General features: G+C 41.4%; 1 long non-coding RNA gene across 1 annotated transcript; it reads left to right on the forward strand.

Annotated features, from left to right (window-relative positions):
* Positions 1-14,140: 14,140 nt before the first annotated feature.
* Positions 14,141-43,780, forward strand: LOC143990209 (uncharacterized). Its single transcript, XR_013277217.1, has 3 exons — positions 14,141-14,316; positions 17,236-17,447; positions 42,106-43,780. It is a non-coding gene; the product is annotated as an uncharacterized LOC143990209 (long non-coding RNA).
* The last annotated feature ends 28,309 nt before the right edge of the window (positions 43,781-72,089 follow it).

The following is a 72,089-nucleotide window of genomic DNA, read 5'->3' on the forward strand; positions in this document are numbered from 1 at the left end:
GGGTAGAAAGGAAATGAGAGAAAGAGAAGACATGGCGGCAGCCAAGGTTTACGAGCTCCCAAAAGAGAAGGAGAAGTGCTAGTAAACGTTGTCCCTCCTCTGAGTAAATAAAGGCGTTCCAAATGTCCCAGGTCTTCTTGAATACTTCATGTTTATGTTGTGCAGTGAGGATCAAATCCTCCAGTTTCTTCACCTCCTCCACCTTCCGCAGCCAATGAGCAATGGCTGGGGGGGAGTTCTGTTTCCTTTTGGGTCTATTTTCAAGGGTGCTGATGTGTTGGTACATGGCTGCTTAAGTGGCATAAGTGCCATTTGACAGCTAATTTTTGTTTTTATTGTTTCTAGTGGTGGTAGCTATTAAAATTTGGGTAGACAGGCTTAGGGATAGGTCAGTGCTTTTTCATGTGGACAACTTAGGTATTGCGAAGGCAGTCAATGGAATGACATCCTCTTCCTGGCCACTGATAATTAAGAGACATGAGAGCAACTTAAAAATGAGCCCCTTCCCACCAGCCAAAATACCATATTTAAACATGATACTGCACTCAAACTCGCTTTGAAAAAACCATAAACATTTTTTAGGCATTGACCCTAGGTTTCTTGGTGTGTGGGCAGATGTACCCTGTGAGAGTTGACCATCATGCATTACCCAGAAGTTACTTTAGCAGGTCTGCAGGTGCCACGCTTGAGGTGTACAACCATGCTTTCCACTTTTTTTTATTTATTTGGGCAGCCTCATTGCAGATATGCCATTTTTTTTAAAACCAAGAGAGAAAGTTAATCCACTGTCTCACGGTTGGAGATAGGGGTGACAACAATTTCATAGCTATCTGTTTTCTAACAGGCAGCTTATTGCTGCAGTCAATAAGGCATTTTCATCAAACCAGTCTAGAATGCAGGTCAGAGGAGTTAAAGGAATTTAGGAGTCAAACATCAGATTAACTATGTCTGCAATATCCTGCCAATACCTAAATAATTTGGAACAGTGCCAGAACAAGTGTATCACATCCCCAGCATCTCTGAGGCCGCGTACACACGGGCGGACTGTTCGCCCAACTTAGTTTGTCAAACAATCCGACAAACAGTCCGCTCAAAATTTGCATGAGCGGACTTGACCACACACGATGAACGAACAGTCCGTTGAAAGCGTGCGCGATGACGTGAACGGCACGTACGACGGGACTAGAAAAACGACGTCCTATACACTGCAATGCAACCTTCGGCGTGTAAATCCTTTCTGAGCATGCGCGGAACTTAGTTTGACAAACAAGCCTACACACGAGCGGACTGTCCGCTCAAACCAAGTTTCAGCGGACTGTCTTACGGGAATTCCGAAAAACTTTGTTCGTCAGACTGTCCGCTGAAACTGTCCGCTGAAGCCCACACACGAGCGGACTGTCCGCTGAAACACTGTTCAGCGGACAAAGTTGGGCGAACAGTCCGCCCGTGTGTACGCGGCCTGAGATATTAGGGACAAAGTGGATAATCTGTAGGTCCATACTTATGCAAATACACAGGTGTGCAGTATTACCTGACCTATGTTTGTCATATAATTGTAAAAATAATCTAGCTTTAGACAATGAGAGTATAGAAACCGATTGTAGGATCGAGTCCCATTGTTCCCCTGAGATCACTGTCACGTCTTTTTCCTACTTAGATTTACATACCAGGGGAGCTAACTGCACCTTCCATTTAAGTAAACTTAGGTAGACATATTTATGCACTTGATGGATAAACATAATGCCCCTGGATTGCCACTGGTCAAAGACCCCTAATTTGGAGACTTCATAGAGAATGTTATTATCCCCCAAAGGGGTGTAAATAGAGTACCCTTCGTATTACAGTATGGATTTACCCATATCCCAGACCTTCTAAATCATTGTTAAAGAGGGCAGGGATTTGAGATTTAGCAGCAAATTCGATTTTGATAGCGATACCCATGATTTTGGGCTTAAAATCTGTTTCATAAGTGTGTGGATAGGGTCCACAAACGAACTGTTAAGAAGGCTTGTGAGTAGTTAAGTCTGGATGGCCGTATAGTATAAATGCATATTAGGAACACTAGGTCTCACTCATCAAGAGGCCTCTGCAATATTTTGAGTCTTCTTCTAAAATGGCCCTGTTTTCACACCAGCTCACAAATCAGGATATTAAGGACAGGAACCATCAAGCTGCATTTTGCAAAAAATAGAGTAGTTGAGGAAGTTAGATTATTTTAAACAGGATGACCTGGCCTAGAATAGGAATAGACAAAACTAGAATCTCGCAAATTGTTTCACTACTCCCTGTGAAAAAAAAATGCATATCTAACATTTGGATCAAGGAATCACAATCACATTTTTTTTTTTTATATACCTCATCCAGTTTATCACGGGGAAAGAAGAGTTAACTTCACACCACCCTACCTTATGAAATAAAGAATCATTAATCAGAAAAACCAACATTCTTTCTTACAGTGCTTCATTGTGGTAGTTGCATTAGTTGTTATATTTAAAGCTAAGAACATTTTCAGCAAGTACAGAAAGTGCCTGTTGATTTTGCCAGAAATATAGTGTTGTTGTTACTTCCTATAAACTTAACCTAGCCAACCAGGAACAGACAATATGTTATTTCAGGTTCATCAGATAAAATTTAAGGAAACAAATGAAAGGGTATTTGTTCTTTGAATTTAGCATGCTTTAAGAAGTACAGACAAATACAAATTTTAAGATGAAAAGTTGATGGATTTCCTTTCTGAAATTAATATCAGACTGCAAGTCTAGACTTGGGGAATTTGGGGGGTATATTTTTGATATTAGTATTATGTATGTGTTTGGTATTTGAAAGCAAGTATTCTTTGGTATGTTAGTTTATCCATGACATTTTCGCCAAAGAAAATTAAAATCTTTTTTGTTTCTACCAGCTAATGCATTTTCCCTAACTGATCAAGATCTAGGCCCAGCAAAAAAATATTTACAATGGAAGTAATTGCTTCTCACCTCATATACCCATCAAAGGCGGAGTAATTAAAAATAAAGGAAATTCAGTTGAACCTGACTGAGTAATTGACATTATTTGGATGAGTGAATTGATTCATGTAACTCAGATCTTGTGTTTTTTCCAGTCAATTTGCATTGAACCAGGGTTTACTTGAAAACAGCGATTTATTTCTCCAGCAGGCTGATTTCACTCAAGTGTATCACCCATGGTGGCATAAGTGACCTAATAAGCAGCACACTGAGGGCCCTGATTTGAATACTGGTCAGGATACTATTTGCATGGAACTTGCATGTTATCCAGGTTCTTGTGTAGGTTTCCTCCCACAATCCAAACACATGCTGGTAGGTTAAATGGCTCTTTTCTTAACTGGCCTTAGTATGTGTATGCATGTGAGATAGGGACCATCAATTGTAAGTGAAAATGCTTATACCAATATACATTAAATTATGTAACGTGCTATTTAAACTGCCAGCCCAATGTAAATGCTTTTGTTAATAAAAAGCAATTTATATACTCCTTTATTAGTTGGTATTCGAATAAGGGTGTATATACACCTTTTTCATTAGTACAGTGATGTTTGTTTTATATAAAAACAAAACAAAAAAAACTAGCAAATGATAATTAACTTTTTTTTAAATTCACTATTATTGCAAATATTGGTTAAGCCACAGTATGAGTGAAAGATATCACATGTTTTCTCTGTCATAGAGATTGTATTATTTGAGAGACAAAAGCCACAAATACTGTACTGTGGCTGGACCATGCAGCTCCAGATCAGCTGCATCTAAAGATCCAAAAAAAGCTACACTATAATATATATACTCCAAGTCCAGTTGTCTCAGTCCCACTTTGTCCGAACTCTCTTTGCATAGCAATCCCTCCCATATAATCTAGTAGACACTTCCTGGCCTGGGTTGCTTTAGAGCAGCAGATTTACAACCAAATGTTTTTTGTTTTTGTATTTACTTATGTTATTTTTTGAATTGTTGGTATTGATGAAGTGGTTGGGCTGAACACAGCAGAGGCCAGGCCCAACTGCAATTCCTCTGCTTTTTCAGCATGATCTTCTTCCTTCCAGGCACACAGCAGTTTTTTTTTTTATTGCATTCAGGGAATTAGGGGCATAGCTGTAGGGACAAACCACATCCATAGGCTGTCTGCTCTTTCAAAATGCAAGGGAAAAGGCAGACAGCAGAAAATGGAGAGGAGAAATGAGATGGCAGACAGCAGCAAAAAGTTTAAATATAATGCTGCAGCCATTAGGCTGCTCACTCTTCCCCAGATAAGGACCATCCAAAAACAAATATATAAAGCAAACCTAAATTGTGAGGTAGAAGCCCTGCCATATGGGGAGGGGTGTAGCCATTGGATTTTGATAACTGGTAAGGAGTGATTTTGTGAGGCTACCACATTTGGTAATTTCAATCCTCCTTTGTGCCTCATTTTTAATTCAGATTATTCTTTTTCCTGGAACAAGAGGAGAAGAGCAGGCAGCAGCAAAACTGAATCATACAATCCTACAAATGCTTCTATATGCTTCTGTACTTGCTTGTGAAAACAGTTCCCTTTCTCTAGTTCATAGCATAGGCAGTCCCACATCAACATTTTACCCAACCACCATTTTATCCCCAGTTAGAAAGATGTCACCAGCTTAAGTGTCCCCATTGAAAGATCACCCCTCTATTTCTGTTTTGCTAACAACTTAAAATGTTGGATTTTCCATCACTGACAGTAGTCACCAGGGCAAATAGAAAGGTCAAATACAACCTTGATAGGGGTTCTAATTCTTTGTCAAAAGATTTTTCCTTGTAAGGCCATCCCTGATCTGCTCAAGCCAACATGAATGACTGCAAAGCTGCAAACAAAATGCTTTTAGGCATTCATTCCAATGGACTACTTTTTTAGAGACAATTTAAGATCGCAGAGTGAAATTATGGCACATGATATAAATGTATAGAATTAGTGTATATCAGAATAAAAAAAGAAAGTGATGCATATAGTGGTACAAACATAGTAAATATATATATATATATATATATATATATATATATATATATATATATATATATATATATATATATATATATATATGTGTATATGTATATGCATTATTATATTATCTATAATATATATTTTATATTATACATACGGGTCAATCCCATCATTTTTAATTAAACCAATTTTTAGACACATTATTACACACACACATCCACACATACATTTTGGAAGTTTACATCTTCATTGACGTTTAAAACATTATCTATGTCTTTTTTTCTATGACTTGACTTGATATCACATCCACTCACTACTCTACAATGCCTTCAGTCTTGGGCTCAACAGAAGTTTAGGAATGCTCTCCAATCTGTCAAGCAAAAATAATTTTCCTCTCTTATTTCCAAAAAATCACGTAATCTAAATTGGCTTAGTCAATGCCTTCTTCTCTGGCTAGGACAACTAAGAGCAGAGTTTAAGTATTGAGTGTGTAAGTAGTGCTCCCTGGGTCATCCAGCCAGGCTGATGGTTTATGCTATAGGCAATACTAGCTTACATTCAGTGAGGAGGACTTTTACAGGAACATAAATAAAATCTGAGTAAAATATTGTCACTGTTATTTGGAAACATAAATAGATGAATAGGTGGATAGCTAGATAAATAGATAAACTGATTGTGTGACTGAAAATACTGGTTTTGGGTTGAGGTTTTGTGGTCTTCTATAAGGTATATCTTTCAGGAGACTTTATTAGACAATGTGCTGCATGTAACTGTGAATGCATTGTTTATTCTCCTACCTGAACCCTTTTTTATTTGTTTTCCATATAAAAAGGCATAATGCAGAGAGACAGAGCTGTAAAAAGATTAATTGTAGTATTATGTATGGTTTACTGGTATATCATGCATTATTAAATACAGGATTCATTCATAGCGTTTACAACAACATTGGAGCATGCGTCAGTTTTGTGAGCCTATTTCATGAGTAGGAGCCTGATGAATATTGAATTAAGAGCACGATTATTGTTTCGAACCCACAAATGACTGCATTGTTGAATAAAGCGCAAGGAAATTCTAATTACTTCCTCTCGGCAAATTAAGCCAATATATCATTATTTTCTGCCATTAAAAGGAGTGACTATGTCCTCATTTTACTCATAAATGGAATATTTGCTTCTAATTGAAGGCAACTGCAAGTGTTTTGCATGCGATTAGGCAACCTACGCTTCTGGGCTCTTCTTTGCCAGACTACTATGTGTGTCCATCATAAATCTGCACAGACGGCTTGCAAAAATTTGTATTTGCATTTGTAAGCTTTAATATTAATAGGAGAGTATCTGTAAAGTGAGTAAATTGTGAAAGTGGCTGAAACAATAGTTTATAAAAGAAGATTAGTGGGCTTAATATGCATGGGAGAGCAAAAGAGAAATCTTATTACTGTATGGAGAAATTGCCTCATAAAGAAGCTAATACAGCAGGCTAGGGAGTCATTTTTAATAAGATTTTTATGATGCACAAGTGTAGGCAAGTTAATGAACTTACTGTATGTTTCTAGCTATATACAGATTATAACAATGATTTTCCTTTCCAGGTCTTATGCATTGGAAAGTAAAATACACTTAATCACTTATAATAAAAATGATTTCATTAGTTTAATAAATCAGCTAAAATCATGCATGTTTTATGATAATAGCAGTGATTAAAAAATATCAGGTGATTTTTGCTCTTTCTGGAGAATTCAAGGTATAAAATAATTTATGAATTGTTTAGAATTGAAGAATAATGGCAATAATTGTGTGAGCGTGTGCCTTTTGAATGTTGTTTACACATTAATTCTTAGTGTGAATTTGTTTCTTTAGAAACTACGTAGATAGCTGTTGTTATTTTGCTTTTACTAAAAAAAAGCAAAAAAAACATGGATACTTATAAAGTGAACAGTATTCCATCTGAATCTGGAAAGATGCATTCTGTCTTTTCTTTGTTGCCATGTGACATAAAGAAGTTAATGTTTTTTACGTTGCGTGAACTTGTTCAGAGTGGAAATGCATATGTTATGTAGAAAAAGTTACATGTTGTTGATTACATGTTGATCCTTACTGTTTGCAATACAATACATTTAGAATGTTAGTTTTTAGTAGTAGATTTTACATTTCAATGAAAAACCTTGCCAGTCATGGGCAGTGCGGTTATGCATACCCTATCCCCCACCACAAAAATCTGCCCACCTACGCGGGACCCAGGGGTCATCAGTTGATTGTGGTATTTTGAGAGGGAGAACATGTTCAATGTTCTTGATCCTTTTTTTGAAATATTCAACCAATGCAGAAGGGTTGGCGCCTTGCTATAGGTGCTGTTATCATTTGCTGTGTTGACCTTCAATGTTTTGGGATTGGATGGGATGGGAAAGAATCTGGGATTTACAGTATTTCACAAAAGTGAGTACACTCGTCACATTTTTGTAAATATTTTATTATATATTTTCATGTGACAACACTGAAGAGATGACACTTTGATACAATATAAAGTAGTGAGTGTACAGCTTGTATAACAGTGTCAATTTGCTGCCCCCTCAAAATACCTCAACACACAGCCATTAATGTCTAAACCGCTGGCAACAAAAGTGAGTATACCCCTATGTGAAAATGTCCAAATTGGGAGGAATTAGCCATTTTCCCTCCACGGTGTCATGTGACTCATTAGTGTTACAGGGTCTCATGTGTGAATGGGGAGCAGGTGTGTTACATTTGGTGTTATCGCTCTCGCTCTCTCATACTGGTCAATGGAAGTTCAGCATGGCACCTCATGGAAAAGAACTGGCAAAGAACTCTCTGAGGATCTGAAAAAAAGAAGTGTTGCTCTTCATAAATATGGCCTAGGCTTTTAGAAGATTGCCAAGACCCTGAAAGCTGCAGCACGGTGGCCAAGACCATGGTTGACCACAGTAGTTGAGTGCACTTGCTCAGTGTCATATCCATAGGTTGTCTTTGGGAAATAGACATATGAGTGCTGCCAGCATTGCTGCAGAGGTTGAAGGGGTTGGGGGTCAGCCTGTCAGTGCTCAGACCATACGCCACACACTACATCAAATTGGTCTGAAGGGCTGTCATCCCAGAAGGAAGCCTCTTCTAAAGACGATGCACAAGAAAGCCCGCAAACAGTTTGCTGAAGACAAGCAGACTAAGGACATTGATTACTGGAACCATGTCCTGTGGTCTGATGAGACCAAGATAAACTTATTTGGTGTCATATTGGTATGATGTCAAGCACGTTTGGAGGCAACCAGGTGAGGAGTACATGTGTGTCTTGCCTACAGTCAAACACAGTGGTGGGAGTGTCATGGTCTGGGGCTGCATGAGTGGTGCCAGCATTTGGGAGCTACAGTTCATTGAGACATTGAGGGAACCATGAATGTCAACATGTACTGTGACATACTGAGCAAGCATGATCCCCTCCCTATGGAGGCTAGGCCACAGGGCAGTATTCCAAAATGATAAGGACCCCAAACTCACCTCTGAGATGATCACTGCCTTGCTAAAGAAGCTGAAGGTAAAGGTGATTGACTGGCCAAGAATGTCTCCAGACCTAAAACATATTGAGCATCTGTGGGGCATCCCCAAATGGAAGGGGGAGGAGAGCAATGTCTCTAACATCCACCAGCTCCGTGATGTTGTCTTGCAGGAGTGGAAGAGGACTCCAGTGGCAATCTGTGAAGATCTGGTGAACTCCATGCCCAAGAGGGTTAAGGCAGTGCTGAAAAATAGTGCCACATAAAATATTGACACTTTGGGCCCAATTTGGACATTTTCTCTTAAGGGTGTACTCACTTTTGTTGCCAGTGGTTTAGACATTAATGGCTGTGTGTTGAGTTATTTTAAGGGGACAGAAAATTTACACTGTTATACAAGCTGTACACTCACTTCTTTACATTGTAGCAAAGTGTAATTTCTTCAGTGTTGTCACATGAAAAGATATAATATGTACAAAAATGTGAGGGGTGTACTCAATGTTATGAGATACTGTAAATACAAAAAAAAATGCAAAAAAGACAGAACAAATATGGAATAAATACAGCAGATCAGCCTGATCAAATCTGTGCAATTTGTTTCAACAGGTATTCACTGATAACAATTTTGGTTGAACTTCAGTTGTAAAACTTCCCATGTCTTAAAATTGAATTCTGGGTTGAAATTATAAAATTGAGAATCGCTAAGAAAAATGCTCTCCTTCACTGGACATGGAGGCAGCAGTGAAAGTCATTGTCTCCTGCTGCTGTCAATCAAATCCAGTAAGGAGGGAGTGGGGGGTGGGTTTGAGCCATGCTATGTGTGTCTATAGACACACAAAGCCTGATTTTGGAGGGAACCCACTTGTCTGCTTCCATTGCATGTGCTTTCTATGGGGGTAGACACTGAAGAAGAGGAGAGAGGAAACCTGAGATGAAGAGGTTCAGGGATGCTCCGTGCAAGACCATTGCACAAAGCAGGTACATATAACATGTTTGTTATTTTAATTTAAAAAATAGCTTTTAGTAACCCTTTAAGAAATAATGTCACCACAAGGAACTTACAATCTAAGATCCCCAACTGAATGTTATACATACACATACTAGGACCAGTTTAGACAGGAGCCAATTAACCTTCCAGCATGTCTTTCTAGTGTGGGTCAGAAACTCACACAGGCACAGGGAGAAAATCCAAACTTCAGGAAGTTAGTGTCATGGTTTGTTTTTTGATCCAAGGATCCTAGTGCTACTAGGCGGAAGTGGTAAGGACTTGTCACTGTCAGGATCACACCATAGTTCCAGGGCCTCTTGTAATGGTTAACCTGAATTTACATCTTCAAACATGACAAACCAGCTTGCCTCAAAGTGGAAGTGCTACAAAAATTAATAATAATATAGCATATTGTGTCAGAATAGTGTAACTAGAGAACCTTTTATTAACTATTTTTACTTCAACTATTTCCAAAACTCTGAGAGTAATGTTTTTCTGTTTTCATTAAGCCTCAATAACAAAAGCAGTTAACAATAATTTTAACCAACATACCTTTATGTATCTTGTATACACAGAAAAACACCTACTGCCCTATATACACAAAACAAAGTGGTAGAAAACCTCTCTAAAGTCAGAACTCACTTTTTAAACAATTGTGATTTTGGTGACCATTGGAAAATGTGGATTTGTGTGGAGATGGAGTCAGTAAGAAAAACATGACAGAACTTGTCCCCACTCTATCAAAAATGAAAACAAGGGTTTTGGCTATAAATATACTTTATATCACAGTCATACAGGTAATCACATATATCTGTCTTGCTATTGATTGCATTGCAGAAATACCTTGTAACCTCAAAAACGATTAAAATTTATTTGAAAGGATAGATTTAATGAGTGCTATTTTTATTCAGTCTATATTATTAGTGAAATACACATTTTCATAGCCAAATTACTGATCATACTGGAATTAGGAAGATAATTCCCTGCCACAATATATCTGATCTGCCCCTAACCTGTCCACCTTTAGGAGATCCCTGAAAACTTACTTATTCAGGGAAGCCTATCCCACACCCACCTAACAACTGTCCCTGAGCCACCCCCATCAAATCATTCCCCGCATCTATTACCTTTTGTACCACCACTACCCTTTAGAATGTAAGCTCTATGAGCAGGGCCATCCGGTCCCTTCTGTGTTGTACTGTAATTGTGCTGTCCCCCCTCCACATTGTAAAATGCTGCGTAAACTGTTGGTGCTATATAAATCATGACTAATAATAATAATAATAAACATTTTGCGACCTGTTTCAGCCTCCGAACATGGTGGGATCCCATTTAGAGCAGGTCTTTGCTGCACTAGAACCACTCCATTTTATGATATCTACTGCCTATTTTTAACCTCGTCATCCCTTTACTTTTGCTCCTTATCCTTTTTATTTCTTTAGTGGTTGATATTATTCAAAAACTGCTTGGACCATGAGTGGGTCTATCAAGCATGCTGGGTGGAGCAATGGCAATAAGCTGTGATATGGAATTTGGCATTAGAATAGGAGCACCCCTGTTCCTACAGTGCTAACTATTATTGTGATCTTGTGAAAGCAGTATTATATCAGACCACCATGGGGCAAAAGCATAATAGGAAATGTGAACATACCAGGATGGAAATTTTAATCTTTGTCCCCGTTCATTGCTGTAAGCAGGATCCTAGACCACAAAATAATTTATATACACATCACTATCTCCTTTATATGCTCCATTAATGCAATTATGATGCACATAAAATATACTTGTATAATATATACAGTATATATTTATGTATCATAATTGCATTTATGAAGCTTATGAAGGAGATAGCGCCGTGTATATATGTTTTTATGTGGTTTGTTGGACATTTTGTCTTGGTAGCAGTAGCTGTCACATTTTGAATATTCACTTTATAAGGATTTTTTGTATCCACATAGTGTGAGTATTTTTCTTTATTTGTTTGGGATCCTAGACCAACAGCCTAGAAAATGTGACCATAGCAGGATGGAATTTTTCAGCTCTGTCCCCAATGATTCCTGTAAGCAGGATCGTAGATCAACAGCCTAGTAGGCACTCTTACTGTGGTCTAAAACATAATATGGATCAACACTTTCTGATAAATAATCAAAATTGCATTTAATAATCCTACTACTTTATAATACTTTCTCAGTAACAAGGTAAGATGATTAAATCTTGGTGTATTTGTATGAAGATATTGCTTAGAGACTGGTAATGACTAAAACATGGGTGTTGTATTTTTATTGCGTTTCCAGTGCTTTATTCTTCATGACATCCAAGTAAAGCAAACAAAAAACAATCTCAATGTCCTCCAATGTTAGAGAAATAAGAACATTTGTTTCATGGCCTGTATGTCAGCTAAATGCCTCAATAAAAAAAGAAAAAAAAACATAAGGTAAGACCTGAACTGCACCTTGGTAAGAACGTACAATAAAATGTGAATGATTCCATGATCTACTAAATGATACATTTTTACTGTAACGTCATAAACCAAAAATATGTCAATAATTATTATAGTTCAGATTCAAGTCTAATATTTTCTTCTGTCCATTCTGGTCAATTTCTCCAGTAAATTAAAGCAAGTTCTGTGTAGCTGAACTTTCATTTCAGTAATTAGCAATTTTTTCAGCATTATAATTTAAAGCAATGTGGTTGATTTGAGCAAGTCATGTAATGAATCATTATACCATACAGAGGCTTTTAAGATAGCCAAAGTGATTTTAAAGAGGTTGTTCTAGAAGGTCTAACTATTAGGGTAAAATGTCTAAATTAAAAGAACACTACTCTGCAATCATGGCTGTAAAATAAAGGTGCTCAGTAAGAAGTCCTATTACAATCAGAACGGCAGAGAAGTAGATCTCCATCTTGTGCATAGAAGCAAAGCGAAATGATGAATACCTTAGGTAACTCATTCCGTGCAAAATCAATCTTTCACTGTCAATGTTAAATGAACTCATTTGTTCTCAGATCTGCTTAGTCAGTTTCGAAGTATACTCAATTCAACCATATCAGCAAATCCTTTAATCTTGACTAGTCCACTAAGTAAGAAATTTAGAAATGTGTTAATATGACTGGACGTATCTGGTAGGATAAGAATTGATTCTTTTAATTACTGTCCAATCAACTTACAGTTGCTTCTGTTACGGAACTATTGACCTGTTGATATATTAAGGAGCCTTGGCTGTGATTAATCTGTCTTGTGTGCTCCTTGAACTTGCAATGATTATTTAAGGAATTAAAATGATGCATGGCTTTCCATTATTCATCATCAGAATATTATTACTAATGCATTAACTGTTTTTAATGAAATTAAAACACAATTAAAATCAACTTTTGTTTTAATATAACAAATATTTTTTGTCATATTTACATATGGAGATGTATTAAAAAGTTTATGCATATCCATAACAATTTTTTTATGTTTGGATAGAGTGGGGAATAATTAGAGCCCCTATTATGTATGTATATGTGTCCCCACTAAGTCAATTCTCCCTCTCTATTTTCCCTGGTGACCACTGTCATCAAGACAGAACATGATGAGACATCCAAAATGTTACATTTGCCACCAAGAGGTAAGGGGGAAATTGTATTTTTTATTTTATTTTTGTTAATCATACAAAAAATAGAAAGTATGACAGTGGATGTGATCCCCATTTAAATTTCAGGCCACCTATTCAGAGCATACCTTGATGTCCAAGAAATAACTGCCCATAGATGTGTAGCATAGTAATACTTTAATAAATCTGGGGCCCCTAGACCCCCTCTGGTTCGCAAAGCCTAAACTATCTATCCTGCAGGCTGGTGGGAAGTATTGTGCCATATAAGGACAGTTGTTTTAGTGACAACTGTAAAAGAAGGAAATTACTTTGCACTGATATAATCTTACTTATTGTCTTATTTCTTTGGTCAGAACAAATTGCACCTCAATGGCATGACATAAAAACCCTCATGTCTTTGCTAAGAAGTACATACTAATACTAATGTAGGCAAAATGTAAATGTAAACCCCCTCAGTTGCTTGAGCTTTTGCCTGACTATAAAGCTGAACCATGGGGAAATGAAAAACTACCCTTGCAGTGGGCTCCCCCTATCATAGGTTGAATGCTGCTTTTGCCAAGGGTATCAGGAAAATCACTTTTACTTATCTTATCCTTTACTGGCCATATGCCTGCAACTATTTTTTTGATGCTCTAAATTGTGGATGGGCCATCAGCATTAATTTTCAGTGCAAGACTGTCCACCAGATGGAGAGCTGAAAGGAAAAGGTATTGTTGGACTGGTCAAACAGAAGGAGGAGCCTACTGGAGTGAGGGAAAGGATATGTAAAAATGCTTTTTACTGGTGCCCTAGGCAAAAACTACCACTTAACCTTTGCAGTGTGTGGTAGCTCCAGTGTTAGGGCAGTTTTTTCAGTTCTCTGGAGTTTTGATTTAACAATACCTAAACCGACGGAGGTTGCACAGCATGAATAGTAGTAACAGAATTATTGGTGGGGTCAATAATTGTGAGACATTGTTTGTAAGTTACAACAGTAGGAGGCCGATGGTGCAGTGTGTGTCTATTCAGGTTAAGTGAAAACTCCAATACCCCCTGTGTCTCTGTTTCATTGTTGTCATTATTATTATTTTTAGTATTCCTGATGCTGTTGTACTGTCTTTAACTATGGACTTCACAGAATGAGGAATGGATCTTCTTTTAAAGAAGTAAAAGGACACACAAAAAGCCTACATTAAAAAGGGAATAATAGCAGTCAAGAAATTTTCGTCTGGCTCTCACATCAAAAAATGAGCTTGAATAGTTCTATAATAAGTCAAGAGGTACTACTGTCTGATTACTAAACTGCAAGTTAAATATGTTACTGTGCATTACTGATTGTCTGTTTTATATGAGAAACTTTCAGGATTATGTTTAACAATTGTAATATGAGAAATATTACATGGTTGTATGGTATACCTCATCATGTGTATAAAAACTCTTAGAAATGCTTATGAATAAGCAAAGATCTCCCTTTGCCACCAATGTGTTGCTGGAAGAAAACTGCAAATCAGGAGTTATGAAATTATGAAGCATTGTTTAAATATTTGTTATATGAATTCACCAAAAAAAGCAAGACTTAATTTAATTTATAACAAAGGGAAATGATGGAAGAAAGCCATAAGAAGCTTTATTCAAAGGCTGAATCCCAGGAAGATATAAAATATACCAGTTAATGTTTTATGAATGCATTCAAAACATTTAAAAGTTCCTGTCATACTCACCTGCTCTGTGCAGTGGCTTTGCATAGAGCAGCCCCAATGCTCTTCCTGGGTCCCCCGCTGGTGCTCCTTGCCCCTCCCTCCTGCCAAGTGCCCTCAGAGCAAGCAGCTTGCAATGTGGCACTCAAGCAGGCTCATTACCAAGCCACGGCTCTGCATTTCCATTCACACACAGAGCAGTGGTTCGGCCCTGCCCCCTCTCTCTTCTCATTGGCTCACTGGCTGCGATTGACAGCAGTGGGAGCCAATGCAGCACAGAGAAGGTTTTTTACCTTTATGCATAGAATGCATAAAGGTAAAAAACCTTGAGCCTTTAGAACCACTTTAGTATCTGCGGTGACTGGTGGCCTTTTTGTGATGTCATCACCCCACTGCAGTCTTATGGATCCTGAGAAGACTTTGCCACTGGATATAGCTAATAGGGACATTCAAGTCTACATTACTCAGGTACCAATATGGACACCTGAAGAAGGACCCTACTTTGAAGTGAAGTAGAACAGAGGAATGGCTTTGGAACCGAAACGTCACATAACCATGGATGTAGGTGAGTATTATGGACATTCCTTGTTGATAACTGTTTATCTGTGCATACATTTACTGCAAAAAAAAAAAATATGGATGAAAAAGAAACAGAAAAGAAAAATGTATCATCTAAGGCCAGCCTTAGCCCCTGTACACACGGTCTGAGATTTTGCCAACCAAATCCGTCGGATTTTGTCCGTCGGATTTAGTCCGACGGATTGTGTCCGAAACTGTTGCATACACACGGTTGGGCCAAGTTGGCGAAAAATCCGATCTTTCAGAACGTGATGACATAATTTCGTTACGATGGGACTACATTCAGGCTAGTAGCCAATAGCTTTGATGTAGGAATTTGATCTGAGCATGCTTCGCACTTGGTCCGATCAAAATGCTATACACATGATCGGATTAGGTCCGACCGGTCCAGTTGGTCGGGAAATATTTCCAACATGTTGGAAAATTGGGTCGGACGGAGATTCGGACGGAATCAGTCCGATGCATACCACACACAGTCGGATTATCTGACAACACGATCTGATAAGACGCATTCCGACATATTCTCCAACCGTGTGTACAGGGCTTTAGATTATCTTTTTTAAGCCAACTCACTGGTCATTTGAGGAAGGGAGGAGCTATGCCTGAAGTTCAGCTTTAAAGAGATAAGGCTTTTGTGCTTCATGTTTACACATCCTATATATGTAACTAATCTATGCTACTGATACTTGTTAAAGACCCTAATTCTGATTATGTTTTCAAGCTTCATAACTCTGGACAGGTCAATTCACTTTTTGTAGCTCAGATACTAACACTAAATTGTAAATAAACAATTAACAATAAATATCTATAATCAGTGTGTAACAATTCATAGAAACCTATTAAACATCTTCTTTCATCACTATACCCAAAATATTGCAACTGAAATCTGTAAAACTGTTTTTATTTTTCTGTGGTAAAATATAAATGTACCATTTTCTTTGGCTTGAACTAATGCATCTATTTAAAATACAGTATTTAGAAGATGTGAAGGTACTTCCACACACATTTGGGAAACTTTCAGCTGCTGCCATAATGTGAGTTGTCAGTGTTTATTGGAAGTAAGCAGTCAGGCTGAAGATTCCCCACTGACGGGAAACAAGTTGCTCACCAAGCTTGCCTTGTCAGTGAGAGTTAAACCAGTCACTGATCCTAATTCTGACACTGTTGTTGGGGCATACCAATTTTTAATCACTACATGACTTGTCAGGTTGAATATGCACTGCATGGATAAGTTAGAAAATGTCTTAATAACTAGACGCCAGAGAACACTTGTTTCCAATTAATTTATACTGTAATTTTCAAAACTACTACACTGAGGCAAGTGACTTATAGAGAAAAAAAAAGTTTTACTACAGAGCGTCAAATTAATAAACATATTGTCTTTTCTAGATTTCTCTTATAGATAAAGGCTGCTAAATGGTGCACAAGCAGCCTTTATCTTTGATATTTATATACTTAACTATAATTGAGACTCTCAGCAGGCTATTTATTGTAAGCATTATTCATTCTTCCATGCAAAGTCAGCTTCCATAGACAGTTGACAAAACTTGAGTATATTAGATCCATGACAAAGTATATGCATATTATCCGCTTATAATCACCTCACAACCGTCTAGGAAGGTAAATTATTATGGTTGGGTAGGATCCCAAACAGAACATGCTAGTGGACACGAGAAGTATTTAAGGCCACACATTACAAGTTTACCACCATATGTAAAAAGGACCTATTGAACTAATCGTGATCCTTGAGAACATAATTATCTCTACAGGGGCCCTATTTGAAGCAATACAGTAATGTTGCTCGTGTTTGGGGCATTAAAGTAGATGAAGACTTTTTGAAAGAGAAAGGAATATCAAGCCGGTCATAGAATGATTTTGTGTGGAATTGTTGCAGCACATATTTACATGCAATTTATGTTTCAGGGTTCCCACTACCTTCAGATGCAGGAAGTTGCAATAGGAATATCTTTTGTCATGTCATATGCTAACCTGTACCTGGGATTGTAAGCGAACATTTTCTCAGTTGACTTGCTCCCTATATACCCGTGCCATATTTGCCAATAGCATGAAGATGATGTGAGTTTAATGAATTCAAGTATCTGTTGGAAGTAGATGATTTTAATCTCAAATGTATGGTGAGTTCCATTTTTGGGTACAGAAACTGAGTTATAAGATGACCACACACTGACCATTACTTTATATAGACAACCTACTTTGGGAAATACTGTTTTGCATAGCACTAGTGCTCATCAATTTTGCATACCCCTAGTGCTCATACCATATAGTCATTATGCACAATTAAAGTATAAGTAATAGCAAAACTTTTTTTTCAGTATTGGATCAAGTGTAGATGGATTGCCTAAGGGGCTTCCCTTTAAATATTTCAGTACATCAGTCACAATGTTCAGCCATAGAACCATAGTCAACCATAATAAATGATGCCCCAATGACCTGTGGACACAATGATACAATGATCCTGTTCAACTGACACTCTTGCAACAAATGACAGTTTCCTTAACACACCTAAAATGTAAAAACAATGACGGGGAACTTGGCTGATGTCATTGACCAAATACGGTCATAACCATATTTGGACAATTTTGTCATCCCAGATGCCCATTGCAATTTGAAATGCACTGACCGAAGGCCTTTGGAAGCTGCATTTATTGGTGGTAATAATACCACCATTAAATGAATGGTTTCTGACTGTAGCAAATATTATAGCAAGGTTAGTATCCAGGGATCCCTGGAGTTCAATTCATGCCCAAGTCATTCACAGTTTAGTAAAACAATAAACTAATGTGACCATTTTCTGGTATAGCATCAAATTATCAAAATTACACTTTCTGGCCTTTGAACTGTGGTCAAATGGCTTAAAGGGAACCTTCCATCCAGCCTTCCAGGTCCCTCTATAAAATGTAGGGTTCCCAGGAGCCTTTTGGCCTTGTATGTGTCTGTGTGTACAGTGTGCTGACAGTGTGTATGCACGGACAGAGTTGCTGCTATATAGTGCTATACAGTGTTCTACATTACTTTATTGGGCTACATTGCAGTAAATTGCAGTGTGATGCAGTTTGATGTGATATATTAGTGGTTACCTCCTTTGTGTTCACTGTGTTTTATTGTGCTATATTATCATAATATTGTGTGCATAATATTGAGGTTTCATTTTTTGGAGAGAGACATTTATTATTGTATTTTTGCCAGTAATGTTCCTGCAGCTGGAGTTGGACTTGAGTGCTAAGAAGGATGGGGATGATGAGGTGGCAGACTGTATCTGTGTACAAGATACTGCATAGTATGAAAGTGAGAAAAAGGCAGATAAGCAGCAAAGCAAAGACTTTCATCCAGAAGTAATAAAGGAATATATAGAAGAGCGCCAAATCAGTAAAAAGTGCATTTATTTTATACAATTAATAAAAGTCTCACTTACATCCATAATTATTATTGTCCTCCGTTTGATAGTCAAATCACTGTTCCCTTTCGCTGGTGCTGTTACTGGATGAATCCTCCTCCACAGCGCACTAGGGGAAGCTCTGCTGTGTTCTGTGGTGCACAGAGAATCAGACTGGCTTGCGGACAGCGTGTGACATCAGCTGGGGGGGTACCCAAAAGCACAACGCGTTTCTGAGCTTGCGCAAGCCTCGTTCGGGCTTGCGCGCTCCTTTCTCAAGTGCAGGTATCTGCAGATACCTGCACTTGAGAAAGGAGCGCGCAAGCCCGAACGAGGCTTGCGCAAGCTCAGAAACGCGTTGTGCTTTTGGGTACCCCCCCAGCTGATGTCACACGCTGTCCGCAAGCCAGTCTGATTCTCTGTGCACCACAGAACACAGCAGAGCTTCCCCTAGTGCGCTGTGGAGGAGGATTCATCCAGTAACAGCACCAGCGAAAGGGAACAGTGATTTGACTATCAAACGGAGGACAATAATAATTATGGATGTAAGTGAGACTTTTATTAATTGTATAAAATAAATGCACTTTTTACTGATTTGGCGCTCTTCTATATATTCCTTTATTGGTATCCTATTCATGAGATGACTTCACTCTAAAGAAGCAGCTGCCGCAGGTGATTGTGCACATACATCCCTTATCCTCTAACCACTTGCTTACTGGGCACTTAAACCCCCCTCAGTCCCAGACCAATTTTCAGCTTTCAGCGCTGATGCACTTTGAGTGACAATTACGCGGTCATACAACACTGTACCCAAATGAATTTTTTATCATTTTTTTCCCACAAATAGAGCTTTCTTTTGGTGGTATTTAGTTACAGCTCGGAGTTTTATTTTTTGCTAAACAAACAAAAAAAGATGCAAAAAAAAAAAATCATGTTTTAATAGTTTGTTATAAAATTTTGCAAACGGGTCATTTTTCTCCTTCATTGAAGTGCGCTGATTAGGCGGCACTGATAGGCTGCATTGGTGGGCACTGATGGGCTGCATTGGTGGGCACTGATGGGCTGCATTGGTGGGCACTGATAGGCTGCACTGGTGGGCACTGATAGGCATAGTTAAGGCGGCACTAATAGGCACAGATAAGGCGGCACCGATGGGCACAGATAAGGCGGCACTGATGGGCAAAGATGGGCACAGATAAGATGGCACGGATGGGTGGCACGGATAAGTGGCACGGATGGGTGGCACGGATGGGCACTGATAGGTACCACAGATAGATGGGACTGATGGGCACTGATAGGTGGCACTGATAGGTGGCTCTGATAGGTGGCACTGCTGGGCACTGATGGGCGGCACTGCTGGGCACTGATGGGCGGCACTGCTGGGCACTGATGGGCGGCACTGGGGTGCAGCACCTGAGGCAGATTTTGGGTGGCACTGTGGGTGGCACTGTGGGTGGCACTGCTGGGTGGCACTGTGGGTGGCACTGTGGGCACTGCTGGGTGGCACTGTGGGCACTATGGGCACTGCTGGGTGGCACTGACAGGGGGGCACTTACTTTATTTCAGGATGGCACTGCGGGTGGCAGGTGGGCACTGGCAGGGGGCAGGTGTCCGTTTAAATTGCTGGCCGTGATCGGGACTGATGTCCCGAACACGGCCGCCGGCGATCGGCTTTTTTTTTTCTCCTCGCGCTGTCAGCGCGAGGAGGAATACTAGCCGATTACCGGCTCCGTTTTATCACATGATCAGCTGTCATTGGCTGACAGCTGATCACGTGATAAGGGGTCGGGATCGACCCCTTACACGGATCGGTGATCAGGCGAGTCTCACGGACTCGCCGATCACAGAGCGCGCCGCGCGCGCCCCTCAGGGGGCGCGCAGGCCGCTCGTAACCGGGACTACGTCAATAGACGTAGTCCCGAAAATGTGGGTCCGCGCTATTGCCGTCATTTTGCAATAGCGCGGATCCCAAGTGGCTAAGGACAGCAAGCAACCTTTCTGGATCTTCAGCAAATTCCAAGTACTGTTTTCTCAGATAACTTTTTTAAAAACATCTTGCTTTTATAAAAACTGTTTTGAATCTATTTTAATGAACAATACAGACTGAACTGAAAAGGACACACCAGTATCTTTTAAAGCGCTAGTATTTTGTGTTGTTTTTTTTCATCCAGAAGTAGGGGTGGCTTGCATAGCACTGAAACAAGGCTGGTGCTGTTCTCAAGGCCACACCACATACTATAGCTCAGAAGTCTAGGCTAATTTTTCACTTATCTGCTTCTGACAGCTGTATTGTAGTCTGTAGCCTCTGCCTGCAGCATGTCAGTACCAGTTATTTGGATACCACAGGCATAAGGAGAGTCATGAATCTGCACCAAAATACTCAGCAGTTGCAGCACTTCAAAGATACTGGTCATAAGATAAAATCCCTCACCCCTCCCTGTTCCTCCATCTGCATCCACTCCAACATCTGTGGCCACAAGTGAGAGTGAGGGAAATCTGACAAGGAGTTTGAGAGGCTTATCAAGTAGGGTAGGAAGTTACATTACCTTTAAGGCTCACTGAGTAAATTGGGTGATTGGGATGAATGTGGTATGGAGCACAGCATTGAAGCTGGTGATTAGGGGTGAGCTGAACACTCCCCGGTTCGGTTCGCACCAGAACTTTCGAACGGACCCCAAATTTGTACGAACTTTAGAACCCCATTGACGTCTATGGGCCTCGAACGTTCGAAATTAAAAGTGCTAATTTTAACGGCTAATATGCAAGATACTGTCCTAAAAAGGGTTTGGGGACCTGGCTCCTGCCCCAGTGGACATGGGTCAATGCCTAAAATGTTTTTAAAAATGGCCGTTTTGGCAGGAGCACTGATTTTAATGACGATTAAAGTGAAAAATAAAGTGAAATATTCCTTTAAATATGGTGCCTGGGGGGTGTCTGTAGTATGCCTGTGAAGTGCCACGTGTTTCCCGTGTTTAGAACAGTCCCTGCACAAAATGACATTAAACAGAAATAACATCATTGAAAACTGCTTGCGGATTTAATGTTATATCTGGTTCCTGCAATATGGTTGAAAACCATTGAGAAAAATGGCATGGGTAGCCCTCCCTGCCCATTACCAGCCCCTTTGGGTCTTGTACGCATATTAAGGGGAACCCCGTACCCATATTAAAAAAAGGAAATGCGTGTGGCCCCCAGGCCCTATATACTCAGAACAGCAGTATACAGGCGGTGCAAACAAGACAGGGACTGTGTAGGTTTGTTGTGTTAAGTTGAATCTGTTTGTAATTTTCAACTGGTATATTTTTAAAGTGTAGCTCCAGTCAAAAAAACTATTTTTAAGCTTTTTGGAAAACATAGGGAAGGGTTATCACCCCTGTATAATTTGTTTTGTCGTCCATCTTTTTTCATCTCACTTGCTGTTGTCTCCTTCCGTTTGCACGTAGGAGATGTTTGTAAGTTGGATGTTTGAAAGTAGGGGCCTGCCCTATATGCTCTGCAGAAATGGCGAAACAAGGTGTTGGTTTTGCCACAACATTGTAAGCCCTCAAAGTGACTCTTGGTGGGCGCTGGAGCGCCCTGCTGTGAACGATTATATCAAGAATTGTAATTACATGCCATTGTTGAACAGTGGTAGAAAAATTGACCTTTGGTGGTTGTGGTGCTGGTGCCACAACACTATAAGTCCTCACAGTTACTCTGGGTGGGCACAGGAACGGGCCCTCCTGTGAAATATTATATCAAGAATTGTAATTACATGTCCCTGTTAAACAGGGGCAGAAAAATTGGGCTTTAGGCACTGGTGCTGGTGCCACCACACTGCAACCTCTCCCATATACTCTAGTTTTATTGCAGGAATTAGCCCTGCTGCAAAGCATTGCATCAAAAATTGTAATTAAACGCCCCTGTTAAACAGGGGCAGAAAAATTGGGCCTTAGGCACTGGTGCTGGTGCCACGACACTGCAACCTCTCCCATATACTCTAGTTTTATTGCAGGAATTAGCCCTGCTGCAAAGCATTGCATCAAAATTTGTACTTAAACGCCCCTGTTAAACAGGAGCAGAAAAATTGGGCCTTAGGCACTGGTGCTGGTGCCACGACACTGCAACCTCTCCCATATACTCTAGTTTTATTGCAGGAATTAGCCCTGCTGCAAAGCATTGCATCAAAAATTGTAATTAAACGCCCCTGTTAAACAGGGGCAGAAAAATTGGGCTGATGGCATCACCCAGAACCAGAAATGTTCTTCCAACATATCAGCGGAGGAGGCAGAGGATAGACAATCAATATAACAGGACAGTCACCCAGCATCAGCATAGGCAGTCTTGAAGGGATGTGATATTTCAAAAAGAAATTATTCGGTTACATCAGCTTCAGGTGCTTGGTAGCTGTGGATGATCCAAGACTGATTCATCTTGATGAAGGTCAGTCGATAAACTGATTCGGTGGACAGGCGCACCCTGTGATCGGTAACAAAGCCACCAGCAGCACTGAAGGTGCGTTCCGAAAGAACGCTGGATGCAGGACAGGCCAGTAGCTCAATTGCATACTGTGCAAGCTCTGGCCAGTGATCCATCCTCAAGACCCAGTAAGCCAGAGGATTTTCGTTGGGAAAGGTGTCCAAGTCTGACCTTGCCCCTAGGTATTCCTGCACCATGTAAATCAGACGCTGGCGATGGTTGCTGGAACCGATCATACCTTGGGGCTGCGGACTAAAAATATAAGATAAGGTCGGCAACCTTACCCTTGTACCGTGGATCAAGGAGAGTGGCCAGCCAGTAATGGTCCCTCTCCTTGATCCGAAGAATACGAGGATCCTTCCGCAGGCTTTGCAGGATCAGGGAGGCCATGCAGCGTAGGTTAGCTGAGGCATTCGGTCCGGAGTCTTCTGGGTCACTAAGGACAACATGATCCGCAGCTACCTCCTCCCAGCCACGTACAAGTCCACGTGTTTCTTGGGACTGTAAATCATCCCTACAAGACTGCTGCTGCTGCTGCTGCTGCTGCTGATGCTGAGTGCCAGCCTCCACCTCCATGCTGACACAATCATCCTCCTCCTCCTCTTCCTCCTCCTCATCCTCTTCCTGTGTGATGGGTGGCGCAGCAGGAACACTGTCTGGATAAAGGGGGCCTTGAGAGGCCTCTGTTCTGCCCCAAGTGCCCTGTCCATTATTCCACGCAGCGTATGCTCCAAGAGGTGGACAAGAGGTACAGTGTCACTGATGCATGCACTGTCACTGCTCACCATCCTTGTGGCCGCCTCAAACGGTGACAGGACAGTGCATGCATCCCTGATCATGCCCCACTGGCGTGGTGAGAAAAAACCGAGCTCCCCTGACCCTGTGCTGGTGCCGTAGTCGCACAGGTACTCATTGATAGCCCTCTGCTGTGTGTGCAGCCGCTGCAGCATGGCCAACGTTGAGTTCCACCTGGTGGGCATGTCACATATAAGGCGGTTATTGGGCAGGTTCAACTCCTTTTGGAGCTCAGCCAGCCGAGCACAGGCATTAAATGATCGGCGGAAATGCACACAGACTTTCCTGGCCTGCTTCAGGACATCCTGTAAGCCGGGGTACCTGCCCAAGAACCGCTGCACCACCAGGTTAAGGACGTGAGCTACACAGGGCACATGGGTCAGTTGTCCCTGTCGGAGGGCGGAGAGGAGGTTGGTGCCATTGTCACAAACCACCATTCCTGGCTTAAGCTGGCGTGGCGTCAACCACCTCTTGGCCTGCCCCTGCATAGCTGACAAAAGATCCACCCCAGTGTGGCTCCTGTCCCCCAAACAAACCAGCGCAAGCACGGCATGGCATTGTTTTGCCTGCGTACTTGCATAGCCCCTGGAACGCCTACGGAGCACCGCTGGTTCTGAGAACAGAGCACTGGAAGAGGCCATGGAGGAAGAAGAAGAGGAGGGGGTGGAGGAGAGAGGTGTGTCATAACCAATAGTAGCATTTTGGAGGCGTGGTGGCGGAACAACCTCCAACACTACTGCACCTTGTCCTGCATCCTTCCCAGCTGCCAGAAGAGTGACCCAATGGGCCGTGAAAGACAGGTAATGTCCCTGTCCATGCCTGCTGGACCATGAGTCAGCGGTAATATGCACCTTACCGCTGACCGCCCTGTCCAGCGAGGCAAGGACATTGCCTTCCACATGCCGGTAGAGAGCCGAAATCGCCTTCCGTGAGAAAAAGTGGCGTTTGGGGACCTGCCACTGAGGAACCGCACATTGTACAAACTCACGGAAGGGGGCCGAGTCTACCAACTGAAAAGGCAGCAGTTGAAGTGCTAGCAATTTAGCCAAGCTAGCATTCAACCGCTGGGCATGTGGATGGCTGGGAGTGAACTTCTTTCGCCGGTCCAGCAGCTGGGGCAGGGACATTTGCCTGCTATAATCGGACGTGGGTGTACTGCTAACAGAGTGCCCGGAAGCACTTGGCTGTGACACACCTAATTCTACACCTTCATTCCTCTCAGAGCAGGTTTTAGAGAGGACTGAAGGTCTAGTGGGGTTGGAGATGCCAGCTGATGAGGAGCAAGGAGAGGTCCGCTTTGTTCTTTGGTGTGGGTCTTTGAGGTACGCTTGCCAACGAGCTGCATGGCAGGTTAACATATGTCTGGTCAAGCATGTGGTGCCCAAGCGGCTGATGTTTTGGCCACACGAGATACGCTTGAGACATATGTTGCAAATAGCAGCGGTGCGATCTGATGCACTCGTCTCGAAAAAGGCACACACCAAAGAACTTTTAGAATAATGCGCAGAGGCAGCGCCCTGCACAGGCGGAGCTCTGCGGTGTGATTCAGTCAGTGTGCTGCCCCTAAGCTGGCCCCCGGAGGGCATCCTGCCTCGTTGGACATGTGCCTCCTCCTCCTCCTCCTCCTCTCTCCTACCAGGCACCCACGCATCCCTCTTCATCGCTGTAGCAAACCTGGCAGTATGCTGCAGCTTGTGGAACATGACTGCCAGATTGCTGTCCTCCTTGAGCATCCCCTCTCTCTGCGCTCACGCTACTGCCTTCCTCTAGCTGAGTGTCATCATCAGAGCCTACAAAACACTGGGCATCCTCCTGGAGCATGTACCCAACACTGTGCTCAAAGAGTTCAGGAGACTCCTCAGGAGGACGTGGTGGGTCTAGGGAAGGAGTCACTGATGATGACATTGAGAGGAGGGAAGACGATGCGTTGGCAGCTGCTTTGCTAGTACCCTGAGACTGGGTGAGAGAGGATGAGGAGGATGAAGAGGGCTTGGTCATCCACTCTACCAAGTCGTTGGCATGTTGCGGTTCAACATGTCCAGCTGCCTAAAAGAAGGACAAGCGTGTCCCATGACCACGTGCTGATGACAATGCACCGCGTCCACGACCAGCACTGTTGTCTCTAGACACAGAGCCTCCTTGCCCTCTTTTATTGGCTCGCGCCTGTCTGCCTCTCCTTGCTGGCCTTCCAGACATGGTAATGGCCTGAAGGGAGTTGGGTAAAACAGCAGTTGGGTAGTGTATATTGTGCTGGAGGCACACAACACCCACTAACTCCTGCAGATGCCTTTATTATAGAACACCAGAGATAAAGGGGTATACTGTAATGGAGTCACACAACACCCACTAAGCCCTGCAGATGGCTCTATTAGAGAACAGCAATAAAGGGTAGATACAGGTGTATATTGTGCTGGAGGCACACAACACCCCCTAACTCCTGCAGATGCCTTTATTATAGAACACCAGAGATAAAGGGGTATACTGTAATGGAGTCACACAACACCCACTAAGCCCTGCAGATGGCTCTATTAGAGAACAGCAATAAACTGTAGATACAGGTGTATATTGTGCTGGAGTCACACAACACCCACTAACTCCTGCAGATGCCTTTATTATAGAACACCAGAGATAAAGGGGTATACTGTAATTGAGTCACACAACGCCCACTAAGCCCTGCAGATGGCTCTATTAGAGAACAGCAATAAAGGCTAGATACAGGTGTATATTGTGCTGGAGGCACAAAAAACCCACTAACTCCTGCAGATGCCTTTATTATAGAACACCAGAGATAAAGGGGTATATACAGATGTATACTGTGCTTTGCTGGAGGCACACACAACTTCCAATAACTCCTGCAGATGGCAAGTGGGCTCAAATAGAGAAGAGCTATGTAGGTGGATATAGCGGTGTGTACTGGGTACAGAGCACGCAGACAGCACGCACAAGCTCCTAACACTACTGACTGCAAGCTCTATTATAAAAGATAGATCACTAGCTATATAGGTGAGGTGAATATAGCGGTGTATACTGCAGTCAGGGCAAGCAGACAACAACCACTACAGAAGAGCAAGATCGAAAATCGGCCGATAACGATCGGTGTGTACTGTGTTGAAGGTACACAGAACACCCACTAACTGCTTCAGACACCAACACACTACACAAGGCCGCCGCGCTGGCGGCCTTATATAGTGTGGGGCGTGTACTACACAGCCTGAGCTATGATTGGCCACAGGCATCCTGCCTGTGGCCAATCATGGCTCTCCTCACTGCTGGCGCTGTGATTGGCCAAGCATGCGGGGTCACAGTGCATGCTTGGCCAATCATGAGCCCATAACGTTCGGAATTCGCCGAACAGGTGAACAGCCGATGTTCGAGTCGAACGTATGTTCGACTCGAACACGAAGCTCATCCCTACTGGTGATGTTGTCCTGCGTCCTGCACCTTGGTGGTCATGACAGAATAGTCACCTCTTGGTGACTCTTTAGAACCCCTAGTCTCTCCTCAAGAAACCCAGAGCCTATGTAATGGCCCAGGCAAAATGCTGTCATGTGGCATAGGAGCTATTTTACCAGTGAGACCGAACACACAGAGAATATGGCAGCTCTTCAGGGGCAGGCTGAGAGGTGGCTGACCCTATTTCAGCTTGTGTCAAGCAAGATTATGTGTGATAATGACACCAACCTCCTGTTCAACCTTCAGCAGGGAAAGTTTTCACACATGCTTTGCTGGCCCATGTCCTGAACTTGATAGTTCAGTGGCTCCTGCTTCAACCATACCAGATTGGCCCAGTTGCAGGCAGCAGTCCCATTCAGAACGTAAACCATATTATTGGGGTCCAGGGCTGAGGCGGACACTCTTTATAGTGAGAACCCCATGGATTATTGGGTATACAGGCCGGTTCACTGACTGGAACTTGTACAGTATGTGCTAGAGTTTCCACCAGAGAGTAGTATTTAATGGCAAACTTTCTGAATTGTTTGGCATTGTGAGTGACGTGCCCCAGGACTCTGTCCTGGGACCAATTCTGTTTAACTTGTTAACTTGTGAGGTTGTAATAAATAGTTAATTCTCAGTGTTTGCTGATGATATACAGCTAATCAGGGCAATAACTTTACAACAAGATATAGCAACTTTAGAGAAAACAAGAAGACCTAATTAAAATAGAAGGGTGGGCAGCTATTGTATATGACAGATGAGTTGTAAACTTGCAAAATGTAAGGTAATATTGACCTGTAAAGTAATGCACTTGGGAGCTAAGAATATGCATTCAAGTTATTCACTAGGAGGAGAACCTCCAGGAAAATCGAAAATGAAAAGGGATCCGGGGGTCCTAGTAGGTCACAGGCACAACAATAGCATGCAATTCCAAGCTGTAGCAGGCAAGGCTAACAAATGATGATGCATAAAATGGGTATTTATTCAAGATATACAACTATAATTCTACCACTAACCCAAAACTCTGGTTTGGCCAGATCTTGTATGCAGTATGCAGTCCAGTTTTGGTCACCAATCCTCAGGAAGAATGTCCAGAGAAAGGCAACAAAGCTAATAATGGGGCTGGAGGACCTCAGTTATGATGAACAGTTACACACATTAAACTGTGTGGAGAAGAGAAGCATAGGAGGGGGTATGATTCCAATGTACAATTCTTTAAATTGGCACTCTATCATTGGGAGAAAACCATTTAACCTAAGGATTCTAAAGAAGAAATGTTTCCCAGCAATGAAGTTGAATGAGAGGTAATTCAATCTGAAACTGCATAAAGGTCTGTTTACGGTTAGAGCAGTAAGGATGTAGAACTCCCTTCTATAGTTAGTGGTGTCAGTGGGGAGTTTGGATAAATGAAAAAAATGAAAACATAAAATAAAAAATGTAGGTGTGTTTTTAGCAAATAAAATGTACAAGGAAATTGAAAACACACACGTTGAACTGAATGAACCAATATCTTTATTTAACCTTACCAACTATGTAACAATGTAAAAAGTAATGCATTATGATTTTAATTTCTTTATGAAGCCTTTCTAGTCTCTCCCTTTTACATTGTGGTCTGCTAAAGGTGCTTTTTATACTTTGTATTAACCACCACTTGTCGACTGACTCACACCGATATATATGGAGGCAAAGTGTTTTGTTCCCACAAATTGCCATATGGGTACGTCTGTACCTTTAAGGGTGATAAAAGGCTGTAGGGCAGGGAACCCGATCACATGCACGAGAGCAGGAACAGGGATTTGTGTGTGTAAGCACACAAATCCATGTTCTGTCAGGAGAGAAGAGACATATTGTTTGTTTCTACTAAGTAGGAACAACTATATGTCACCTCCTCCAGTCAGTACTATCCCCTCACAGTTAGAATACCCCTAGGGAACACACATTTAACCCATTGATTGCCCCCATAGTGTTAACCCCTTCCCTGCCAGTGGCATTTACACAGTAATCAGTGCATTTTTATAACAGTGATCGCTGTATAAGTGTCAATGGTCCCAAAAAATGTCTCAGAAGTGTCCAATCTGTTCGCTGTAATGTCTCTAAAAATCGCAGATCACTGCCATTACTAGTAAAAATAATCATAATAAAAATGCCACAAATTTTTCCCATAGTAGATGCTATAAATTTTGTGCAAATATACGCTTATTGCGATTTTTTTTTACCAAAAATATATAGATTAATATATATTGGCCTAAACTGAGGAAGAAATGTGTTTTTTTTAAAAACATTTTTGGGGATATTTATTATGGCAAAAAGTAAAAAATATAGTTTTTTTTTTCAAAATTATCACTCCTTTTTTGTTTATAGCATAAAAAATTTAAACCACAGAAGTGATTAAATACCACCAAATGAAAGCTCTATTTGTGGGAAAAGGATGTCAATTTTGTTTGGGTACAGTGCCGCACGACTGCACAATTGTTAGTTAACCACTTACAGACCGGACCATTTTGCTGGTCAAAGACCAAACCACTTTTTGCGTTTCGGCACTGCGTCGCTTTAACTGACAATTGCGCGGTCGTGCGACGTGGCTCCCAAACAAAATTGACATCCTTTTTTTCTCACAAATAGAGCTTTCTTTTGGTGGTATTTGATCACTCCTGCGTTTTTTATTTCTTGCGCTATAAACCAAAATAGAGCGACAATTTTGAAAAAAAATGCATTATTTTTTACGTTTTGTTACAATAAATATCCCCCAAAAATATATAAAAAACATTTTTTCCCTCAGTTTAGGCCGATACGTGACCTGACTCACGGGGGTCCCGACCAGCACGCGAGAACGCCGGCGGCGGCGCGCTCGCGATGGCAGGGCGGCATTAAAGATTGGATGTACCTGTACACCAATATGCCTGGCCGTGCCATTCTGCCGACGTACATCGGTGTGCGCTGGTCGGAAACTGGTTAAAGAGACACAGCACCGTATCGCAAAAAAGGGCCAGGTCATTAAGAAGCCAAATCTTCCGGTCTGTAAGTGATTAAAATATAACTAAAGGCAAAACTTTTTTTTTTCATTTTGGATAGAGTGGAGAGGGATTATAACTCCTGTCAGTTTTTATTGCAGTTTGTGCCCCCATTGTGCCAGGATATTCACCCGATCTACTTGTCCTGTTTAGAATTATTTTTAAAAGTGAAAGTAAAAGAAATTCTTAATTTTGAGTTGTTCCTAAAAAAGTAATAGAGGGGAAATATTCTAATGAGGACACTAGTTCTGGTGACCTGGGGGTTTCCAAGGAATTCCCTTAATTTGCAAGGATTTCCTTTCACTTCCTGTTTGGCTATGGACAGGAAGTGAAGGGAAATCTCTACAATGGGACACAGATGGTGTAAAAAAAAAATCTGATTACAGGTATTTAAATGAAAAAAGTTGTGCCTATAGTTCTACTTTAACTGAAACATATATTTGGGTATTGTATGTAAATTAATAAAAATACAGTTGATTATAATGCAGCTGCTGTATTTGAAATAGTTTGTATGATTGTCCTTAGTAGAAACTTTGATTTGTATTCTGTTGTTTTTTTTTTTTTTTTTTAAACTTAAAAAACCTAATGAAAATGTATTAAAAATCCATTAAGTTTGATGAATTTTCAGTTAAGCAATAATATAAAAGTAAAAAATCTATTACATATGCAAAATATGTGAAGCCAGAATATGGTGTCACCAAAGTTTTCTGTAAGCATTATACTGTTCTGTAACACTACAAACAATTTAAAGGAATTTCCTTAAGCTCAAAATTATTTGTTTTTTCCTTATGTTACCCTCAAAGTTGCATTAAAATTAGGAGCCTCTATTGGTTGTATGGCAATGGTACATGTCTCACATGCCAATGGCAGTATCCTCCCTTCCTTTGTTTAACTGCTTGCTGCCCGCCCACCATCAAATCACAGCAGGGCGGTAGAGATCTTGCTCTGGGACGCCGTCATATGAACACCGTCAACAGAACGGCCGCTCTCGTGGCGTATTGCTAGGACACTGTGCGACCTTGATCTGGTTAAAGAGCCATGTCTGTGGCTCTTTAACCATGTGATCGGCTTGACCAACGACAGCCGGTCACATGTAAACAAGGAGATGCCGGTAATCGGCTCTCCTCGCCAATCAGCCTCATCTCCTCACAGGGGGACATCTAGGGATGTAATCAGGACAATGATCATCAGTGCTCTGATTACAATAAATACAGTGCCAAAAACAGTGCCCACCATTGCCCACCAATGCCAACATATAGTGCCCACCAGCGGCAACAATCAGTGCCCACCACTGCCCATAAGTGCCACCAATCAGTGTCCATTAGTGATGCCCGTCAGTGCTGGCAATCAGTGCCACCTATTAGTGCTGCCCATCAATGCCCATCACTGCTGTCGATCAATACCCATCAGTGTTGCCCATCAGTGCTACCCATCAATTCCCATCAGTGCCCATCTGTACCGCCTATCCGTGCTGCCTATCTGTGCCCACCAGTGCCACCTATCAGTGCCCATCAGTGCCACCCAACAGTGCCCATCAGTGCCGCCTATCAGTGCTCATCAGTGCTAACTATCAGTGCCCATAAGTGCAGCATATTAGTGCCTCCTCATCAGTGCACCTCATCAGTACCCATAAGTGCCACCTCATTAATGCCCACCAGTTCAACCTATCAGTGCCTATCAGTGCCGCCTCATTAGCGCACATCAGTGAAGGTGAAAAATTACTTAGTTACAAAATTTACTGACAGAAAAAGGTAAAAAAATATTTTTTTTTCAAAATTTTTGGTCTATTTGCGTGAAGAAAATTATAAAAAATTTGTTTGGGTACAGTGTAGCATAACCACGCAATTGTCATTCAAAGTGCAACAGCGCTGAAAGCTGAAAAATGGCTTGGGTAGTAAAGGGGTGTCAGTGCCTGGTAGGCAAGTGGTTAAAAATACCTTGCTTGTTGGCCTCGAAGATGGGCATCATTTTCAAGATTTATCCCCATTTATCCCCACAGTGGAGTTTGCTTTTAAGTTTGCAACTTTTCTGACATTATGATGGGTTCATTGAAAGCCCCATGGATCAAAGGAAAATCCACTTTGCACTGCAAGTTCACTTGAAAGTGCACTGAAAGTGCACTTGGAAGTAAAGTTGCTGTAGATCCGAGGGGGACATGCAAGGAAAATAAGAAACAGCATTTTAGCTTGCACATGATTGGATGATAAAATCGGCAGAGCTTCCACTCATTTCAGATCTACCCCTTAAATATAGAATGACTGCACTTCCAGTGCACTTTCAAGTGCACTTGCAGTGCAAAGTAGATTTGCCTTTCGTAAATAACCCCCATTTTCTCACCCCTAAGCAGACATTATTACATAGACACATTTGTTTTGTTGTTTTCATATTCCTTGGAATAGGGAAGATTTGCTGAATAAATAATATGCAACGTGCATCTAGCTTAGTAAACCAGTAAAGTTGCGTTGATTTAAACCATACAGTATTAAAATTTGTTTTAAAAAGATTAACTATCCAAAGTTACCAAGACCTCACCATATTTACTAAGCTAGGCAACCTTACACTTTGGAACCATTAGCTTTATTAACATTACCAGAAGCAATGGCACCATGGGATCTGCATTGGCAGATAGGGGTACAACTGCTGAACTCTCTGGCCTTCCAGTGTTCATTAGTCCAGTGCATTTCCGCCTAGTAATTAATATTTATTATATTGCATGCTCAATTTAAAAATATTAAAAAATCATCTGGCTATTATCAGGCAAGGGACCTGTGCAGGGGTCACAAGGAAGGATTATGGTACCAAGAAATATTAGATTATTTACAAATACCATAGTATATCATCATCAATGAGTTGGCCTGGTTCATGCTCCAAGGGTGGGCTGATATTGAACTAGCTCACCTGAATTATTGTGTTATCAAGGACTGATCTATTAGGACCTCAAGGGAGGTCATCAGATATTAGGAAGGATTCCTATTCCGCTGCAGTGGTAGAGTTCTGCTAACCACTTAGTCCAGACTCTGTCATATTTTTTCAGACAGCCTTTATGTATATAGGTGTCCTTGTACAAGGGTGTCACATTATTTACAAGTGTTTCCCATAGACATATAGAGGGAGGAGTCTTTTGCTTCCAGCAAAGGACCATGGATTTCATGGTATAGAACAACAAGAGACCCAAAAAGGTTATCTCGGACACCCTGGGCACCAGGTCCTCCACCAACCCCAGCAGGCATATTCTTGGGGATGGAACGATAGAGATACTTAGTAGTTCATTCACCTCCATAAGGATTTGTGACCACAAAAACTGTAATTACCAGGCAGGACCAGAAGATGTAAATGTAGTCCCTGGGAGCATGGTAACAACGCCAGCACTTCAGGGAGAGAGAAGACCTCATCTTGTGCACCTGAGCAGAAGTGAGATATGCCCTATGGACAATCTTGTATTGAATGAAGTGGTCTCTTAAGCAAACAAGTATTTTAAATGGGAAGTCCCACGCATCCCCCCAGTCCTTGGAGTCCAGCTCTGGGAACAGGAGATGAGACTCGGAGGAGATGTGTGTATAGCACGGAGGTGGGTTTTTCCATACAGTCAAAGTGCTAAATCCGCTCCAAGTCAGATTGCACAAGTTGCCTCTTGCCTGTTGGGAACTAAGCCCTGAAAGCATGGGACAATGACAAATATTGAGAGGTCTGAGGTAATGTCTGAGAGAATTTTAATACGGCACTTGGCCCATACCACAGGGTCCAGAATTTAATCCTCAGTGGCCCAAGCTAAGTTGGAGCTATCCTGAACAAGCCCTCAAAATGCAGTGACTAATGGAGTCACAATAAAATATTTGTGGTGGTCTGGGAATGCCAGCCCCCCCCCCTGTCATTTTACAAATCTTTAAATAAATCTATTGATGGCTGCCTGATACAATACTTTTTTTAATGCAATGGTAATGTATATGTAAATCTCTAGTATTGATTGTACAGAGACCAATATACTTATAAATTAAAGCAGTCTAAGGAAAAATGATGTGGTGCAAAGTACAGTGACAGTAATCAATTTGCAATTTTCTTACAAAAAGCATTTGAAATCATTCTTCGTTCTACTACCATAACAACAGTAAAAGATAAAATGACATTTGTAGTGCACATTGCCGTACTGAAAAATCCAACATAACTTTTAACTGTTTAATAATATCTGGAACAGTAATTTATTTCTATGTTAATACTTTGCTAATAGTTAAAAGTATACGATAACAATACATTATGTGTCTCATTATTCAATCCAATAAGCCAGAACTGTTTATATTTTTGAGATGGAATTAAGCCATTTTAGCGATAACTTTCATGTGTGTTATGTAGAAAATTATTCTTCAACAAAAGTCTCTTAGCAAAGGATGTTTATGGGATATAAATCTACTGTCTATGACATTATCAAAGGCATAGGGAAGTCCAAAGTGTAAGAAGCCGGAGCACATTATCCACTAATAGAATGAGCTGCCATCTAACTCTCGACATTTATAAGTTACCTGAAGTTTAGATGGATTACACCTTTCTGCTGAGTAGAAGGTTTAAGAATGACTTAATCTTCATTTGCCCCAAGCAAGTTGAAAAATGACCCAGAAATGCAGCCTCCTGTGGCTGATTTTAACTCAGCTAAGGTTTTTCTTTATTACCCTTGAAAGAATTATTATCCATTTTCCTCTTTATTTTAGCTCTTCTTATTCATTATAAATGTTATTATATGGAAGACATGCGGTAAAATGATAAAACAAAAAAGTCACAAAAGATGACAAATGTTAAAAGGCCTTTAAAATAGATGAATTAAATAAAATGTGGCGATGGTTCTCAAATATAATGCATAAGCCATAGACCATCAAGTTTAGATATTAGAAATATTCTGGTTATATGCTAGTCAAATTTTTTGTCAACTTTATTAAAGCATAAACATTTTGTTATTTTTTTTTTTTTTTTTAATCAGCACAAGGAATGGCACTTTCACTGAATGTGAAGTGTCTCTGGTGGTTGCTCTGTTCAATAAAATCTCAATTTCCTTCCTACCCCAATACCCTGCAGATGTAAATTTCCAGTGCTGCAAGGGTTAATATGGGCCACTGACTTACCATGCTTTGTTTTGCACTTTTTCTCTATGTGTATGCAGCCATCTTAGCAGAAGTGTGGCTTTGGTTCCTTATGTCAGAGCCTCTAGCAAAGAGAACAGTGAGCAGATCACCAAATCTCTCTCAAACTCACTAATTTCTGGAAAATTTAATGCCTCACACACGATCGGATTTTCTGACAACAAAACCGTGGATTTTTGTTCAAAGGATGTTGGCTCCAACTTGTCTTGCATACACACGGTCACACAAATATTGGCCAAAAATTACTAAAGTAGTGACGTACAAGATGTACAACGGCCGATAAAAAGGAAGTTCAATAGCCAGTGCGCCACCCTTTGGGCTCCTTCTGCTAATCTCATCTCGTCTTAGTAGAAATTTGGTGAGAGACAATTGATCCTTTTCAGCCTCTTGCGTTTCAGTTCATTGTCTGCTTTTTAGGTTGTGCTTGTCGGTTTGTATCTGTTCTTCAGTGCGTACTTGTCAGTTTATTCCTGTCTTTCAGTGCACTCTATTTATAGTTCACTTCTGATTTTCAGTGCATGCTTGTCCTGTCGTTTCAGATTTTCAGCTCGTTCTTGTCAGGTCCTTTCTGATTTTCAGTACGTTCTGTCAGATCGTTCCGAGCAGCCGTTCGCTTATTAGCCATGTTGCAGTTACATACTCATCGTAGAGCTTGTGCTGTTGTTGGGCTTGGTGTTGGATTTATTGCTTTTACCCAAGTCCAGTCCATGAACAGGGGGGAAGGGGAGTTCTTGGACCAAAAATGAGTTGCTTAATCGTGACCAAATTATGTCATATGTCATATGCCTTTGTTGCGGAAGCTCCAGGAGAATAATCCTGATGATTTTCAGGAATTATCCCCAGATGATGGACCCCATCTCTCTTGGCTTTACTGACCCCTTATTTTATGAAGCAGGACACCTGCATGCGGCAAGCCACACTCCCGAGCAGAGGATCGTTGCCACCTTGCGGCACTTGGCAAAGGGGAGAAGTCTCCAGAACCTGAAGTTCACAACTGGGATCTCCCTCCAGGCTCTGGGAATCATTGTTGCAGAGACCTGTTCTGCCATCATTTAGGCCCTGCAGTAGGGCTATATGACCATGTCAAACGCCTTCTTTATATCGAGGGACAGGAGATGCATAGGTATTTTACGGGGTCTAAGTGCTGTAGCAATATAACACGTTGGATGTTGTCACTGGCTTGCCATCATGGTATAAAGCCTACTTGATCTTTGTGGATTAACCCTCCAATGATCGGGTTGTGTTTCGTAATGCAAGCATTTTGGGCAGGATTTTGATGTCCAGATTAAGTAGGGATATGGGCCTGTAATTGGACCAAAGAGTATTATCCGTGTTTGGGTATCATGGAAATGATGGCCGTCAGTGTGTCTCGACCAAAGGAGTGATGTTTAAGAAGGGCAATAAAGGAGTTTGTGAAGAGATGGGCTAATGTCAGCAAATTTTTTATAGTATGTGCTGGAGAGGCCATCAGGATTAGGTCGTTTGAGGTTTAAGTGACTTAACAGCTAGGAAGACTTCTTTGGCCATAACAGGACACTCCATAGACTCACAATCGATGTCTGACAGTTTAGATATAAGAATATTTGGGAATAGTGTTTCTGCTTGGTTCAGAGGGAAAAAGACCTTCGCCACGTATAGTTTGGATAACAGTCTATGGAATTTAGAGAGCATCTTGATTGGGTTGCTTGTATGAATGTCTTTAGCCAATCTGATTCTAATGGGGTTGTGAACACGCTCCAGTCAATGAAGATGTAAGGCTAAAAAGGTGTCCGGTTTGTTGGCCTTCGTGTAGATTGTATGGTTGGATCTATGTATAGCTTTATCTGCTGATTCAGCCAAAAGTAAATCCAATTCAGTTTTAATCTTCTCCAAAATTATTCTGTGGGGTTCAGTAGGGGTAGATTGAACTTGGAGAAAGTGGTGGTGGAAGTCTGATTCCAATTGTTGTAATTTAAGTTTTTTATCCCTTTTGAGGTGTGCGGCAACTGAGATGCATTTACTCCTAATCACGGGTTTGTGTGCTTCCTGAAAGAGAACTGGAGAAATCCCTGGTGTGGAGTTATGTAAAAGTTATTCTTTAAGAGTGAGCTGAATATCAAAGCAATACGACTGGTTAGCTAGGTGTGTGTCATTTATACCAGTGGTCATCAACCCTGTCCTCAGGGCCCACTAACAAGCCAGGTTTGCAAGATAACTGAACTACATCACAGGTGATATCATTTGCTGCTGCAGTATTGTAGTCTGCATCTCCCCAAGGTAATACATAAAACCTGGCCTGTTAGTGGGCCCTGAGGACAGGGTTGATGACCACTGATTTATACCCCAGGTTCGGTCCCTGGTTTGGGGTATCAATGAGGAGATTATGGTGATTACTGCACAGTGGTCTGACTATGTGATGAGGTGTATGCAGGAATGAAGTAATATCGGTAAGGATGCTATTGGGACAAATATATGGTCGATCCTCGAGAAGGATTTATGTAGGTAGGAATAAAAAAGTAGTTCTTTCTTGAGGGGTTACATTCCCTCCAGGTATCGAGCAGAGAGGCCTGTCGCAACTGTTTACTAAACTGTATGGAGGGAGAATATTGTTCTGGGGTGTATGGGGATTTATCTAGGTGTGGGTGGAGTACTCGTTTGGAGTCACCACACATAAATAGTATTCCTCTACAATGTGTTCTTATTACCTGTAGGAGGTGCAAGAAAAATGGGTTTGGGTTATTGTTGGGGGCATAATATGAAACAAATGTGGTTTTGATATCCTGTATTAAGGCCACCTAAAACAATGTAGTGGCCTTTGGGGTCTTTGATTTCAGACAATGGGGTAAACATTAGGGTATGGTGGAAGGCCAACAAGACTCCTCTTTGTTTTCATTTGTCAGTGGCAGTAAACACCTGAGGTTAGTGGTAACTAAAATATTTTGGGATCGTTTGGGCCGAAAAGTGCATTTCCTGGAGGGCAACTACACTGACTTTCAGGGACACAAATGACTGGAAAGCCTTAACCCTTTTATTAGGGGAATTAAGTCCCTTCATGTTTAAGGCGAGTATATTTAGGGGGGCATCTGAGGGTGTGGGAACAGTTATTGTCAGGGGAAAGGGGACACGAGACCCATGCGAACCGACCAACCAGAAGAGAAAGGAAAGAAATAGAAGGAGAAGAGAGGGAAGAAGAGAGGGGAGTTGAGAAACAAGGTGTAAGTAATGTAGGACAAGCAATTGGGTAACAAATACCGAAAGGGCTGGACTATATTGCCTGACCAGATAGTGCACAGACTCCTCCGCCAGCCAGCTATCTGAAGAGTGGGTGCACCGTTAAGGGGGGGGGGGAGCAGTAACAGCTCCCTGCTACAAACAGGTAAAGTAAAATATTAATATAATGTCAAACTCAGGTATTTTTTAGTAAACAATAGCTTACATAAACGGTCATGTTGCCTATCAAATGGGAATAATAACAGTAGGTGTCCAGTAGATGTAGCTCTGAATGAGGGGTAGGTTGAGGGGTGAGGGAGCAATAAAATGAAGGGAATACCATAAGGGAAGGTAGGTATGGTGTTACAGAGCACATATGATCTATATCAGTATAAAGAACACTCAGCAGCTAGATTTGTCATAATAAAACAGTACTGCATGCAACTTAATGGTGGTTATAACAAAAATATACGGTGTGCATCAGTCTGTCAAACTGGTCTATAAAAGAAACTGAGAGTTAACTTACAACATAAGGTAAATAAGAATAGTTGAAAAGGCTCTGAACCTGTGAAACCCATTAAGGGTCGTGGGATCTGTGTGGGCTATCTTTCAGGGTGTAGAAAGTGCATGTCAGGTGTGACAGAACCCACTGTCACTGTGTGTTTTGGAAGGGGCTGTGGGCTTGCCTCCTGCCCACAGACTATGGCCCAGCAGAGAACATGAGATTTGGAGGGCTATTTGCCATCTCCCACTACCTGGAGAAGATGCCATTCCAGACATTGGTGTCCGCGGTCGTCGGATCATTGGCTGTGTGGCTTCGTGTAGATTGTATGTTTGTATAGCTTTATCTGCTGATTCTGCCAAAAGTAAATCCAATTCAGTTTTAATCTTCTCCAAAATTATTTTCAGCAAAAAAGAGAAAAAGGGTGAAACCTGTTGCATATTCAGTGACCCACCAGCACCTGATGCTCAACGAGCAAGGGACAGAAATGGAGCAAAGTCAGCCCTAATCAAATGGCTCTGCTGCTCTCTAAACGGACACATGTCTATTTACTGACTTTCTGACTTAATAGGTTTGGCTTCTTGCAAGTGCCACTTCAGCTGCTGCTTCTTGAGCAAAAATTATGGAGCGAGGAGGGAGGGGGAGAGAGACAGGCCAAGAAACTGACAGGAAGCAAAAGCACCAATACACACACACAGGGAATAAATGCAAGTTTATTGCAAGCAAGCAAAAGGATGATTTTTTTGGAATTCATTATGCTTTTGGAAACTTAAAGGGAATCGCCAAGTGTATTTGAGCTGATTTTGAAACAAGATTTGGAGTTGTGGCTTCATGGCGTGGCGTTTGGCTATAGTGAGGGGTGGCGAGTCAGAGAATAACTTATATGCATGGCACTGGAACAGGAGAGAGTCTTTATTGTGGGAATTTGAGAGCAGCTGCTCTTTTGTGCAAAAGAAATGCAGCTTCATAATTATATCTTGTAGTGGGCCATCTGTTTTGTGACGGGTGAGTGCCCTGTGGATCCTGTAAAACTCTAGATGCTTGATGGGTATGGAGGGTGAGAGATCCTGGAACAGAGCGGTGGTGAACAATTGTAGGTCGTCAATCATTTCAGGGATTCCGCAGGGTCACAGATTAGATCTATGGGAGTGATTCTCAACATCCTCCAAGTGGGAAAGAAGTGTGGCATTTTCATCACAGAGCACTGCCTGTTCTTGCAGGGTGAGCTCCATATCATCAAACCTGGTTTCTAATGCTGCGTACATATGATCACACATTCCGACAACAAAATCCATGGGATTTTTTCCGACGGATGTTGGCTCAAACTTGTCTTGCATACACATGGTTGCACCCCCGGAAACCTGCATTACATCAGAGGGGGGCGGGGTCACCCATACGTCATTGGGGAACTCCTGGCTTCCCTCTCTAGAGTCAGAGGGGGTGGAGTCAGGTGATGGGTGGCCCCGCCCTCCTAATATAAGAAACGTCAGGCGCTAGGATCCCCGCAGTGTCTCCTCAGTGGAGACAGAAGATGGATGCATGGATGGACTGCGCTGGACTGAAAATCACCCATCGCTGGATCAGATCAGCCATCGCTGGACCCCGGAGAGATGATCATCCGTCGCTGGATAGCAAGAGTGGATTACCACCACTGGAATCTTTTTTTATTTTTTTTTATTTTTAATAAAGGAATTTTTCAAAGGTGTGTTTGTCTTATTTAACCATTTTTTACACTTTCTTTGTGAAATAGTAGGGGTATTTCTCTGTATTACGGAGCCGACAATTCATTATAGCTGCGAGTGATTTTAAAAGACTTTTTTTCCTGCAGATATGACACTTTGTGCAGGGACAGTTCTAAGCACGGGAAACATGCGCCCCTTCACATGCATATTATAGACACCCCCCCAAGTACGAAATTTAAAGGAATATTACACTTTTATTGTTTCACGTTAATCATTATTAAAATCACTGCTCATGAAAAAACGTCAGTTTTTAAAACTTTATTTTGCATTGATCCATGTCCCCTGGGGCAGGACCCAGGTCCCCAAACACTTTTTAGGACAGTAACTTCCATATTAGCCTTTAAAATTAGCACTTTAGATTTCTCCTATAGACTTGTACAGGGTGTTCCAGCTTTTCGAATTTGCAGCGAACAGCCCAAATTGTTCACTGTTCGCCGAACAGGCGAACAGGCAATGTTCGAGTTGAACATGAGTTCGACTCGAACTCGAAGCTCATCCCTAGTGGTGAGTTCCCTTTGTTAATTAGGTGTGAGGTTACTGGTGTCCTCAGATGTTCCTAATTCTTTTGTCCCCTATGTGAATAAAAAAAGGTATACTTAGCAGACAGATATTTTAGGCTAGAAATATGAAACATTGCTTGGAAGTGTAGTCCATTTGTCTGTTTCCAAGCGGAAGACATGATTTTTTCACTATCAAAAACTGGAATTATTACCTGTTTTGTGCAAGTTCTACACATGGAGAGACCCCTAGTATCCACTAGAGCACCTGCTGTCCCACACTAGTGTTCCTGTGTCCAGATGTGTAAACAGCTCCTTACACTTCCTTACACTGAATCAAGTTGTCATTTCATTATAGTTTCAAACAGATCTAAACAACAATGTAATAAACTTATTTTAATCAAAATAGGCATGAACAAATGTAGTTAACCTGCATATGCCAAAAATGTTGTATTTGTGGTCGAATGAACAATGTTTAATACGAATGATTCCTGTGCCCATGCACCTCATTTTAAACTGTACAACAATAAAGAAAAGCATATGGACCAGCACGGAAGTAATAATAATAGTAGAAACACACGACAAATACTTTTTTGCAGCGCTTTCTTGATCTTTCTATACTGATCTTGCTTCCTCAATTTCAGGTCTGACCAGCATTTCCTCAATTGCTCCATGGATTGTCGTACACCCACAAATTCCTGTGTAGACTTCTCACAACTTTAGCCATGATTTTGGCCTTTCTCACATTTGGGTTTCTGTACAGCCCATGCTTCTCATCATAGTCTGCCCTCTTCAAGATGTCCACCATGTCCACCATCTCTTCAAAGGGCATATTTGAGGCCTTATATCTCCTCCTGGATGTGGAACTGCCATGCTCAGGGCTTTCTTCGTCGTTGCTGATTACAGCACACACCTGCTCTGTCTCCACCATGCGCCACTGCCCCAAAAGAGAAGAGGTGGGGAATACAACAGAAAGAAGGAAGGGGCGGAGTTTCACACATGCGCAGTGTATATAAAGCATAACATGTGTGCAACGTATGTACGGTCTGTGAGTGGAGGGCGGAGGATGGTTAGCGCTGATCATTCAAATGAAGGTACAATTGTAACTTGGGGCATCAGTGGTTAGTGGCCTATACTACTTTTAGTTTGAGGACTATATTGAGACAAGATTAGGAGAGTTTAGCCTGACATTAGGGTTTGTCTTGTGTTGCGTTTTGCAGATAAAATGGTTGACATTGGTGCTGTGGTACTACGACAGCCTACCTTTTTTGTCCGACCAGACGGAACCCAGGCCATCACTATCAACACTTCCTTCCACATTAGCTGAGGCTCCTGAGGTCCAACCTGGGCCTTCCACCCAGGAAGAAGATGTGGAGGAGCCCAGCTTGACCCAGGTATAACATTGTTGACGATATTTCTCGTCAAAAATGTAATGATGTTAACTAGATATTATTGATCACAAATTTCTGATTTAACAAAGTGGTTTACATATCAATAGACAGTAGTAGCCAAAAATGATTGGGACAAGAATGAAAAATGCTGGGGTCAGAATGATAGTCTTTTCTATTTAACTTTCAATTTGCAACAGTCATGAGCTCAAAATTGATGTGATTGATGACCAAAAAACTAAAACTATGTACCATTTTCATACACAGGAAAGTCTCAGCCAGGAGGCCGTGGCAAGCAGCCTGACCAAATCCCAGGTTCCTCCCCTCTGCCCTCCAACCAAAAGGACCAGGAAGGCAAGGAACCTGGAGGAGTTCATGGCTGCTTTCCTAAAACAGGCTACTGCAGCAATTACCATGACCCTGGTGGCCACAAGGTGTTTGGATGCGTCACTGCCAGTAAATTAGAAAAGATGGAGAAGGCCCAACGTACTATATATGTGAAGAAATTATTTTGAAGGCCCTAAAAAAGGGGGCATGGGGCAATCTCACACCTCAAACACACCTCTGTGAGTTGGACCATGCTCCTCCACCAACACCACCAATGCCACAGCCACCCCACCCACCACAGCAGCATGGAAGGAAGCATGGAAGGAAGTGTTGAGAGTGATGGCCTGGTTTTGGTGTGGTATAGAAAAAAGAAGACCACAGCCTCCAGACATATATGTCATCTGCTGCTGCTCCCGATCTCTCTGAGTCCTGAACTGTATTGTGCTCCCTATTAAAAGGACTCCTCAGGTTACCAATTTTGACAGTCAAATAATTGATGTCTGCCCTGGGGTGCAATTTTTTCACCAATTCCTACTGTTTCTCCATCGTTGCCTTCCTCTTTATTTTGTTATGACCTTGTGCTCTCTATTAAATGACACATTGTTTAAGGGACAAATATTGGCTATGCGTTTTATTTCAGAAAGGACAGTTTGTTTGTGAGTAGGCATGTATATTTCAAAAATACAAAGCAAATTAACAAGGGACACCAACATAGTTGTATCTTTGAGTTTAAAAAATATGAGATAATAATGGCGTTGTGGTAACTTGACACACAAAACAAAAAAAAATATTCTTTTGTGTGATGAACTTGTGTACACACGATTGGAAAGTCCGAGAACCTACTAGCCAACATTTGTTGGCAGAAAGTCTGACAACAAATGTCCGATGGAGCATACACATGGTCAGACTTTCAGCCAACAAGCTCACATCCAACATTTCTCGTTATTGAAAATCCAATCGTGTGTATGCAGCATAAGAGGAATTCAAGACAAAAGGTAGATCTTTCAGGGTACTGTTTAAGCACAGTTAGCATTTTAAAATGTCTGTAAGGAAGCAATTCTTCACTTTTATGAGTTCTGGTCCACTTTAGGATCTGGAAAAAGAATCATATTTTATTCTATATAGGTAAGGGTGGGGCCACTTGGCTACATCACTTGGTGGCACCACTCCTTCTGACATCACTGACCCAGCATGCTGTGTGATGTCAGAAGGGGGTGGTGCCACTAGGTAACTTAGCCTGGTGGCCCTGGTTACCTAATATAAGGACTGTCAAATGGCTTAGCCTGTAGTAGGTGGCCAGCCTTCATGTCGGTGGGAGTGTTTCTAACTTTTTGGGTGCGCAGGCAGTATGATCGACTATGGATTTACATCGGGGGCCACTGTTTTTTTTTATTTTTTTATTAAAGTAATTGTCAAAAACTGTGTGTGTTTTTTTCTTTTTTTACACTTTTTTGGTGAATGGGTATGGGTACTGTGTATCCCATACTCATTCACATAGGGGGGGCAGGATCTGTAGGCCTGCATGTTAAAGGGGGCTTCCAGGTTTTCGATAAGCTCCTGCCAGCGCACCCCAAGGTGCTTTGGGGTGGGGGGAAGCCAAACTATCCTTCTTGCTTAATTTCACACCCATACTGACATATCTCACTACCAAAAATCTTTCAATCCACACCTTACCATTTCCACCATTTCTCTGACTCCTTATAACTTTCTCTGGCTTCATTTTTTCAAATTTTGGTGACTCAAAAAAAAAAAAAATGAAAACACAATCTCACAATTATTCTCAACACTCTACCTTGTGCAAGAAATGCATAATACAGAAATAACATTTAGGTAACAACACTACTTTCACTATCAATACCTTTCCTTCCGAAGAAAGAGTGCCTAAAGGACAATTTTTTTTTTAACCACTTGCCCATTGGGCACTTGAACCCCCTTCCTAACAAGACCAATTTTCAGCTTTCAGTGCTCTCACATTTTGAATGACAATTACTCAGTCATGCAACATTGAGCCCATATGATTTTTTTGTCCTTTTTTCACACAAATAGAGCTTTCTTTTGGTGTATTTAATCACCGCTGGGTTTTTTCATTTTTTGTGCTATAAAAGATAAAAGACAGACAATTCTGTAAAAAAAAAAAAAAAATTCTTAATTTCTGTTATAAAATTTTGCAAATTAGTAAGTTTTCTTCACAAATTTTGGTCAAAATGTATACTGCTACATATCTTTGGTAAAAATAACCCAAATGGGTGTATATTATTTGGTCTGTGTGAAGGTTATAGAGTCCTCAAGCTATGGTGCCAATCTCTGAAAATTGATCACACCTGAAGTACCAACAGCCTAACTAGATTCTTGAGACCCTAAAAAGCCAGGAAAGTACAAATACCCCCCAAATGACCTATTTTTGGAAAGTAGACATTCCAAGGTATTTAGTAAGAGGCATGCTGAGTTTTTTGAAGTTGTAACTTTTTCCCACAATTCTTTGGAAATTAGCAGGTTATTTCTCACACACAGCATATGCATACCACAAATTACACCCCAAAACACATTCTACTACTTCTCCTGAGTATGGCGATATCACATGTGTAAGACTTTTACACAGTCTGGCCACATACAGAGGCCGAACATGCAGGGAGCACCTCCAAGCATTCTAGGAGCATAAATTACACATATAATTTGTGATCTACCTCTTGCACTGAAGGCCTCGGAGCACCAGGACAATGGAAAAGCCCCAAAAATGACTCCATTTTGGAAATCAAACACCCCAATGTATAATCTTTGAGGCATAATGAGTTTTTTGAACATTTTTTTCTACAGGTTTTTGGAAGCTGTGGAAAGAAAATTAAAATGCATTTTTTTACACAAAGTTCATTTATACAATATTTCTAACACATAGCATGTACAGACCAAAAATTACACCCCCCCAAAATTGATTCTCCTTCTCTTCCTGAGTATGGCAATACCACATGTGGGAGACTTTTCCGCAGCCTGGCCACATACAGGGGCTCAACATGCAGGAAGCACCATCAGGAGTTCTAGGGGCATAAATGCCAAATCTAATTTTACTACCTATTACACTTTTTTGAGTCACTGATGGGCACTGTAGTGGCACTAATGGGCACTGTAGTGGCATGGATGTTGCATGGATGACATATGGCTGGGTATAGCTGAGTATGATTGGGTATGGCTGAGCATAGCTGGGTATTGCTGAGTATGGCTGGGTATTGCTGAGTATGGCTAAAGCCCCATACACACTATCAGATTGTCTGCTGATTTTTTCCTTCAGGTTTACCAAAACCATGTAGTACAAGGGCCTGCCTGATTGCATACACATTGAAACCCCTAAGGTTTGACCTGATATTATATGGTTTTGGTAAATCTGATGGAAAAAATCAGCAGACAATCTGATAGTGTGTATGGGGCTTAAGTATGGCTGAGTATGGCTAAGTATGGCTGCGTATAGCTGAGTTTTGCTGGATATGGCTGAGTATTGCTGAGTATTGCTGGGTATTGCTGAGTATGGCTGGGTATGGGTGAGTAGGGCTGAGTATGGCTGGATATGGCCGAGTATCACTGGGTATGACTGAGTATGGCTGGGTATTGCTGAGTATGGCTGGGTTTTGCTATGTATGGCTGAGTATGGCTGGGTATAGCTGGGTATTTCTAGGTATCCCTGAGTATGGATGGGTATGGCTGAATATTGCTGGATATGGCTGAGTATTGCTGGGTATGGATGGGTATGGCTGGGTATTGCTGAGTATGGCTGAGTATGGCTGGGTATAGCTAAGTATGGCTTCATATTGCTGGGTATGGCTGGATATTGCTGGGTATGGCTAAGTCTGGCTGGCTATAGCTGGGTATTGATGAGTATGGCTGGGTATGGTTGGGTATTGCTGAGTATGGCTGGGTATGGCTGAGTATGAAAGGGGGTGGATGGGATGGCTGAGTATGTATGGCATGACTGAGGATGGCATGGCTGAGTATGGATGGCATGGCTGAGCATGGGTGGATGAATGCACATGGATGGAAGGCTGAGTATGACAGAGGGATGGCTGAGCATGGATGGATGGATGAGGCTGCAATGGGCACAGAGCAGCGCTGTGGGCACTACAGATCTAGCCCACAGAGCTGCTGCACCCGATCTCTCCCTTCTCTGATCACACTGTACTGATCAGTACAGAGAGGGGAGAAAAGAACCGGACATGATGCTGGTTTGTTTACAAGTGATTGCTCCATCATTTGATCGCGTGGTAAACAGCTGATGTCAGCGGAAATTTACCATAATCCATGATGCGCAGGGTCCTCGGTACTCAGCGGTCATGGATACTCCTGTGTGCGTGCCCCAGGGGGCATACAGTAGTGCCATTCTGGGACAACATCATAGCACGCCCTCCCAGAGATATCGAGCCGTGCTGTAGCCGTCATTAAGCTATAGCGCGGTTCTTAACTGCTTACCGACCAGCCGCCACAGTTTTACTGTGGCAGAATGGCACAGCTGGGTGAAACAACGTTACCTTACGTTGCTTCGCCTTTTGGTCACTAGGGGCAAGCGCCCACAGCGTGTGCCCCAAGCTGATGCGAGTGCCTGGCGGGGGCGATGATCGATGGGCACCCATGAACGCTCATGACAGTGCGAGGACCGGGATCTGTGTGTGTAAACACACAATTTTCGGTTCTTTGAGGGGAGTAGAGACAGAATGTGTGTTCATACCAATTATGAACACATCTCTCTCTCTCTCTCTCCATCTAGACAGTCCCATCCCCCCTACAGTTAGAACACACCTAGGGAACACAGTTAGCCCCTTGATCACCCCTAGTCTGCCAGGGACTTTATTACAGTAATCAGTGCATTTTTATAGCACTGATTGCTGTATAATTGTCAATGGTGCCAAAAATGTGTCAAAAGTGCTCAATTTGTCTGCTGCAATATCACAGTCCCAATAAAATTCACAGATCACTGCGATTACTAGTAATAAAAAAAATAATAATAAAAATGCCATAAATCTATCTCCATTTTGTAAACGCTTATTGCGATTTGTGTTACCAAAAGTATGTTAAACTGAGGAAAAAATTAGCTTTTAAAAAAAATATAAATAAATTGGGGATATTTATTATAGCAAAAAGCACAAAATATTGTGTTTTTTTTCAAAATTGTTGCTCTTTTTTTGTTTATAGCGCAAAAAATAAAAACCACAGAAATGATCAAATACCACCAAAAGAAAGCACTACTTGGAAAAAAAGGACGTCAAATTTGTTTGGGTACAACGTCACGCGAACGTGCAATTGTAGTTTAAAGCGACACAGTGCCGTATCGCAAAAAAATGCTTGGTCATTGAGCATCTAAATCTTCTGGGGCTGAAGTGATTAAGCGGTCCTCCTGGTAGGGTGAACCTAAGGACCATGATTTGGTACTAACATGCAGAAAAACCTATTCCACCTTTAGGAGCTCTTGTGAATGCCGGTTAGTGCTTAGACCCCGCACCTCAGTTCAGCTAGGGTGACTTGCTTGTATACCTATCCTGCTTGTCAGTAATGCTTTAGCTACTGGTAGCCTGACCATGACACATCCATCTCCAAACCAACTATATCCTCCTCCCCAAACATGTGTCAACTTACTGCACTGCTTCCTTCTCCACAGCCACAGTCCTCACTCTTTTCTCCAAACATCTTCTAAAAAAATAATTTAGTACATGTCTCATCCAGCTCTTTCATGTCCATCCTTGCTTGTAACAATATTGCCCTTCCCATCCCCTACAAAAACATGGCTTTAATGTCAGTTATCTCATTATTCATCTACCCCACAACTATACAATTCCTCCATAGTCCAATCTCCTCTGCTACCACTGACACCACTGGCACTCTTCCCCTTCTCTTTTTACTGTTTCACACCCCTTCCTTATAAAGAAAAACATTGTCCTTTGTTTCACCCGTGCCCACCACTCAATCACATACCTAATCTCCATTTTTTTATTTTTTTATTTATTAATCAGAACCACATATTTATCTCTCATCCTTCAGTAAATCAACATTCATTCATCTTCCACACACCTTTATCATATGACTTCCCCACCTCCATGCACACACCAACCTGCCTTAATAGGTACATGGAAATCACTGAATGGAATAAGATTTGGACTTCAAAACCTTTGGCAGAAAACAAAAATTAATTTGTGAAGTAATATTATTTGCTTTCCCAAAATGTGTGAACCCACCAACCTTATCCACATCCTGCAATCCAAGATTTTAAATCCTTTCCTGACACATCAATTCCGCCACCACCTTTCACCCTCCCACATCACACAAATAAGATCCCCAACAACTATCAAAGGATTCCCCCCCCCCCCCACAAAACAAAAGCTTAAGTTTATAAAACAACACCACTCACTCAACCCTATTAGTAGAAGCATAAACATTTATAACCATCACCTTCACAAGTAAACACCCTTCTCCCCCTTTCAACATGCACACACATCTCAACGCCTTAAATCTATTCCCCTTAAACAAAATTCCCACCCCCTTACTCCTCAACTTGTCAACCAACCACACCACTGGACCGTTCTTCCAGACGTCTTTTAGAGGCTCCTCCTCAATGTTGCATTCCTGCAGGCAGATGACATCACTGGAACACAAAGGTAAATATCTTAATATTGCTGTTCTCATACCTTTGAATCTTATAATCCTCACATTAAGTGAGGAGACCTTAACTGTCATAAAATATTAGAAATTAGAAAACTATCCATCTTTTTTAACACCCCTCTCCCTCATTTTCTTCCATTCCATCTTGGGGAATCTTCACACAGGACATTCTAGACCTCTGCCATACCAACCACCTCCTCAACCTTTTGAACCTTCCCCTTCTGCTCCTTTTGGTGACCCAATATTTTTGCTTTACCACTGCTCCACCTGCCCCATTCTGGAAAAAGACTGCACGTATGAGTCTGACTTTATCTCATGATTTAGACTAGTGCTACTTGGGAAAGGTTCAACATTTTGAGAGGGGGAGAGCACCTCTGACCCCTCAAGCTTTCTTTTTAAAGAGCACTGTGCAATCTCTATTTCCTCTCTCTCCTATCATCAGGTGACCCCACCCCTATTTATTTACCATCAGTGGAAACTGGAGATGATAGACGCTGGGAGGCAAGCAACGGGTATGGACACCTTTTACTTATTTTTTGTGTTTTTTTAATCTTTGACACTTTTTTGGTGAACGAGTAGGGGTACTATGTACTCCCGCTCAATCACATGGGTGGAGGGGCTGCAATTTGATGCTGCAGATTATAATATCTCACCCATTACTTGGTCTGACCATTCCCCTATCCCCTTAGATCTTTCCTTACAAACCCCCACCTCTAAGACCTGTCACCGTTCCTCAGCCATCACTGGTCACGGATCTGGGAGAGTTCTTCCAACTAAACGTGGGTTCTGTACAGGAGGTCTCGACCCTTTTGGAAGCTCACAAGGCCTACTTCTGCGGCTTATGTATTGCCGAGGGCTCTCCCCTGAAGAGAGATAGTGAGTATCTTTATTAGCAGACTTGAAGCTTGCGTAGTGTATGCTTGTGGGTGCCCCTACAGTTGAGGGTCTCCATAAGGTAGTCTCATTACGCAACCAATTAAAGTCTTTATCAAAAGACAAGAACAAGATGGCTAACTCCCTGATGCCGGCTAAAAAAAAATGTATGAGTTCTCTAACAAACCACACAGAATGTTGGTTAATAAGCTTTGCACATGCTCTTTCCACTCTTTACAAGATCTACTCATTCAAGCTTTTGGTACCCCTACCCACTGTCCTCAAACCATGACTAAGGTTTTTGGGGACTTTTATCATAAACTTTATAATTGTCTTACCCCGGAAAACCACTTTAACTTTACACAGGATAATTTTGACCAATTTGATGAAAATCTTTCTCTTCCTAAATTGACCTCATTGGAAAAATTGAATGCCCCTATTTCTCCTGAGGAACTCGCAAAAATAGTTAAGGTTCTTCCAATTCATAAATCCCTAGGCCCCGATGGTCTCCCATATCACTACTATAAAACCTTCTTGCCCAGTTTGACACTGCATATGCTGGAGTTACTTGGAACATTGCTCAACGGGGACATCCCACACTCGCAGTTTGCTCATTCTTACATTTCAGTAATACCTAAACCTGGCAAGGACCCCACTCTACCAGATAATTATAGGCCCTACTAAGTTCTGATTATAAGATTTTCACTAAAATCCTGTCCTCCAGGCTATCCCAATCTATACCTAAACTGGTCAATAAGGATCAGGTGGGTTTCGTGCCCTCCAGGTATGCTGGAGATAACACAAGATGTACTATTGATTTTATTGACCTTTTGAACAAGTTCCCTTGCCTGGTGCTTAAACTGAGTTTAAATTCCCAAAAGGCTTTTGGTCAATTAAGTTGGCCTTACATGTTCTCCACCCTTAAATGATTTGGGTTCCGGGGTCCTTTCCTTAAAGCCTTACGGGCACTTTGTAAGGCACTCTTAAATGTCTGCCCAGGTTCAGATGGCCTCTTTTATTTGGCCTTTTTTTTCCCCATGTCAAATGGTACCAGGCAAGGGTGCCCTTTATCACCCATCCACTTTATTCTCTTTCTGGAACCTTTGGCCGAAACCACCCAAACACATTTGGATATCAGCGAGGTTTTTATGTGACAGAGCGAGTACACATTATCCCTCTTTGCCAATGATAGCCTATTAATGCTGACAAACACCATCATTTCACTTCCCTCCTTACACACTCCATTGCACTTATTTGGGGAACTATCGGGATATAAACTAAACACTTCTAAAACTGAAACTACTCCCATGCACATACCTCCAGATATCCATGCTAGGTAGAATTAATGTTCTGAAGATGTCTGTGCCACCACGTTTGCTATATCTCTTCAAAACATTACCAGTTGCTATACCAATTAGCCAACTTAAAGCTTTTCACAGATGTTTTCTGAAATTCATATGGAATAACAAAACACATTGTATTGCCAGCTCAGCGTTTTTTTTCTCTAAAGACTCAGGGAGGTCTAGGAGCCCCTGCTATCATTAAGTATTATTATACCTCCCATCTCCGGGCTGTCATCTCCTGGTCTAGTCAGACATCTCCGAACAGGTGGTTGGAAATTGAACGAGGTGCACTGTATCCAGTACACCCATGTTCCTTAGTGTGGTTCTGATCTCTATGAACTAACCCGGTATTGAAGTGTATGTGTCTATCACCAATGTTATTCACCATGTCTATTTGGTGTAAATGTGCTCTGAAGTACTCTCTCTCCTCACATGCCCTCCTCTTTCCAATATCCTATTTAACCCAGTCCTGCCAGATAATCTGGGCTTGTGTTGCCATGGATGCAGACTCCTCTTTTTCAGCTGTGTAATTTGGTGCACCATGTTACTCGCAGACTGCATACTTTTGTGACACTACAGGAAAAGTTCTCTATCCCTCAAAATTTATTTTATTTTTATCTGCAAGTCAATCATTTTTTTCCAATCAATGTCCCTGTCTCACACCTTAGATATTCCTACACTCTTTGAATGTATGTGTGCTTAGGGGCCATTCCAATTACATTTGATATCCTCCATACATCATATGTTGCATGATTCTACCACTATACTGGAGGACTCACACTAATATATGCATAAGTGGAACGCACTCTTGGAGCAACCTATCTCTCTCCAGATGTTGGCAAAAATGTGGGTATCGATCTTTAAATCCTCTAAATGGGGGTTGCAGAGCTAGACTACCGTAAAGATCATGATGTTCTGGTATAGTACTCTGAGGATTATACATCATCTGGACTCTACCCTTTCAGCTATGTGTTGGTGGTGTCGGCTGGAGACAGGTTCATATTTCCTTATATTGAAGTTATGTCCTCTTGTTCAGTCATTCTGGTCAGAATTAATGCCAGTACTATAGAATGTGGTCGGCCTACCATTTCCTTTAGATGCCATCCATTATTTACTGGGGCTTCCCTTTCCAGATATTGCTAAATTGGTTAAACAATTGATCTCATATATCCTTTTAGCCACTAAGAGGGCTATACCATTGTGCTGGTTGTCAACTGCTCCTCCTTCCCAATTGCAATTATTACAACTTGTAGTGGAAATTAGGAGGGTGGAATACCTTACAGCCACAGTATACGACAAAGTTTCTCAGTTCAATAAAATTTGGGTACTTTGGGATCAATCTGAATATGGAGATCATACATCGTAACGTCAATACATGTGGTTTCTGTATGTCTGTATTTGCTTTACATTTTACTGTCTTTTGATGACTGTATATATTCTTATTATGCTTCTCTGTATGCCATCCCACTACTAGATGCCATTCTATTCCATCTGCCCACTACTATGTAGTTAAGCTCCTGATCATTTTTTATTTCAATGTACATTAGACATTTCGTATGTTTAAATACTGTTTCATGACTTTATGTTTGTATGCCCCTGGCAATTTGAGATTCCTACTACTATACTGCTGTATTTATGTTTTCTTTTTGAACTAATAAAAATACAATTACAAAAAAATCAACACCAGAGCTGAAGGGCCTAATAAGGCTGGGGGGGCTACAGCATTTAAAAAAAAAAATTTAATGCTCCTAATTGTTTTGTTTACATTCTGCTGTCATCAGTAATCCCATTGACAGCAGATCAGTCATGATTGTTAAGGACGAAGTGTCATCTCGGCCTCCCTGCTCCTTAACCACTTTTAGACCGGACCAATTTGCTGGTCAAAGACCAGACCACTTTTTGCGATTCGGCACTGCGTCGCTTTAACTGACAATTGCGCGGTCGTGCGACGTGGCTCCCAAACAAAATTGACGTCCTTTTTTTCCCACAAATAGAGCTTTCTTTTGGTGGTATTTGATCACCCCTGCGGTTTTTATTTTTTGCGCTATAAAAAAAAATAGAGCGACAATTTTGAAAAAAACTCATTATTTTTTACTTTTTGTTATAATAAATATCCCCCAAAAATATATAAAAAAACATTTTTTTCCCTCAATTTAGGCCGATACGTATTCTTCTACATATTTTTGGTAAAAAAAATCGCAATAAGCGATTATTGATTGGATTGCGCAAAAGTTATAGCGTTTACAAAATAGGGATAGTTTTATAGCATTTTTATTAATAATTTTTTTTTTTTTTCTAGTAATGGCGGCGATCTGCGATTTTTATTGTGACTGCGACATTGTCGGGGACCCATCGGACATTTTTGACACATTTTTGGGACCATTGTCATTTATACAGTAATCACTGCTATATAAATGCAGTGATTCCTGTGTAAATGACACTGGCAGTGAAAGGGTTAACCAGTGGGTGGCAGTGTAGGGGTTAAGTGTTCCTAGGGGTGTGTTACTAACTGTGGGGGGGTTGGGCTTTCATTTAGTGTACACTGATCTCTGCTCCAATCACATGGAGCAGAGGTCAGCGTCACTAGTTGCTAGGCAGAATGGGAAAATGTTGTTTATACAGCATTTCCTCCATTCGGCCGCTCCGTGAGACGATCGCGGGGATGCCCACGGCGATCGAGTCCGCGGGTCCCGCGACCGGACTCACGGGGGTCCCGACCAGCGCGGGAGCGCGCCGCCGGCGGCGCGCTCCCGATGGCATGGCGGCAACGAATATTGGACGTACATGTACGCCAATATGCCTGCCCGTGCCATTCTGTCGACGTACATCATCGTGCGCTGGTCGGGAAGTGGTTAAAGAGGGATTCCACCTACAAAAAAATATTAAAAGCCAGCAGCTATAAATACTACAGCTGCTGAATTTTAATAAATAGACACTCATCTGTCCCAGGGTACAGCGATGTCGGCAGCCGAGACCGATCGATCGCTCGGGTCTCAGCTGCTGCTGCCTACATTCTAGGTGAGGGAATCAGGAAGTGAAGCGCTTGCGGCTTCACTTCCCGGTTCCCTACTGCACATGCGTGAGTCACGCAGCACACTAGGAATGGTCCGCACTGTCCCTGGGACCGTGTGTATCCCAGCAGACAGCGCGGTGGGACAGGAAACGGCATAGATTCCCGTGGGTGCCCGTAAGTGGGTGCAAATACCTGTCTTAGACAGGCATCTGCACCCTCCTCCCCCCTGAAAGGTGCCAAATGTGACACCTGAGGGGGGGAGGGTTCCGATGAGCGGAAGTTCCACTTTAGGGTGGAACCCTACTATAATGACCAGCTATTATTGAATTAATTAAAATACTGTAACTTGTATTATTCAAATGCTTCAAACATCTGAATGAAACAAATTAATTTTTTTTTTATTTTGTTAATATTTACTGTTATTATTTATTATTATTATATTATTTATTTAGAAAGTACAATGTATGGAAATTTCATCAGAATTTCTATAAGAAACAAAATGAACCACACATGTCTACTGAAGGCAAAACAGGAATTAAAATGAAAACTTGCCAAAGAAAATGGACATTTTCTTTTGGACAGCAGTCACCAGAAAAAGGGGTCCCCACTAGGTGATGTTCCCTCTATTTCTCTTCTAGACATAGCTTTATTATTATTATTATACAATATTTATACAGTGCCAACATTTTGATGAACAATTTACACACTTGTAGGTGGGTGCAGTGCGGTGCAGCAGTGACATAAACACACACAGTCCAGTGTCAATGTAAAGAACTTTTATTGAAATAAAGCAAGACGGTTCACAACAAACTCAGTGAAAAAAAAGCCCAACTGGGAACACTTACAAATTCCAACATTGGATACAAATGCAGGTTTCAGCTGAACTAACAGCACCTGTTAGGAGGAGCAGAATGCAACCTGGCTGTCTCATGCCCAAGTAGGAAGGAGTACAGAGAAGTGCAAACCCTACAGTTTCCCTCCTCGCCTAAAACCTTGCCTTGCTGCCAGTACTGTCCCTGACAGATGGGGTACCTTCCCTACACTACCCACTTGCAAAAGTGTGGTGCAGGGATTTAAAAAGACTTTTATGACCCAAGATGGTCACCAAGGGTCACCTGGATGCAGCTCAGCCAACCAGAATATCACAGAGAAACAGACTGAACCTGCCTACAAACTGAAGGCAGGCAAAGTAAAATGTCAGACAACTGTAAAATAATAGTTCATGAAAATAGAAAATAGGAAATAAAAAAAACAGCTTTGCTGCAATACTCACACAGTCCTGGGCTGCCCCTTGCAATAGTGGTTTCTGCCACTAACCTCAGAGTTCCAGGTTGAATGATAGGCAACAACATTCAATCCATGTTCCCTGAGCTCAGACTGTTGTGAATCACTCTTAACCTGAGACTGGACGAAAAAAGGAGAAAAAGCATGGAGCTTTTATTTTACTGACTTTTCCATGAAAGAGCATGTATTTATTGTTTGTAAGTTGCATTTATGAACGTTTATGAACATCTGTTTGTGTGCTGACAAAAAAAGAAAAGAAACCTATTCACTCGATAAATGTCATCATTGTAGGCTTATGTCACTCTATAGAGTGCTATAGTTAGTGTTGTTAGTAGCAGAAAGATGGTTGTGTGAACCCTTTTCACATTTTTCATTGATTTTGAAGGCTTTGTAACCTTAAGAAGTAATCATCAGAACCTGAGATTGTTATGATTTCAAACAAAATCTTTATAACTGCAAATTGCCTGGCTTACCAATAATCAGATCAAATGCAGAATGATAAGGCTTGCAAGGTTTGCAATTTAAAAAAAAAACGCATTCACTGCTTAAGTGAAGGGTTGCTGGACATAAACCTCTACCAAATAGGGATGAGCCAAACACCCCCTGTTTGGTTCGCATCCAGAACATACGAACAGGCAAAAAATTTGAATACGCCAACACCGTTAAAGTCTATGGGACTCGAATGTGGAAAATCAAAAGTGCTAATTTTAAAGGCTAATTTTCAAGTTATTGTCATAAAAGGAATTTGGGGATCCGGGTCCTGCTCCAGGGGACATGTATCATTGCAAAGAAAAGTTTTAAAAATGCCAGTTTTTTTGGGAGCAGTGATTTTAATAATGCTTAAAGTGAAACAATAAATGTGTAATATCCCTTTAAATATCGTACCTGGGGGGTGTCTGTAGTATGTCTGTAAAGTGGTGCATGTTTCCCGTGTTTAGAAAAGTGTGAGATGACATTTCTAAAGGAAAAAAAAGTAATTTAACCACTTGCTTAATAGGCACTTAAACCCCCCTCCTGCCAAGACCAATTTTCAGCTTTTGGCGCTGATGCACTTTGAATGAAAATTGTGCAGTCATACAAAAGGGGACCCAAATTAAATTTTTCCCACAAATAGAGCTTTCTTTTGGTGGTATTTAATCACAGCTGGGGTTTTTATTTTTTTGCTAAACAAACAAAAAAAGTTGGAAAATTTTGAAAAAATAAAATCATGTTTAATAGTTTGTTATACAATTTTGCAAACAGGTAATTTTTCTGCTTCATTGATATGCGCTGATAGGCTGCACTGGTGGGCACTGATAGGCTGCACTGATGGGTGCTAATAGGCACAGTTAAGGCAGCACTGATAGGCACAGATAAGGTGGCACTGATGGCCACTGATATGATGGCACTGATGTGCCCTGGTGGGTGGCACGGATGGGTGGCATGGATGGGCACTGATGGCACTGATGGGCACTGATATATGGCACTGATAGGTGGCACTTATGGGCACTGACAGGTGGCACTGATGGGCACTGGTAGGTGACACTGATGGGCACTGATAGATGGCACTGATGTACAGCAGCACTGTCCAGGCACCGATTGTGGGCAATGATAGGTGGTACTGTGGGCACTGACAGATGGCACTGTGGACACTGACAGGTGGCACTGGTGGGCACTGGTATGCGGCACTTGTAGGGGGCACAGGTGGGCACTGAGGAGCTGGGGCACATCGCAGTGATCGGTACTGATGTCCCACTCGCTGCCACCGGTGATTGGCTTTTTTTCTCCTCATGCTGTCAGCGCAAGGGGAAAAAATAGCCGATTACCGGCTGTGTTGACATCATGTGATCAGCTGTCATTGGCTGTCATTGGCGCAGGCTGCTCATGCACAGGACGACGTCAATAGCCGTAGTCCCATCAATGCAGGTCCACGCTGTAGCGTCATTCAGTTATAGCGCGGATCCCTAGTGGTTAAAAGTACTCGTGACTATAATGAATTGTCGGGTCTTGGCAATACAGATGAAAGTCATTGAAAAAAATGGCAAGGGGATTCCTCACAGTCCATTACCATTACCATTACCAGTTCTGCCTGGTCATGTGTACAGTGAAGTGCACCTGACAGGCCAGAACCAGGCTTGGTTGGACGTTTTGGGTATCAGCTTCCTCTGAGCCAATCAGTTAGTGTGCCGGGCCCGCTGAGGAGTCTAGGGAGGGGTACTTAAGATGTTGAGGTCATGTGTTACGGTTGGTTCGTTCGTGAGGCCCTAGCAGTCTGTTCCTGTTTCTAGACCGGGGTAGCCCCCCGCGGGGGGTCCACATCATGGGAGCGTTTGTTGCTCCGCAACATGCTTCGGGTGACTAACCCCAATAGACCCGCCTGATCTGGGGTAAGGATCCATCTTTTCCCGAGTCTTGGAACTGGCTGGTCCGAGGCGCAGTAACTGAGAGAGGATTCAAGGCGTCAGGGTGTGCTCTCGGCTTGGAGGGGCACGCAGCTTGTGCAAGTGACCGGGGGAGGACTCTTCGGAGGAGGGCCAACAAGCTGGCATCCTGAGAAGTGCCTGGTTACTGAGTTGTGAAGGACATTGACAAATCCATGCTTTTTCCAGTACTACCAAGGAGACAGAGAATGTTCCAGGTACTGAGGAAAAAGGTTCCTGTTCACTTTTAGTTACAACTTGTTCAAGGTCAGAGATTTCACAAGTTCTGAGCCAAAGCGCCGATTGCCATAATCTCTGGCTAGAGATTTGTTCAGCCTTGAAGCACCCAGCTGCGAGTGGCTACGCTCTGGGTGGTACTAGAGTCTTTGTTATAACTGCAGTTCAAGGTGCCTGAGTTCTTCACCCTTGCCCTCTGTTCCCATACGAGACTGTGTTGTTGGATGTTACCCCTGCAAATAAAAACCTTTCAAAAGGACTTTATTGGTGTCATTGTCCAAAATTGTTGGGTATCAACCCTGGGAACCCCTAGACATGGAAGAACAAGCCAAGTGGAGATAACTGGTAAGCCCAAAAAGTTAAAGCCGCCATGCAAAGGGTTATGGCAGCTACATATTGCACAATCAAAGTTACTGTTTTAGACTATTCTACACTACTTTACTGGTTGGAAATCCTGCGGATTGTAAATGCTGCAATATAAGTGGCTAGCTGAACAAAAGAAGACAAGATACTCTATCCTTTATTGCCAGGCCTTAGAGGGTTACTATTACCTACCATAAAATGTAGGGGAGTATTGCGTAATTATACTGCTTTTATCATTCTTGTCAAATACTGTGTAGGATACTACAGATCTTAGCCCATGTACACACGGTCGGACCGTGTTGTCGGCTAATCCGACCGTGTGTGGACTTTTTCCGTCGGAATGTCTGACCAGCAGAGTTTGAGAGCTGGATATAACATTTTCCGACAAGATGATCCGATGCACGTCAGTTCCGATTGTGTGTAGCCTAGTGCGACCGACAAAGTGCCATGCATGCTCAGAATAAATTCTGAGACGGAAGCGCTTGGTCAGGTAAAACTACCGTTCGTAATCGATATAGCACATTCATCATGCTGCAATGTTAAAAATTCTTTAATGCAGCGCATTCTCTTTTTCTTTATAATGCTACAAGAATGAAGTTGTTTTGCTGCTCATATTCACACACACTTCTCCCAAACTTTGGCAAAGTCAGCAGATAGAGGATTGCTACTAGCTGACCTAGCAGTTGGGGGGAGGGGGGTTCCTAATGAATTTGGTCCTCCAAAAAAAACCCTCTGGCACTCTGCATGAATTTAAGCACACACAGAACATTTGTACAAATTTTAGGGGGTGTTTAGGGGAAAGCAATACTACGAAGCTGACAAAATACATTGCTAAGTGACTAGGCTATAGGTTTATGGGCCCAGAAGAGCATGCTGGGGAAGTTAGTGAAGGCAAATATGCATAAAGGACAAAAAAGGAACTTTAAAAGCTTCCAGCATGCATGAGGACAAAGGGGCACAGCATATCAATTACAGCATATTGCAATCATGGTAATTAGGGAATGAGCAAAGAAATACAATACATTAGCAAACATTAAATACATAGAATGTGATGTTAAAGGAGAAAACTTACCTTAATATAGTCCTTCTGCAGGACCTGTATCATGGCAGAACAGGTCTCTGGAATAATGATTCCCAGAGCCTGGGGGAGATGCCTGTCGAGAACTTCAGGTCCTGAAGACTTCTCCCTGTCGCCAAGTACCGCAATGTGGCGATGAGCTTCTGTTCCGGAGTGATGGCTTGCCGCATGCAGGTTTCCTGCCTGCTGATATAAGGAGACAGCAAAGCCAGCAGACGGTGAAAAACGGGGTCTGTCATTCGGCGATAATTACTGAAATCATCAGGATTATTCTCCCGGATCTCATGAAGCAAAGGCAGGTGCGAGAATTGGTCACGATGGAGAAACCAAATCTTGCTCCACTAACTCCTCCTCACCTGGGCTGGGCTTGTGTAAAAGCTAAAAGCCCAACACCAAGCCCCTGCACAGCATGAACTCTACGACGAGTACGTACACAAAACATAGCTTCACAGCTGGTCAGAACGGACAACAGAAAGCACCGAAAAACAGCAAGGCCTGAAAGAACGAACTGAAAACCAGAAACGAGCGCACAATAAGCACTGAAAATCAAAGCGTACTATATGAAGATATAGTCCGCAATTACCAACAAGTGCAAAATGACTACACGCACTGATAATCAGATATGCACCGACAAGCACAAACTGAAGAGCAGTAATGTTCTGAAGCACAAATCTGAAAAGTGCAAATCGTCTCTAACCAAACTTCTACTAACATGCGATAAACACGAGATCAGCAGATCCGCATTCTTGTCGACCAGAAATTCCGACAATTTTGTCCGACCGTGTGTATGCAGCACCAGTTCCGGACTAAATCCGTCTGGAATTATCAGAATGTCCGACCGTGTGTACAAGGGCTTAGAGTTTCTGCACAGTGTGCTGAAAGTGGGAAGGCGCCAGTGCTGAGGTCCTATTGCCTGAGCATTAGTCCCACTTGGAGATACGCTTGCAGGAGCAATCCAGGTAGCTCTCATGTGATAGTCATTCACAACTATTTGCCTCATTATTGTGTCAGAATTATATGTCATTGCGGTTCTTATATTTAATGTTCAAACCTGTTCCAGTAAACTTATGTTTTGGTTTAACACAATCTATTGTGAGGTTTGTTCATTCTCCAGACAGGTGTAGCAGTGTAAGAGAGTTACACAAAGTGTAGCGCTAGGTGTAGCAGTGTATACCCAAGTGACAACACAGGTAAAGTGCATATAATATGTGACTATTCAATAGTCTTTTATTATTGAGTTTCACACCAACACTGTTACACAGCTGTGTCAAGCGGGTTGAGCCAAACCATTGGGGGTGGAAAGAACAGAGTACAGGCCCAATCAAATATCAGCCGCTCCTTCAGGGGTAAGTGCTACATACTGTGTATATATATATATATATATATATATATATATATATATATATATATATAGGTATTGGAACGTCTGCCTTTACACGCACATGCACATTAATATCATCCCAGTCTTAGTCCGTAGGGTTCAATGTTGAGTTGATCCACCCTTTGCACCTATAAAAGCTTCAGCTCTTTTGGGAAGGCTGTCCATAAGGTTTAGGAGTGTGTCTATGTGCAGGCCAGTCAAGTTTCTCCACATCAAACTTGTTCATCCATGTCTTTATGGACCTTGCTTTGTGCACTGGAATGCAGTCATGTTGGAACAGGAAAGGGCCATTCCCAAACTGTTCCTACAAAGTTGGGAGCATGAAATTGTCCAAAATGTCTTGGTATGCTGACGCTTAAGAGTTCCCCTCACTGGAACTAAGGGGCCAAGCCCAACCCCTTAAAAGAATCCTACACACAATAATCCCCCCTCCAACAAATGGTTTGGACCAGTGCACAAAGCGAGGTCCAAGAAGACATGGATGAGTGAATTTGGGGTGGAGGAACTTGACTGGTCTGAACAAAGTCCTGACCTCCACCCTAATAGAACACCTTTGCAATGAATTAGAGAGCGGACTGCGAGCCAGGGCTTCTTGTCCAACATCAGTGCCTGACCTCACAAATGTGCTTCTGGAAGAATGGTAAAACATTCCCATAGACACACGCCTAAACCTTGTAGACAGCCTTCCCAGAAGAGTTGAAGCTGTTTTAGCTGCAAAGGGTGGGCCAACTCAATATTGAACCCTACAAACTAAGACTCAGATGCCATTAAGTTTCATGTGCGTGTCAAGGTAGGCCTCTCAATACTTTTGATAGTATAGTGTATATAGCATGACCCTCGGTATCGGAGAAGTCAAAACACGCTGTGTATAACTGCTGTTCTGCAAGCAATATACATGGCTGTACAGCCATTACTTATTCAGAAAAATGACATGACAACCAGCTGTCAATCAAAGACAAAGAAGAAGGGAGCACCAAGCTTTCCCCGTGTAAACTCATTGGGGTGAAATTTATTAAAAAGGTTAAAAACACTTACAAATTCCTAGGAAGAAATTGGCATATATAGACTACAATCACCTGAATCTCGATATTGGCTACAAATGCGTGGTGACGTTGTGATCTTCATTTCCACCCTATGTACTCCTGTCCTTAATGACACCATATGTGACAAAATGTACAGAAATGCAGAAATCATGCTTGCATAGCCCCCCTTCATGACCAGGCCACTTTTTGCAATACAGCACTGCATTAATTTAATTGTCAATTTCCCAGGCATGCAACACGATACCCAAATCAAATGTATGTATTTTTTCCACACAAATAGAGCTTTCTTTTGGTAGTATTTAATCACCACTGTGTTTTTTTATTTTTTGCGCTATAAACAAAAAAGACTGACAATTTTGAAAAAAAAAAACCAATATATTTTACTTTCTGCTATAAAACATATCCAATAAAAAAAATCGAATTTCTTCATAAATTTAGGTCAATATGTATTTTGCTACATGTTTTTGGTAAAACAAATCCCAGTAAGCATATATTGATTGGTTTAGGCTAATGTTATATCATCTACAAACTATGGGATGTATACTGAATTTTTTTTTTTTTTTACTAGTAATGGTGACGATCAGCGGCTTATAGTGGGACTGCAATATTTCATTTTCATGACTTGCTGCCCCATAGATGGCATGTCCTTAACTCTATTCGGACATACATTTCTAGATTAGCCCCCACACACAAGGTTTTAACTCCTTACTGTACAGCTCTCCAATGATGAGCTCTGCACCCTCCCAGAAAGCATATACAGTATGCATGAATAGTCATTTTACTGAAAATATGAGCGCTTCATTGTTAGGGTTTACATACACTTTAAGCACTACCTAAATTCCATTCAACTCATGGTTCACTTGGAGAAACCTCAATAGGAACAAAAAAAAGTTCCTCTACACACTAGGGTTGATTTCAGCCCCAAGTCAAAGTCAAAAGTTTGTAGAATTCACCTCTGTAAAATTCGCCCCTTTTTAACAAATGAAACCACCAAGCTCCTCATTCACTCCCTTGTTATCTCTCACCTTGACTTTTGCAACTCCCTTCTCATTGGCCTGCCTCTCCATAGGCTATCCCCTCTTCAGTCTATCATGAATGCTGCTGTAAGACTTATCCACCTTACCAACCACTCAGCGTCTGCTAACCCTCTCCTCCAGTCCCTACACTGGCTCTCAATCACCCAACAAATTAAAATCAAAATACTAACCACAACATACAAAGCCATTCACAACTCTGTCCCAAGCTACATCACCAATCTTGTCTCCAAATATCACCCAAATCATCCTCTCGGCTCTTCTCAAAACCTCCTACTCTCAAGCTCTCTCATCTCCTCCTCCCATGTTCATCTTCAGGATTTCTCCAGAGCCTCTCCCATCCTTTGGAACTCGCTACCTCCACTGGTCAGGCTATCCCCTACTCTTGCTACCTTCAGGGGATCCCTGGAAAATCATCTCTTCAGAGAAGCCTCTCATGTCTCCAACTAATCTTCTACCACTTCCATCAGCTCTTCCCCACAGTTACAACCTTTTGTACCACCTGCCCCACACTATTAGATTGTAAGCTCTTCTGAGAAGGGCCCTCTTAATCCTTTTGTATTTTATTGTATTGTAACTATATTGTCTCCTTTTATATTGTAAAGCACTGCGTAAACTGTTGGCGCTATATAAATCCTGTACAAAAATAATAATAATAATAATAATAATAATTTACTAAAGGCAATTAAGTGGTTCACCTTACAAGGAAAATTGCGTTTTGCAAGAGAATTTGCCCAGAGTTTTGTGAATGTGGTGACATTTATATTTGGAAAAAATACCCAATCACGTGCAAAGAAAAAAAAAACAGTATTCATGCTTGCTCATGACTGGATATGATTGGAGTGAATAGCGTATTTGCCTTAAATAAATTAACTCTATTGACCCCAGGGGTATTCTGAGCCCTACTAGCAGCAATATCAATCTGTAAATGTGGATAATTTGCAAAGAGCAGTGGGAAGTTTCTTAATAGAGATACAAGTTACAAAGGCATTATTTCCCTAATTCCATACTAAGGCTCTACACTACAGTGTGATCAAGTAATCTTTGTTTTTGTACAAATATTTTAACACTAGTGTTAAGGTATAGCCTCCCCTAACTGTTTGTACAACTCATTTTGATAATGCTCTGTCTTCAATGCTGGTTGACTGACCTAGATAAAATATAATATAAAATAGATAAAACATTGTGACTTTTCTCAGACTTTCATTTGCTATATGGTTCTATTGTAACACTTAGAGAGATCCTGTTAGGTTTAAATGAATTTTAATGGCTATTCCTTGTAAGAAAAAACATAGTATATAATGTACTTACCCCTCTCTCCTCTGTTCCAACGTTATAGCCTCCTTCTTTCTCTTCACCATTTGATAGGAGTGTCAGATTTCTGTGTCTCCCACTATACACCAGTTTCCTCCTTTGGCCCCTACATCACTACAGGACAAAGCAGTAACATATAGGTCTGAAAAAGGTACCAACACATTGCAGGGAACACAGGCATCTGACAATCCAAGTTTCAGCACAAGAACAGAGGAGAGGTCATGGGCCATTAGAGAGGTTAGTATAATACCTCTTCGTATGCAGTGAACTGGCCTTTTAACTAATTTAGAGACATGAAAGGGTTTATTTTGATTATTAAACCCAGAAACAGACAGATAATTAGCATTTTAAGAATGTGGTCAGAAATTTCAGCCTACATTATTTTCTTCTGTCTGGTATACTTTACTTGAAAAATACTGTATAATTTACTGTCAAAGCATGTTTCAATTTGGCGATAGTATTATCAAATCTCGTTCCTCCTATAACACTAATGCCGCATACACATGATCAGAAAAAGCTCTGATGGTTTTCCCAATGGAATTCCAACGGGATTACGCTCAAGCTGTCTTGCATACACATGGCCACACCAAATTCCAACTGTCAAGAAAGCGGTGACATACAACACATATGACGGGACTAGAAAAAGGAAGTTCAATACCCATTAGCCAATAGCTTCCATCTCATAGTTGAATCTGAGCATGCGTGAGTTTTTGCGAGTTGGAATTGCATACACACGATCAGAATTTCCGATAGAAAGTTTTAGAAAATTGAGAACATGCTCTGAAATTTTTACTGGCAGGAATTCGGCCAGCTAAATTCCGATGGAGCATACACACGCATTTTCAGATGAAAAGCTCTCATCTGTTTTTTGCTGGCCGAAATTCCGTTCGTGTGTACTTCTAGAAAAGTGATATTTTGTAGGGATTTAATAAACAATATTTTCACCAATTTTCCAGACCACAAAACCTTTTTTATTTCTATAAAAACCAGGGTTGAAAATAGTCACAATTCTTGGGCATATTTTTCTGCCACTAAACGGATCACGGGATTCAAATGGACGAATCAGAAGTAGAGCAAAATTTCGCTCATCTCTACTAATGATGCTTAACAGACATCTTAACAGTAGATTTTTGTATGACTTCAATTTACATAATCAAATTAAAAACACTGTTGGCATATTATTCTCCAATTGATGAAATTGTGCTTTGAAATACATATGTGGCAAATTGCTCTGGAGCATTTTCAATTTCCCCGGGCCTCTTAGAAGTGTAAATGCTGTACAGAAATACATCCTTTCAAAAATCAAATAGACTGTTAATCCTGAATGCAATCCTGGCCTACATTGAAATGAATATTCTCATTTCAAACTAAGGCAAACCAAATACAAACAGTCTGTTCAGCTCTTTACCCTTCTTGGTTGCAATGCTTTCTTCAGAAATGTTCATTTTGCTTCTGTCTTTAATAATCTATAAAAGGGTTGACCTCCTGGAATAGTCAGTCAGCTGCCTGGGATTCTGGCTCTTCCTTTCAACACAAACATTATACTATGACCCCAAGATAGCTATTCTGTTCATGAAAGCTTTTTTATATGTTTTAAGTTAGTCCAGTTACTCAACAGACTTCAGTGCACACTTTTAGCTCTATATTAAATAGTTTATGTCCTTACAAAGGGAAAAATAATGTGCAAAAAAAACTAAAATAAAGAAAAAAAAGCACAGTATGCTGTAGGTAAGTGTGTACACAAGCTTTAAACATTTTGACGGTGAGGAAGAATTAAAGGCATAACAGCCTCCGTAATTGTTCTGTCCATGTCTTCTGTAGCAATTTGGATCAGTTATGTTGAAATGGAATGGTTTGTCACTGACTCAGCTGACTAGCTTTAGGGTTATTGATAATCAATCAGTCCTTGAATGAAAAGACAGGAGTGCTAAGTTCTTTAATAGTACTCTCTCCTCTGCATGCTGCTGATATGTGCAGGTCGCCCATTGCCTAAGGGTTGTCTGGGACAGATCACATAGTTGTAACATCATGATTTCCACTAATCTTGAAGAGACAGTGCACAAAATACCAAAGCGGGCCAACAACATTGGATAGAGGGGGAACTAAATGGTTGCATTGATAGCATTTTGGGAATAGGCTTTTTGTATGTTTACAGCCAAAAGGTTTATTTGACATACATTTTGGCTTTGGCCCCTTTAATGTCACTTTCAATGTCACTTTCAAAGACACCAAGTTTAGTTTTTAGAAGTCGCCTACATTTCTAAGACACCAGCATATAGCACACTGCTATGTCATATGGAAAAGCTCCAAAGACCACGTTGTAGCTATCAAAATGAAGAAGGTAGTTGCTGAAATCAGTAGAAAATAAATGTAAGATATTAGCACCAGGCCTTATTGCAAGAAATCTCAGGTTCCAAAATGTAAGACATATGTTTTTAAGTGAAGCCTTGCAATAAAACAAATGCTATGATGGTACAGCAGCAAAAAAATTATTATTGACCTCAAAGCAACAACAAAATAAAATTAAAGACAAAAAAACAAAATGCAACGATAACACCAAAAATGCAACAAAGAGGTTGATTGCCCAAAGAACTAGATCTAAATGAAAGATCTAAATGAAAGTCTATTTTCCTTACTGAGGCTAACCTGTTTATGACGTTTTCTCTACACCAGTAAGGATGGTTCCCATGTTGGAGTCGAACATAAGTATGTAAATACACATATTATATATATATATATATATATATATATATATATATATATATATATATATATATATATATACATACTCTGCATTCAGTGTAGAATATATATATATATATATATATATATATATATATATATATATATATATATATATATATATATATATATATATATTCAGTGTACGGTATATAATAAAGTGTATGAAAGTGGTTAAGGGGAACTCTATTAAAGAATTAAAAAACAGCATAGGTTCCCCCCTCAGTCCATACCATGCCCTCTGGGTCTGGTATAGATTTTAAGGGGAACTCCACTACAAAATGTAAAAAAAATATGGTGTGCATTCCCCCCCCCCCCCCAAAATCCATACCAGGCCCTTTGGGTCTGGCATAGATTTTAAGGGATCCATGACAAAATGTAAGCGACCCCCTCCTGAACCATATAAGGTCACTTGCCCTCACCATGGGGAGGGTGCTTTGGGGTCCCCCCAAAGCACCTTGTCCCCATGTTGATGGGGACAAGGGCCTCATCCCCACAACCCTGGCCTGATGGCTGTGGGGGTCTGTGGGTGGGGGGCTTATTGGAGTATGTAAGCCCCCTTTAACAAATGGGCCCCCAGATCCCAGCCTCCAATATGTGAGTGGGTATGGGGTACATTGTATCCCGTACCCATTCACCCAAATAAGTGTAAAAAAGTAAAAACCACAATACACAGTTTTTGACAATTCCTTTATTAAAAAAATGAATAAAATAATGTCCCACGATGTCCATCCATTTTCAATCATGCCGCCTGATGTCCCCAAAAAATAGAAAGAAAAAAGTTCTGCCTCGATGGGAGGCATCCCACCGACTGCTGTCTCTTGGCTGTGACAGCTGTTATATAGGCAAGGGCGGGGCCACCCGGTAATGTAACCAAAATTACACCGCCCATTTTGTGCCGTCATAGGGGGCAGGGTCATCTGGTTTCATCAGCGGGTGGCCCTGCCCTTGCCTATATAACAGCAGCCATCGAGGCGGAGTATTTTTGTTTTTTTCATTTTTTTGGGTCCGTCGGGGGGCATGATTAAGGATGGATGTACATCGCGTGACAATTTTTTTTTCTTTTTTAACCCCCCTGACAGTATTCTCGAGTCTGACTCGGGGTGGATTTTTTATACCAAGAGCGGTATCCCCGAGTCAGACTCGGGACTGCATCGCTGGATCCAGGAGGAGGATTACTTACCTTCTCCCTCGGATCCAGCGTTATCTCCCCACTGTACGAGCAAGCCGTGTCTCGCTCGATGCATTACATTGCCGATCTCCGTGCCCTGCGAGCGTTGCGACGCACGGGCACGGAGATCGGCGCCAAATTCAAAAAGTGAAACAAACAGTAAACATACAGTATAATGTAATCTTACAGATTACATTGCTGTATGTAAATATTTCACATCCCCATTGTCCCTAGTGGTCTGCCCAGTGTCCTGCATGCAGTTTTATATAATAAAAACTGTTCTTTATGCCTGGAAACTGGAGATTGCCCATAGCAACCAAAACTGTCACTGTACATCAAAAATGATTTTAGACCAGCTAGAAAACAGCGATAATAAATTAGAATCACTCGCAGAATTGAGCGATAGCGATTTGTGGGGAGATCCGTCATCAAATACTGAAAAGTAATGACAGTGACAATTCTGCAACTGAGCAAATTTCAGTGTTTTTGATTTGATTACATTATTGAATAATTTTTATTATTGTTATATTATTATTTGGTACAATTATTTATAATTATTTATTATATTATAATTTATGATTAAATTTTTCAAACTTTATCATACCTGGGATGTCTACTAGACTCTGGTTTGGACAGATTTAAGAGAGTTATTCCTAAGAGTTGCAGGACTACAATATAAAACGCCAAATTTTCATGCAAAATAATGGTACCACTTTTAGCACCTAAAATCCGAAATAATCGTACCGCCAGGGAGGTTAATAAAAGAATTGTCAAAAAGTGTCTTTTGTGGTTTTTACTTTTTGACACTTTTTTTATGAATGGGTACAATGTACCATATATCCTTCACATAGGGGGGCGGAATCTGGGGGGCCCTTGTTAGAGGGGGCTTCCAGATTCTGATAAGCCCCTTACCTTCAGGCCCCCTCAACCAATGGCCAGAGTTGTGGGGATGAGGCCATTGTCCCCATCAACATGGGGGGACCCCAAAGCACAACCCTATGTTGAGAGCAAGCAGCCTGGTATGGTTCAGGAGGGAGGGCACTCACTCACCCCCCCTTTCCTGACCTGCTAGGCTGTTTGCCCAGATAAGGAACTGTTATGGGTTTTGGGGGGACCATGCCATTTTTTTAAATTCTTCCCTGTGAATTTGCACATAATTTTACTGAGACTGCAAATCTAGAACCAATGGCAGCTGCAAACATGAACCTCATCCCTAGTTCTAACCCTTAGCCCTTGTACACACGGTCGGAGATTCCGACAACCAAATCCGTTGGATTTTGTCCGTCGGATTTTGTCCGTTGGATTTTGTCCGACGGATCTTGTCCGAAACTGTTGCATACACACGGTCGGACAAAGTTGTCGGAAAATCCGATCGTTCAGAACGTGATGACGTAATTTCGTTACGATGGGACTACGTTCAGGCTAATAGCCAATAGCTTTGATGTAGGAATTTGATCTGAGCATGCGTGGCACTTTGTCTGATCGGAATTCTCTAAACATGATCGGAGCATTTTGTCGGAAAAAATTTCCAGCAAGTTGGAAAATTTGGTCCGACGGATATTCCGACGGAAACAGTCCGATGCAGACCACACACAGTCGGAATATCTGACAAAACGCTCCGATCGAACACATTCCGTTGGAATCTCCGATTGTGTGTACAAGGGCTTACTCATTGTAGGCTATAGAAACAAACAAAAAAAAGTTTTGCCTCTAGGATATACTATAACACAAACCAGCACATCCTCCATCCAGCACACAGCACACATAACAACAGTGCATTCCCTCACATTACACTTGAATCAAAGCAAGTAAAATAGGAGTAAAGTCTCATAAACATGGTCTGATTTTCCCTAGACAAAGCATCAGACTTTTGTCTAAAGGGCGTGTGTGGGGAACTTGTCTTGCATACAAACGGTACACAATTGTCTGCTAACAAACACAAATGTAGTGATGTACTAGACGTACTACGAGCCAATAAATAGGAATTTCTATTGTCAGGCACAAACCTTTGGGCTCCTTCTGCTAATTTTGTGTTATTAGAAATTTGTTGAGTGTTGATTTGCACTTTTAATTTTGTGCTTTTCATTTAGCGCTTTTCATTTTGTGCTTTTCAGTTAGTTTCTGAATGCCCATTTGTCAACCAGACATGTTGCGGAATCAGAGGAGATAATGTGTTATTTATTATTGGCCTTGGAGTTATTGTTTTGACCCAAGTCCAGTACAGGAACAGGAGGAGGAGGATATCTTGGACCAAAAAATGTTTGCTTTATTAATCGTGACCAATTATGTCATATGCCATTGCTGCGTGAGCTCCAGGAGAATAATCCGGATGATTTTCAGAATTATCTCCGGATGACAGACCCCTGATTTCACCAAGTCTTGGCATTGTTGACCCTCTATATTAAGAAGTAGGACACATGTATGAGGCTTTTATTTTTATTTTTTTGGTTGAATAATGATTTGATTGAGTTCTATTGGCAGATAGCATGCCTAATTTTATTTGTTTTCATTTTTTAATGTGCAATGGAAAAAAAATTGTGCAAAGTAGTACTTGGCAATGTGTTTTACTTCAAATGACAGTTTGGGAGTAGGCAGTAGATATGTGCATTCGTTTTTTTCCAAATGCATTTTCGTCCGAATTTCAGGTATTTTCCTTATTGTTTTAACAAACAATAATGAAAGTGCAGAATCCGAAAAATGAAAGATCCGACATAAATAAATGCTTATATTTTTATTTTCTTTGTGACAATAGTTTGATATAGATAGGAGATTCGACATTACGCTGACAATAACAATCTGTGTCTATCTGTGGTCGAATGTGCCTAACCTTAACTCTATCAGTCCAGGATTATTCTACACAGAGAGAAAAGATTTGACATAGAGAGAAAAGATTCAACAGAGAGAAAAGATTTGACAGAGAGAGAAAACATTTGACAGAGAGAGAAAAGATCACTGCTGGAATTGGGTGGGGGAAGTAAAATAAAAATAATGATGTTGATGAATGT

This window comes from Lithobates pipiens, unplaced genomic scaffold, assembly GCF_037356315.1.
Source record: "Lithobates pipiens isolate NorthernLeopardFrog02 unplaced genomic scaffold, aLitPip1_a1.2 Scaffold_18, whole genome shotgun sequence".
Lineage (NCBI taxonomy): Eukaryota > Metazoa > Chordata > Amphibia > Anura > Ranidae > Lithobates > Lithobates pipiens.